The sequence below is a fragment of the Sminthopsis crassicaudata genome, chromosome 1 (genome assembly GCF_048593235.1).
Source record: "Sminthopsis crassicaudata isolate SCR6 chromosome 1, ASM4859323v1, whole genome shotgun sequence".
In the NCBI taxonomy this organism is placed as follows: Eukaryota; Metazoa; Chordata; class Mammalia; order Dasyuromorphia; family Dasyuridae; genus Sminthopsis; species Sminthopsis crassicaudata.
This window is the reverse complement of record NC_133617.1, coordinates 397,669,363-397,737,422: the sequence shown is the minus strand read 5'-3', so window position 1 is coordinate 397,737,422 and position 68,060 is coordinate 397,669,363. Positions and strand designations below refer to the sequence as shown.

The 68,060-nt window shown below is 35.3% G+C and overlaps 2 protein-coding genes across 2 annotated transcripts; both read right to left on the bottom strand.

The window, feature by feature from the left end:
* Positions 1-21,678: 21,678 nt before the first annotated feature.
* LOC141549909 (gap junction gamma-1 protein-like) lies at positions 21,679-24,254 on the bottom strand. The gene is made up of 3 exons (XM_074279962.1): positions 24,164-24,254; positions 22,508-23,440; positions 21,679-22,108 (listed from the first exon to the last, which is right to left on the bottom strand). Exons 2-3 carry the CDS (start codon positions 23,409-23,411, stop codon positions 22,101-22,103), a joined length of 912 nt encoding a protein of 303 aa, XP_074136063.1. The 5' UTR covers positions 23,412-23,440; positions 24,164-24,254; the 3' UTR covers positions 21,679-22,100.
* A 20,530-nt stretch (positions 24,255-44,784) lies between these two features.
* On the bottom strand, positions 44,785-45,720 carry OR1F1 (olfactory receptor family 1 subfamily F member 1). Its single transcript, XM_074279960.1, has one exon. It carries the CDS (start codon positions 45,718-45,720, stop codon positions 44,785-44,787), a length of 936 nt encoding a protein of 311 aa, XP_074136061.1.
* Positions 45,721-68,060: the final 22,340 nt, after the last annotated feature.

Genomic DNA, 68,060 nt, shown 5'->3' with positions numbered 1-68,060 from the left:
AAGGGAGTCCCACATCTCTATAGAAGACTATTGAGCAAGGAATTTTAAAGAGTCGTTGAAAAGAGGGTTCAAAGCCAGGTCTGAAGATTCAAGGTCCAATTTTTTCCACTACCCTTACGCTCCTGCTTCCAACAATGTAATTATCTTGTATAGGATTTAACTCATTCCTCCCTAAGAATAGAGATATAGCGCTTGGCAGTCGGCTCGGAGTATAAAGATTTTGTAGAACCACGGCCAGCGATTCAAAATAGACCTCGAGGAACAAGACCTCGTCAGGCCGCCCAGGCGAGCTGACGCCTTTTGGAGCCCGTCCTGGGGGACGAAAGGAGAATTTGTAAGATGGAATCAGCCCACCAGCTGAGGCTGCAGCAGCTCCCCTCGAGAAAGAGAGCTGGGAAAAAATTCTGGTAGGAGGTGTGCTTGATCGGGGGAGGAGAGGGAGGAGATATGGGGTCTCCAGAAGTTGCCCGAGGAACAGGGCGGACTGAAGTGAGTGGATGAAAGCTTCCAGAAAGGAAGGGACACGCTTTCCGTGGCCTCTCCCTCAAATCCATCTTTTTCATCCACTTCTTTTGCCCGCGCGGCTGATTAGGAACTCACAGCAGCTTCCTGGCTCCTTGTGCTCCAGAAGTGGCGCTCGATCTGAGGTAATGGGACCCCAGCTCCCGGGCTGCTTTGTACGCCCTTCCCTGCCTCCCTCGGCCCTCCACGCCACTTCCACCACGCCCCGTTCTCTAGACTCCCCAGCCACAGTATTGTTCTTAAATTCTAGCTGCCCACCCCCAGCATCCGTCTCAAGGTTGGGGGAGGGGGAGTCAGTTGCTACTGACTGAAAGGGGATTTGTTCCCGCCACTCAGCCCCTTTGAAATACACCGCGAATCTTGCCGCTTTCTCTGCTGTTTTCCTGCTAACTCAGCTTCTGAAAGACGTAGGGAACTGGAGAAGAGATCTTGGATAAGAGAGGGGGTGGGGAGCTGGGAAGATGGTTTGGGAAGGACTTAGGAGCAGGCGCTTCGGGGCCCCAGGGGATGGGGGAGAGAATAGGTATCCAGAGGAGCAGCCAGGGCTGAAAGGGGTGGGAAATATGAAGTGGGTACCCTCGCTTCCCCTTGGTTCTCTGGTCAAAGAAAGTCACTGGGAAATCGAAAATTAGCTGACGTTCCTGGCGAGATTGCTGGAAGCTCGACCCAGCATTCTACAGTGCGGTGTGTTCTGCCCGGTGCTGCTGGCCGCGGCTGGAGAGGCCAATTACCGTGACAACGAGCGGATGCGCGTGTGCACCCGGCAGCCAGGCTGCCAAAACGTCTGCTACCGCGTCTTCGCCCCTTCTCCCACGCTCACCAGATCACCCTGGGCCCTGCGCCTAACGTATTCTACCTGGGCTATGCCGCGCACCATCGGTCCCGGCGCCAGAGGAAGAAGAGATGATGGAGCCTACAATGGTCACCGAGGATCCGGGGCCGGATGTTGGGCACTTGTTGGTGCGGTCTGTCTTAGAGGTGGCCTTCCCGCTGGGCCAGGAGGCCTGTGGCCTGCAGGTGCCTCCCTCCTGTGTCTGCCAGAGCAGGCCTTGCGCTCACCCGGTGGACTGCTTAGTTCTCACCCCGCGGAGAAGACCATCTTCCTCCTAGTCATGAATGCAGTCAGTGGCCTCTGCCTCCTGCTGGTGTGGGATGGAGGTTTATTAAACCCCTTTTACCCAGTCTGACTACTCGGAGGCGTTCTAGGTTCTTGCAAGAAGAGGGCCAACGAGGCAGCTAGGTGGCGCAGTGAATAGAGCGCCAGCCCTGAAGTCTGGAGGACCCGAGTTCAAATGTGACCTCAGACACTTAACACTTCCTAGTGTGTGACCCTGGGCAAGTCACTTAACCCCAGTTACCACAGGGGGAAAAAGGGAGGGCGATAGAGTGAGCAAGTATTGAGGGCAGGTGGGCACCCATGGAACACCAAGACGGAAGTACACTTCCCCCTTCCTGGTTTTAAAATTCATTGAATGAACTGGAAAGAAAGTGGTCAGTGATGCTGGCCACTTTCTGTCGGTCACGTGACTCCATGAGGCTCAGTCCTAGGATTTGACCTTTTCTGCCCTACAGCCCTCTGAGAATAGGGATCACTCATCTTAGGTCTGACCCACTCCATCCCGTAGTCTTTTGGGGAAATATTCATTTATTTTGTTCCTGTTCACTTGCACCTGCACCTGGGTCTGGGAAGCTTGAATGGTAGATACAATTCCATCCCACTTTCCTATTCCAAGGGTCTCAAGCTGGAGCTGGAGCTGGAGCAAATGCAGAAACAGCTGCATCTGGTCCAGAACCAAATGGACATGGCTATGCATCTGAGCACACCTCTGGCTACAGTGCTTGACAGTTCAGATCAGCCTGCAACCTGCAGTATTTCTGCCCAGCCAAACCGGCACAGCCAAGCCCAGAAAGAGACCCGGCTCTCCAAGACTGACCTGAGGGTCAATCCAGAGCCATCAGTCTGAAGAGCAATAACATTTTTGTCTTACTGCTTTCCCTTTCAGGGTCCTCCTGGGGCGCCAACAAAGAGGATTTAAAGCCATTCAAAGTGCTTTTTTTGAAACTATCTTTGGCTGGCTTCTCCTAAAGAAAAGAGTGGGAGTTTTGGGCTTGGATTCATGAATTTAAATCACTTACTACTTGCAAATTATTTAGATTCCCTAGATTCCCCAATTTCCTCACTTAAAAATGAAGATTGGACCAGATGACCGCTAAGAACCCTATCAGTTCTAAATCCACGGTCCTGCAATTCTACAATATAGGTGACAACTTCAAAGATGTTGAGATTTAGCACTGATTTAAAGTGGCCGGGGTGAGATTTAAGTGCTGTTTCCTGTCTCCAAATTTGACCTCAGGCTAGTCAAAGAGCCAAGCTGTTTCTTCCAAACTTCACCTACTCATTTCTGTCACCACCCCCACTCCCACTTCTCATCTCACCATCTGTTCTTTTTCATGCTAAGCTAGTTCTTTCAAGCCAGTGATTTGGGTCTTCTTTGTTCCTTCACCCAATGTTGTGCACAGAATATAAAAATAACCAAAATTCACATTTATGTAGTCAGTAGTGGCATTTTGGTTCTTGGTGTTAGAAGACCTAAGTTTGAATTTTAGCATCACTTGAGTGTATGAACTTAAATATGAACTTAAGCAATTCTTTCTTCCTTTCTGAAGTTATTTCCTTGTCTATGAATTAAAGATAATATTCCTATGAAGTTTTTGTGAGGAAAGAACTTAGTAAACCATAAAGCATCATTTACTATTATTACAGAAAATTATTCTAAAGAACCTTTGTGAAGTAGGTAATACAAATAGTACTGTTGCCATTTTACTCATGGTTACAAATGGTTATTGTTGCTGAGGGGTGAAGTAACTTGCTCAGGCTCAAAAGAACTGGAAGATATTTACAGGAAATAAAAACTACACTTCTTAAGGCCAAGTTTAATGTTCTCTTTTCTGTTGAGGCCCTTTTTGTAGAATTACAACCACAATTCCTATTCATTTGCTCTCTAAGGCTGAGGCTTTTTAAGCAATTGGGAATGTTAATCTTGACAACGTGGCATAAGCATAGCTCTTCCTGGGCATAGTATTGATATTGTTACCTTATTATTATTCAGCTGCAGTTGGAGCTCCACATGTGATGGGGAGAAGTGAGAGCTTTGGAATCCTGAGAATTCAGGGCCTGAGAATCTCCACTCATAAAAGTTTTATATGTAGATACACACACACACACACACACACACACACAAAGGTGGAGGAATAGAGCTTGGTGACCTGTCTCTCCAACTTTTTTATGGCTGTAATTCTCCTTGTAGATCATTTTCTTCATCCTTGTTTCAATATTCTTTTGCCTTTCTGTTCCTTTTACTCCCCTCTTTTTTACTTCCCCTCCCCCCTCCGTGTCCCAGAACACTGAGTTTACTGGACAATGAACCGGGAAACTTGAATCGTGGATACTTGAAACTTTGATCATCTCAGGAACTTACCCTCCAAACATGATGTCATTTGACTTTGAAGCTGGAAAATATGATATCAATAAAGACTTACTTTGTTTTTGTCCATAGTTTCTTCCATCATTAGGTTTAGGAGTGACTGGGAAGTGAGTGAATCACAACAGAAATTAGCATAAAGTAATAAACTGGACTAATTGGACCTGAATGAAATATTGAAACGTGAAGTTTGAAGAAGGTTGCTAAGTGGGGGCTTTTTCCATTCTGTCCACGTTAAGTAGGGCTTATGCTTCAACTGAAGTTTAAAAAAAAAAAAAAAAAAAAAGCAGGGGTATTGATCTCCATCTCAGAACCAGCAAAAGCAAAAATAGATTAATTAAAAGATATAAAGAAGAAAACTATGTTTTGCTAAAGAGTACCATAGATAATGAAACTATAGTAATGAATTTAAATAGTGCTGATGCTCTCCAGTTAATCAGCCAGCCCTATTGGCACCCATTAAGTCCTTCCTTTCTGAAGTAATACTTTCTGATTCAATGGTACTCTTCAAGACTACACAGATACTGGGTATCTACCTGCCAAGACAAACCCAGGAACTGTATGACCACAATTACAAAATACTTCTCACAAAAATAGAGTCAGATCTAAATTGGAAAAATATAAATTGCTCATGGTTAGGTTGAGCTATTATAATAAAAATGATAATTCTATCTAAATTGGTCTATTCAGTGTTTTACCAAACTGTCAAAAATTTATTTTATAGAGCTAGAAAAAATAATAGTAAAATTCATCTGGAAGAACAAAAAGTCAAGAATATCAAAGGAATTAATAGAAAAAAAAAAAATACAAAAGATGGTGGTCTAGCAGTACCAGACCTAAAACTATATTCTAAAACAGAAGTCATCAAAACCATTTGGTAAAGGCTAAGAAATAGAATGGGTGGATCATTAGAATAGGTTAGATACACATAACACAATAATCAATGACATAGTAATCTAGTATTTAATAAACCCCCAATCTCTAGCTTCTGGGATAAAAAAAATCCCTATTTCATAAAAATTGCCAGGAAAACTGGAAAATATATCAGAAACTTGACATAGACCTACATCTCACATCTCATACTAAACAAAATAAGGTCAAAATGGGTACATGATTTGGACATAAAGGGTGATATCATAAGATTACACAGGCAAGAACTATACAGTAGAATGAATAATGGGGGGAAGAAAAGCAGTGAACTTGAGTCCTAAATTTATCCTTTGTTAGATTTGTGACTTCAAGCATGTTTTCTCAGTAAAGTAAAAGGTGATGAAAATTATTTATTCCTTGCTTAATTCATAGTTTCTGCAATAATGAAATAATGTGTTTATAATGCTTTATTAGCTATTATTATAATTTCTTCCCTCTCAAGGAAAATGGGTCTAATACTAACAATTTCTTAGGAGAAATTATAATTACCTATATTTTTGTGTATCTCTTCTCACAAGATGGGTGGGCGTGCATGTATTTCTTTCTTTCTCCTTGGAGAGAATTACTCATATAGATAAAATCGCAGATCCCTTGGAGTACTGACATACATTTCTGTACCACTATACAATTAGAAAATACTTTTATATATTATCTCACTTAATCATGACTTTACAGAATATGTCCTATATACATTTATCCAATTTAAAATGAGGGAGAATAAGTGACTTGTATAAGATGACAAAGCTGATAAGCCCAAATCCTAGTTCTTATTCTGTCCTGTGACAATATCTATTTCTGAGTTTAAATTAATACAAACTAAGGTGTGAATTATTGGTATCTATCTGTAATCAAGGGTAACTAATTTATAAGGATTTCTGAATTTACCAGATAGAAGCCACTGATAAATCAACAAATATTTCTTAGCCTTTACTATGTGCCAGGCATTGTGCTATAAATGCTGAAGATATATAAGAGAAAAATTTAAAAGTCTACCCACAATGCTCTTACATTCTGATGGGGGTGGGTGGGAGTAGTTAATATATACATAAATTTATCTGTACATAAATAGGTATTCAAAAGAAATAAATATAGCAAATGGCAGAAAGACCAATTAGATTTCCCATTCAGTCATTTTTCAGTTGGTTTAACTCTTGGTTGATTCAATTTAGGTGGTTTTTTGGGCAGAAGTAATATAGTGATTTGCCTCTTCTCCAGCTGATTTTACAGACCTGAGGCACAGAGTTAGTAAATGTCTAAGGCCAATTTTGAAAATGAGTCTTCCAGACTCCAAGCTGGACACTTTATCTACTGCACCACCTAGTTACACCAAAAGATACAAACAGAGCAGATATAAAAGAGACTTTGAGGCAGAATTCAAATAGTAGGCTATTGCAATAATTCATGTGAGAGATGCTAAAATCCTGAACTATGGTGGTAGCTATGAATGCAGAAAAGGAGATAAATATATAAGAAAGTTACAACTGATTGGATATTTGGGGTGATTTGGAATGAGAATTTGGAGTTGAGACTGACAATAAAGTTATGGACTAGTGACTGAAAGAATGACTCTATAATCTACAGTTATGGAAAAATACAGTTAAGGGATAGGTTTCAAGAAAAAGACCATGAATTCTATTTTGTATATGTTGAGTCAGATGCCTATGAGAGAGACATCCAGTTTAAAAGATCTGATGGACAATTGACAATGAGATACTAGAATTAGGAGAGAATCCAGAGCTGGTGCTTGGAGATTGTCTTCATAGAGATGATAATTGAACCTATGGAAACTAGTGAGTCACCAAGTGAGAAAAGAATGAAAGACTAGGAGAAGTTACCAAGGACTCCAAAGTATAAACTTGAGTAATGGGCATGGTACTTTGAACTCTATCTTAGATATATTGCATCTACCTGATAGAGTTATTATAAGAATCATAGGAAACAAAATAGGTAAAGCATTTTGCAAACCTTGAAATGTTATATGAGTACAGCTATTAATAATAATAATAATAATAATAATAATAATTTCTTGTGGGACCTACAGTAAATTATTTTCTTTGCTCTAGACTTCCTGTATAAAATGAGAGGATTGTTTTATAATCTCTAAGATTCTTTTCAGTAATAAGAGTCTATAGTTTTATTTCCACAAGTCTGGAATTTTGTAAAGATAAAATAGAACACATTGCAGGCAGATTTTTATAAAGGATTTTTCTTTTTCCTTAAATCATATAATTCCTAAATTGTATTCCAGAGCTCCTCCCCCTGATGCCTCTCCTGGACTCATGCAGGCCAGCTGTGGCATTGCAATGCCCCCACTCCATTCCCCTTTAAAGAAGGAGGCTCCATAGGCTGATGATGCTATGTTTACTATTATCCTCATTTTGTAGCAAGGAGACCAGGACTAAGAGAGGTTAAAAGTAATTAGTCTGAGGTCATACAGTGATTAAGTGCCTCAGGAATGATTCAAATATAGTACAAGGGGAGGAGAGAAGATTGAATCTGAACTAACAGAACTTGGGGTCAGATCTTGTCTCTGATAATGTATCTCCTGTGTGGCATATTAGCTAGTGAGAAACAAAACAAGAAAACCATGATGCTAACTTTGGAGTTGTGGTCAAAGATAAATGAAGAGGTATCCAGAATCATAGTATATTTGATTTGACTTCTGATGCATTCATATCCATTAGAGCATTGGAGCCTTATAATATTTTTTTCCATTTCAAAGAGACACAATTTTAGAAGAGATTTGAGATTAATGACTGAATTAATAGATTTATGTCAACTTAAATGAGGATTTCAAATGGAATATCCCAATGATTTGTTCTTAGACCTGTACTATTTAATATTTTTGTCAGAAAGTTAGATGAAGATATCAATGAACTCAGCCAATTATTTAGTCGATATACATTTATGAAATTCCTACTATGAGCCAAGGAGTTCACAATCTAATCAAGAAGACAACATGAAAATTACTATGTACAAACAAGTTATATATAAATTGAAATAATCAACAGATGATTAACAAATTTATAAATGATATGAAGCTATGAACTTACCTGTTAGATGATGAGATCCAAAAAGATCTTGGAAAGCTAGAGTATTGAAAAGAATATAATAATAATCTTATTTCACTTACTATATAATTATATATACCTTTTTTTACTTGAGCCTTACAACTCTGGGAGATATTAGGTAAAATAAAGAAATTGAAGCTGAGAGGTTAAACGATTTTCAAATCCATTTCAATGAATGAAATTATCTTCAAAAGATTTAGGCACTGGAGATATGTCAAAAGTTTAAAAGTTGCTATTTTTAAAAAACTTACATTCTACTACTTAGGGTGATATAACATGATATATAAGTAAATATGAAGTATATAAAGTAAAAACAAAATAATTTTGGAGGAGAATAAAAATAATTGGAGCAATCATAGGATCATAAACTTAGAGCTGAAAAATCCTATGAAGGGACTGATACCTACCTGGGTTGAGCTTCGAAGGGAACTAGAAATGCAGAGAAGCAAAGATGGAGGGTGGGGATATCATGGGAGTCTTGCAAACAAGACATGGAGGTGGGAAGGCAGGATGTTATTTTGGGAATAGAAAGTTGCCCAATTTGGAATGTGAAATAATTTTTGAAAGTCTAGATAAGATTTTGAAGGGTAATAAATGCTGAGTAAAAATTTTAATTGGTCCTAGAGGCAAACTAATAGAGTAGGGGAATAATATAATCAGACCTGAGTACTTATAATTATAGAGGACTTAAACTTACCTTAGAAAAAATTATTTAAAAAGCCATAAGTGAACTTCAAAATAAATGAAAAACCAACCCAAGACCATATGGATTTATAAGCAAATTCTGTCATTTATTCAAAGAATAATTAATTATAGTACTACATAAACTGTTTGAAAAAATAGAAAAAGAAGGGATTCTGCAAAATTATTTCTAATACAAATATGGCCTTGATATTTAAACCTGGCAGAATCATAATAAAAGAAAACTACAGGCCAGTATCACAAATTAATTTTGATGTATAATTTTAAATAAAATACTATTCAGGAGTTTTTTCTTTCTTGTTTTTTTTCTCTTGATCTATTTTTTTTTTTTTTCTCAGCATGACAAATATGGAAATGTGTTTAGAAGAATTGCACACATTCAACCCATATCAGATTGCTTATTGTCTTGGGGAGAGGGGAGAGAGGAGGAGAGGGAGAAAATTTTTGAACACAAGGTTTTGTGAAAGTGAATGTTGAAAACTATCTTTGCATATATTTGGAAAAATAAAATGTCATTTAAAAAAAAGAAAAATAATAATATTAAGGAGACTATTGTATAATATCACATATAATATGATCACGCTAGAGTTATACCAAGCATACAGGGCTCCTTCAGTATTAGGAAAAAAAACATAATTGACCATACTAACACTAAGAACAATAAAAAACATATTATTTTATCAGTAGATGGAGAAGGAATTTTTAAAATGATACAATGTCTATTCCTATTAAAACCCCTAGGAGACATAGGAATAAATGGATCTTTCTTTAATTTAATAAGTAGTATCTCTCTAAAATCAAGAGCCAATCTTATCTGTAAAGAGAATAATTGAGAAGCTATTCTAACAAAAACAGGGAGGAAACAAGGATGTCCATTACCATTAGTACTCTTTAAAATAGTACAAAAAAATGCTAGCTATAGCAATAAGATTTAAAAAAAAAAAAAAAAAAAAAAGAAGTTGAGAGAAAAATCCTAAGCAAAGAGTAAACAAAATCATCACTTTTTTCAGGTAATATATTGATTTGCCTAAATAACTCTAGGAATTGGGAAGGGGCACAGAGAATAGTTAGCCAAATTGGTAGGGTAGTAAAAAGATTTATATTCCTCCTAATATATCCTTCTTCCTAATCCTACAACTTCTCCAAACAAACAGTTCTTAAAAAAAAAAAAAAGGCAAAATCCTGAATGGGATATCTAAAGGGGAAAAATCACAGTGAATCATTTTTTTCCGGCCCAGCACAGCATAGGGAGACAGAGAGATTTGTAGATGCTGAAGATAGTTTTCAGCAAAGAACGACCGCTGAGAACTCCAGGGCAGGAAGAGAAATCATTCTATATGAATATTGAAAGAAGCTAGACACTCTCTGAGATACTGACCATTATATGAACTGTTGTTTTTTCTGAATACAAAGAGAAAGGTTAAAAAAAGAAAAAAGAAGTGAGCAGAAATACATGCCAGGACTTCAATTTCTGCTCTGACATGGACCAGAAAGAGCAAAATGTTGTTAAGGAGTTCAGATCAGGATCAAGCCCAATTTTGATCACTTTGGACCTGTAGGTTCATGAGATTAATGTGCAACACATTTCTTTGGTTATAAGAACATATATATTCTGAACTAACAGAACTTTGGGTCAGATCTTGTCTCTGATAATATATCTCCGGTGTGTGAAAATTATATTCATAGATTTAGCAGAAGTGATTGTTTGAAGAGGAAAGGTATAAATTTTGTTACTGAAGAAGACATCCCTCTGTTGAGCTTGATTTGAACATATCAATGAATAGTTGATTTAAAATATGCCCTGAACTTCTTCCCTTGGGAATATTGAATCTTTTCTCAATGTTCATAACAAATCAAAATACATGTTTTGACACCAAAGCAACTTTAATCATGACTTTCTAATCATGTGCTACAGAAAATCATACAACCTGATTATTTATATTTCATTTCTGGAAAATCTTATGGATTTGATTTTTAAACCCACAACTCATCATTTCATCTGTTTCATCCAAGATAAACATCTTGATCCATTTTGGATCTACTGTTAAGCATATCAAATACTTACACTGGAGTTCCAATAGTACTGTGTAGTGTCTTAGCTTTTTAAGTAAAAGTTATAGGCTTTCTCCTTTAGTAAGACTGTTAGGATTGAATGTAAAAGATATGCAGTCTATAAAATCTCTTTATATTAGACATTTCCCTCCTAGTTCTGTAGAAGTTGTTGTGTTGGATGTTCTTTACTATCTAATAATTCATTTGTGGACTAAAAAATTATAGGTGCAGTATAAAATTAGCCAATTATGTTAAACTTCATTGTGTTAGTCAGATGATCAGAAAAGGCTTTTCAAATGAACTAAAGTTGAAAAGTTATTTGAAAATGGTTTTTTTTTGCATTGTATTTGTTCAATACAACATTTGATAGTGTTAACTATAGACTAGACCTTGTTGCTAAACCCCAACAAGTAATCACAAACTAGATAAGGCTAAAACCAAGTAAAAATTGCCATATTACAAACTTTAATGAAGATTGAATATTCAATAAATTACTTGCATATTAAAAAAAGAATTTTAACATTTGAGAATTAACAATTGAGATATGGCTCTTATTCTCATAAATTTAAATCAGCTCTTTAAATATCATAGAAATAAGACTTTAATCAGAAAAAATTGCTGCAATATGAATTAACAGTGTGACACAATAATCAAGAAATTGCGATTTTAGACTGCAGTAAGCAGTATGGTATCCAGAAAAAGGAAGGTAATAACCTCATTGTACTCGATCCTTGTTAGCCCAAATTTGGAATATTGCATCCATTTCTGAGTGCCATATTTGAGGAAGGATATTGATAAGATGATAGGGGCAGCAGTGATATCAATTTGAATAGTATATTATTACCCCTGCCAGTTACATATTGATTTAGAAAAACATATGTTAACATTATAGATATTTCATTGTATTTTTTTATTAAACATTTTCCCATTACATTTGCTGTTGGGCCATGTGTCTGACACCTCTGATATAGTGAAGATCTGTGCCAAAATCCCATCTTTTTCATTTAATTATGTGATATTGAAAAAGTAACTTAACTTTTGTGCATTTCAAGCAATACTCTCAGAATTATCCACTAAATCAGAAATAGATTATGATCTTCATTAGTGAGGGAGATTTCACACTAAGAATTCTCATATACACTGAGAAAATCATACGTCCTATGAAATAGTATATCATTCCTCGTGTGACATGGAACCAAGGTTCCTCTTTACCCTGGTTACTTTTATCTGAACATTCTCCATCTCATCACTGTTTTTTTTTTTTTTTTTTTTTCAGTATCTTTTTTTTTTTTTTTTTCCCTGAGGCTGGGGTTAAGTGACTTGCCCAGGGTCACACAGCTAGGAAGTGTTAAGTGTCTGAGATCAGATTTGAACTTGGGTCCTCCTGAATTCAAGGCTGGTGCTCTATCCACTGAACCACCTAGCTGCCCCTTTTTTCAGTATTTTTTTTTTTTGTCATCATTGTTTTTAAATTATGATACCTAAAACTGAGCACAATCTTTCAACTGGGTGATACTAACAAAGTATAGTGAAACTATTATCCCTCTGTTCCTGGGAGATATGGCCTCGTTGTAACCCAAGATCATTTTACTTTTTTGGGAGGCTACATTACACTGCTAACCCAGATTGAGTATGACCCCCGAACTTTTTCAGAACAACTGTTTTCTTGCCATGTCTTCCATATTTTGTATTTGTGAAGTTCATTTTTTGTACTCAAGTGTAAGACTTTACATTTATCTCTATGGAATTTAATCTTATTAGAATCAATCTAATGCTAGAGCATGTTGAGATGCTTTTGGATTCTAACTATAATCCAATATGTTAATTTATGTTATCTGCAAATATGAGAGTGTGTGTCATTTGTGTCTTTACCTAGGTCACTGATAAAAGTGTGGAATAGCATAGGGTCAAAGATAGATCCCTAGAGCTTTTTTGCTATGTGGACATTGAGCCACTGACATACTGGAATGTCAAGAAAAGGGTAACTAGAATGATGAAGAACCTTGAGTCCATATCAGGTATAAGTAACCTGCGTAGATAGACAGTAGTGCTAACAATTTACATTCACTTCCCAGTGGAACTTTTTGACCTGAAAAAGCAAATATTCATGTAAGATAATTTTCCAGTATTAAAATGGCTTTTGTGGAGGAGAAAGCAGACCTGTTACTTATACCTTCGGAAGCTAATACTTAATGTGCAACAAGAAAATGGTATTTACACACATATATTGTATCTAGGTTATATTGTAAGATTCTGAGATTGTGATATCTACATGTGGAGTGTCATTCATGTAGGCTTGCTACATGTAGGTTAGCAATAATTAGCCACACTGACTCTATAAATGTAACGGATGTCTATTCTTAGCTTAAATAGATCTAGAAGAGGTCATTAAATTGTATGGTGAACTTAAACCCTAGGAGATCAGAGGAATAGATGAGTGAATGTTGGTGTAACCCAAGAAAGTTTCAAGTATAATAATAGGATTTGAATTAAATAAGAAGGGTTAGACAGGATTTAGATATGTAAATTAAGTAGGGGGAATCTAATGACTAATTGAATTGTTTCTAAAAACTGTCCTTATTTTAATATTCTGGAGTCAGAACTCCAGAGATCCTGATAACTGATGACTCATGAGAAAGAATTTCCCCATGCACTGCTGGGTACAACAGAATTAGCACTGAATTTGGAAAATGAATTCTTTAGTTTTTTTAAATTTTTATTTGAATAGTTTTTATTTACCAGATATATGCATGGGTAACTTTACAACATTGACAATTGCCAAACCTTTTGTTCTAACTTTTCCCCTCCTCCCCCCCCCCCCCACTCCCCCAGATGGCAGGTTGACCAATACATGTTCAATAATCCCAAATCCAACTTTTCTACTTGACCATAAACAACCTCTCTGATTCTCAGATTTTTTTCATCTCTAACATAAGGCTAATGCATTTGATGGAGTGCTATTCTTGGAATCAGAAAACTCCTCTTTATGAGTTCAAATCTGGCCTTGGACACTTACTAGCTATGTAGCCCTAAGTGTAGTCCACTTATTCTATTTGCCTCAACTTCTCATTTTAAAAATTAAGTTGAAGAAGGAAATGGCAAACCACTCCAGTATCTTTGCAAAAAAAAAAAAAAAAAAAAAAAGAAAAGAAAAGAAAATGAAAATAAACAAACATTGTAGAGATGGAAGGATCCATAGAAATTATCTAACCCCATTTCCTTATGTTATGTCATTTCAATTATATCAATTATGTCTGAGAGGCAGTGATAGAGTAAGGATGATTTTTCTAAATATGGTTTGGGAACCCTTTTTTCAGAGAGTTCATGAGGTCAAAATTATTTTCATAACATTGAAAATATTTGTTTCTAATGTAATAAATATTGATAGATATAGCTCACATAAATAATATTTTTTTAAGATTGTAAAGGTTTTAATGCAGACAAAAAGGTTTGAGAAATACTGGTACTTGTGAGTATCCAGTGGATAGATACCCATTGAGGAGAGAGAACCATAGATAGCTGGCCTTCTTAAAATCAGGATTACCAAAGTTTAAATCCTATTTGATGAGTACTGGTTCTGTGAACCTAGGTCAGGCATTTATAAGATTTTAGTGCCTCAGTAAGCTCTTCAAGGCTCTAAATTACATAAACATTACTGATATGCATTGATAATTGTAATTTCTTCATCTGAGAATTTCTATATTGGAAGGTCTCCCCCCAAAAAAAACCCCACCCCAATAACTCCATAAGAAAGGCATGCAGACATTATCTTCTTTTAACAAATTTAAGTTAAATATCTAAGATATACAGTCACAATCAGCACTGGAGGAAATAAGGACAAGGATTACAATCCTTAAAACTAGGAGGGAGATACAATATGTATTTTGTAAAGCCTAGGGATCTTTACTCACAATCATTTTCTTTTTTAAGAGCAGCTAGGTAACCTGGAGTCAGGGGGATATTTGACTTCAGACACTTACTAGCAGTGTGACCCTGGGCAAGTCACTTTACCCTGTTTGCTTCACTTTTCTCTGTAAAATGCACAGAAGGAAATAAACCATTTCAGTATATTTGACAAGAAAACCTCAAAAGGGATCACAAAGGGTTGGACATGACTGAAAAAAAATAACAAAAAAAATTTTAAGTGCATAAAATATATAGGATTACAAGTGAAATTAATCATATTAAATTAAAGATGTGTTTTAACCTATATTGGATTACTTGCTGTCAAGAGGAGAGGAAAAAAGAGGAAGGGAGGGAGAAAATTTTAGAACACAAGCTTTTGCAAGGATAAATGTTGAAAACTAGTTTTGCATGTATTTTGAAAAATAAAAAGCTATGATAAACAATAAATAAAACAAAGATGTGATTTTTTTTCCTCAGTTAAATTTACAGATCTCCAGACACTATCCACAGATATGTGGACTCCAGAATAAGAACATCTATCATCTAGACAGGATCTAAAAGCTAACCAGAATGGTGATGTGTATCTCATAGGAAAATTGACCAAAGGATCTAGGAATGCTTACCTTGAAAAAACAAAGACTCAAATAGGATATGTCTTTCAGGGTTACAAAGGTTGTCATATTGGGTAGGAACCCAATACAGATTGGCTATGTTTGACCCCAAAGGACAGAAACAGAAGCAATAAGTAGAAGTTACAGAGGTAAATGCATTTTATTAAGTGCTCACTATATGTCAGGTACTGATTAAAAATAGAGATTAAAACATACAATTTTATCTTATTGTTTGCTCATTTATTTTTATTATTTAGTTTTGTCTTTAAAAGATATAATTTCTTCAGGAGCTTATATTCTAATAAAGTCTATATACAGGAGAATGATGAGTTGAAGAGAGTTGTTCAGGGGTGGAGAGAAAACTTGCTTGTAAATGTCTTAAGATTTTCAGTCTAGGAGGGTAATCAGATGATAAGATTATCTGGGAGGACAACTGGATAAGATATGAAGTTGAAACATTGATGTCATTAAAAACAACAAAGCAACTTCCTAACAATTAGAACTATCCAAAAGAAAAATATGTTGAGAGATAGGGTTTCCTCTTCTTCTAGAGCCTGGATGACCACTTATCAGATATTAAAGTGGGGACTTTTTTTCAGATAGGGATAGAACAAGTTAGTTCCTTAGAATTCTTACATTCTGTGATTCTGTGGTCTATAGCAGAAAGAGCTTGGGATTTGGGGAGGGGGGAGGGAAAAACACTAGGGGAAATATAGGAGAACTTGAAAAGGCCTGGAGAAAAGTGAGGTAGCATAAGAGCTTTAAGAAAAATGAAGTTACTTTCAAGGTGAAAACAGATGAGAAAGTGCTAATGAGAACAATGATTGCTAGGAGAATTAAAGTCTTAGCCCAGGCAGTTTACCCATTGTCAGTTATTCTGGGCAGCTGTTAGAATTTATGATTATCACAATGGATTGTCATAGGCTTTGGAGTGAAGGGAATTTTTTTTTTTTTTTTAATTGGACTTGAGAGTTTTGGGCATTGCAGAGATCTTTATTTACAATTTAGGTATAGGACATTATCCCACCTAGAAGACCGAGAGGAGGGACCCAAAAACATCTTTCAAAAGCAAAATCTAATTAATGGAGATTTACAAATTCAAAAGTAGGCATATAGGTGGTGCAGTCCGTAGTGCTGGGCCTGGAGCCAGATCTGAGTTCATATTCCATCCCATACACTTACTAGGTTTGTGAGTCACAGTTTCAGTCTCAATTTCCTCATCTGTAAAATGGGGATAGTAATAGGATTGAGAGGATCAAATGAGATAATATTTGCAAAGCCCCTGGAATACAGTGGGTACTATATAAATGCTAACTCTAATGATTATCATTACCATTTAATAAACAATCCTTTCCTTTTGTTTTACATCTACAGAAACTTTGTGTGAAATTTGCTAGATTCAGAATATGAAAAGTTTATAGAAAGAAGTCAAAGTCAATCAGCATTTGTAAAATGCTTCTTTGTGGTAGGCACCATGTTAAAGAGGAATACAAAGAAAGGCAAATAAATCTCAGGAGGGAAGAGGGTTGAAGCTAGAATATCATATAAATCAAGGTTTCTTTAAACTTTCTCCACTAATAACCCTTTTTTTCTCTGAGAAATTTTTCTTCGAATCAGATATGTAAGTATAATAAATAGGTATACTATTCAAACATTTACTGATAATAAATCATAAAAATTATTTTAAACAATAATTTATTAAAGGCAAATTGGCATATTGAGGTGGAATTTTTTTTATTATTTCTACATAAAAAATTGAATCTTGGTGGAATATTTGATACCTTTTACTGTTGCCAAATTCTTTCTGATCCCCACATTTAATTACCTGACCCCATATGTTTAAGAAACTGTAGAGGAGAAAGGGAAGATCTACTAGGGATTTATAACAGGTATGAAGATTTTTTTGAAAGGAAAGATATGAAGTAAAAAGAGGAAGCGGTTTATCTTTTTGGGAACCTGGATGTAACTTGGTAGTTTTTATCTGGGAAGATACTAAAGTAAAGGACAAAGGAAGAGATCATGAATGGTGATTGATTGATGGATCTGATAACTTATGAAAATTTTTTTCAAATGACATATAAAACAGTTTTTTAAACTTTCTTCTTTTTTCTTCTAATTTTGAGTTCCAAATTCCTTCCCTTCCCTTCCCTTGAGATAGCAAGCAAATAAATAATCTACATATCTACATCATACAAAACATTTTCATATTAGCCATATTGTGAAAGAAGCCTTCCTCCCCCCTTCAAAAAAAACCCCCAAAAGATAAATAAGGAGAAAAAAATGCTTCAATCTATAGCTAGACTCCATCAGTTATTTTTCTGGAAATATATAGCATTTTTTAAAGTCACAAATCCTTTGGAATTGTCTTAGATCAGTAGTTAAGTTATTCTCCATTGTGCCTGTTAACAGGGGATAGCTTTTTATCACTCCTTATCTTTCTTGTCTCTCCCAGGATTAAGATTTTGTCAACTGGCTTCCTCAATTTCCTTATCATTTTCTTTAGCTTCTTTTCCTATTAATTTGATTGCATTCTTAGTTTCCTTTGCTACATTGTCTTCCATGTCCTAACCATAACTGTATGTGTCCTCTAAGGCTTTAGGGGGGGCTATCTCATTTTTGTATATACTCTCTCAGAAACTGTCATCTTGCTGTATGTAGCATATCACCTCCATGCAGATGACGCTTAATTATAAATCCAGGTGAAATTTCTTAAACACTGAGCAAGTCACTTAACCCCATTTGCCTCAGTTTTCTCATTTGTACTGGACAATTTCAAATGTCTTCTAATTGGATTCCCTGATTTCTAACCATAATTTCTTCAACTGATACTCAGTCCCAAAACAATCTTTTTAATGCACAAATCTGACTCTATTATTCTCCTAATCAAAAATATTCAGTAGCTTCCTGTGGATTTTAGAATCAAATACAAACTCTTCATCTTGGCATTAAAAATCATTGACAATCTGTTTTTAATCACATAACCCCATTTGCCTCAGTTTTCTCATTTGTAGAATGAACTAGAGAACAAAGTGGCAAACCACTCCAATATCTGTGCCAAGAAAACCCTTAAAAGAGGTCATGAAGATTTGGACGTGACTGAAAATGACTGAACAACAAATGGTTTTGTACTAATTAGATCCAGTGCCTAGACAATTCCTCCACCTATTTCTTTTATAAGTGTGTATGGATGTATGTGTATTTCAATAATATTTTATTTTTCTAATTACATGTAAGATAGTTTTCAACATTCATTTTTGTAGAATTTTGAGTTCCAATTTTTTTCCCCTCCTTCCCTTCCTTTCTTCCCTCCCCAAGACAACAAACAAGTTGACATAGGTTATACATGTGCAATTATTTTAAACATTTCTATATTATTCATGTTACTAAAGAAAAATCTGAACCAGTGGGGAAAACCAGAGGGAGAAAAACACAGATAATAACCAAAAAAGGTGAAAATAGTGTGATTTGATTCACATTCAATTTATATAGTTTTCTCTCTGGATATGGATGGTATTTTTTACCCCAAGTCTACCGGAATTGTCTTGGGTCATTGTATTGCTGAGAACTAAGTCTATTATAGTTGATCATCATATGATTTTTTAAAAAAATATTAATTTAGCATTTATTTAAGGATTTCCCATCAGATTTCAGTTTTACAACTGTTCTTCATTATACTTTTGGATTGCTCTATTAAAACATTAATCGCATTAGAATAAAGACCCACTGGGACACTGCTGGATCTAAGACTAGGCACTTTTATCTATTCTTAAAATCCCTACTCTCCTTCATTTACTCAATTGTTTTTATTCCCCAGTAGGATGTGAACACATGGAGAGATTGTTTTCCATTTTTGCCTTTGAAGATACTAAGGACATAATCACCATCCTCACCATCAAAATTAAAGGAACATACTTTTAACAGTGGATCTTTCATCCTAAGACCAGAGTTGTGTTGATTGATGAGTGCCTCACAGGATCCATTATTAAGTGACAGACTCCTGCCATGCTTCATTTTACATCCCAGCATTCTTATCTTTGATCATTATCATTCAACATCCAAGTACCCTCTAGCCAATTCAACCACTCACCCATTTTTTATAGCTCAGGATCCATAATCATACTATACAAGGTTATAGTTACTGAAAAAAAATCCTATCAATTCACTTACCAGTATCCCACTCATTATGTTAGTGACTTTTTTTCTGAACAAAAATCAGTGGGTCAGTTTCAATCATCATGTGATAAAGAGAGCCATCTGCACCCAGAGAAAAGGTTGTAAAGACTGAGTGTGTATCACAAAATAGGATTTTCACTTTTTTTGTTTTCTTATTCATTTTTTGATGTGATTTTTCTTATGCAACATGATAAATGTGGAAATATAAGAATTGCATATGTTTAACATATATTGGATTACTTGTGTCTAGGAGAGGGGATAGGGGAAAGGAGGAAGAAAAAATTTGGAACAAAGTTTTGCAAAGGTGAATGTTGAAAATTATCTATGAATTGACTCAAATTTATAAGAATTCAATCCATTCTCCAACTGATAAATGGTCAAAGGATATGAATAGAAAACTTTCAAATGAAGAAATTGAGGCCATTTCTAGTCATATGAAAAGGTACTCTAAATCACTATTGATCAGAAATGCAAATTAAGACAACTCTGAAGTACCACTGCATACCTCTCAGATTTGGCTAACATGATAAGTAAAGATAATAAGGAATGTTGGAGGGGATGTGGGAAAACTGGGATGCTAATACATAGATGGTGGAGTTGTGAACTGATTTAATCATTCTGGAGAGCAATTTGGACCTATGCCCAAAGATCAAACTGCATATCCTTTGATCCAGCAGTGTTTCCACTGGGCTTATATCTTAAAGAGATTATAAAGGAGGGAATGGGATCCACATATGCAAAAATATTTGTGATAGACCTTTTTGTAGTGGCAAGAAACTGGAAACTGAATAGATGCCCATCAGTTGAAGAATGGCTGAATAAGTTATGATCTATGAATGTTATGGAATATTGTTCTATAAGAAATGACCAGCAGGATGATTTCAGAGAGGCCTGGAGAGACTTACATGAACTGATGCTAAGTGAAGTGAGCAGAACCAGGAGATCATTGTACATGGTAACAAGACTATATGATAATCAATTCTGATGGAAGTGGCTCTTTTCAATAATGAGATGATTGAGGCCAATTAGATAGAATGATCTTGTCATGAAGAGTCATCTACACCCAAAGAGAGGACTATGGGAACTGAATGTGTATCCCAACATAGTATTTTTTTTTTTAAGCATTTTCACTTTTTTTTGTTGTTTGCTTGCATTTTGTTTTCTTTCTAATTTTCCCCCTTTTTATCTAATGTTTCCTGTGTAGAATTATGGAAATATGTATAGAAAAACTGCACATATTTGGGATAAATTGCTGATTAAGTCAGTGAATAGGGGGAAAGGAGAGGAAAATTTTGGGAACACAAAATTTTACAATGGTGAATGTTGAAAACTATGCATGTTTTAAAAAAGAAAATGGCCTTGGGACAGAGGGACAGCCTGCTTTCTGATATAACCCTATCTTTACTAATTAATCTTCCCAACTAGATGCTAAGCCAAAATTGTTTCTATGCCACCAAAGGATATATGTGCCAAACCCTAATTTTCGAAATTTTAGTCATTTAGTCAAAGAAAAAGTCCTATACCTGGAATCTCTAGAACTTTTAGAATCAGCAAAATGAATGGGGATAGAATGAATGAAACACATTTTATTAAGTAGGCACAAACCTTAAGCAGCTGGTATTGCAGTGGAGAGTGGGCCTAAAGGTAGGAAGACCAGAATTTCAAAGCTTACCTCAGACACTAGTCATGGGATCCTGGGCAAATCACTTAACCTCTGCCTCAATTTTTTCAACCACAAAATGTACATAATAACTCCTATCTTACAGAGTTTTGATAATATTGTAAAATATTTGTAAAGGCATGATATAAATGTTCATTTTCCTGTAGATGAAGCATCTATATATGCTCTGCTATAGAACCAGAGCCCTTCATTTTTCTAAAGAGGTTGGCTTCTAAGCATGCAGTTCTCGATCTCTGTAGAATTAGCATACTGTAAGAGTTGGCAATAATTTGGAATATTCTGCCCAATATTTGGAGCACTATAAACTGCAAAGTCTCTTCCTCTTTCATATCTGTTTGCATCCAGTGCTCCTTCTCTTTATGGAAAGGACTCTCAGTTTTAAACCAGAACAAAATCTCTCAAAATCCATATGATATGGTCACTTGGGCTTTGAACTGGATTCTAAAAACCTTTGTGACTTTTATGGGATCTCTGATGTTTTTAGGTAGCTTGAAATTTTTAAAAATATAAACTCACATTTCTACCCAGAACAAAGGCAAAGCACAGTATTTAATACAAACAGCTATTTATTGACCCACAAAACTTACAGATTCAACTACCAGAACATACCCAGGAATAGGATAAGTGGCAGAAAAGGCTATCTCTAAGACTGACTGCACTAGCAACTGCTCAAAATCAAGCACCCCCCATCTTTGAACTCTTTTTGTGACCATTGAGGGCCCAGTGAAGGGTCTGGATGGCTTGAAGGAAAAATGGGCATTGGATTATAACAGGTTTCAGGTCCTGAGAAAGTAAGAAGGGACCCCTTACGATCACACTAACAAACTAGCTAATTAAAAATAAAGTATGCAACATAATGCCATTTCCTTTAGATACATTTCCAAATTTCCTCTTCCAGAGTCCAGATGTCAAATTCTTGTCTTCCCAAAATCAGATTGAGTTTGAAATTCATGAATAGTAGATCCAGATTTCACTGATCTGCAAAGGGAAAAACCAATATCAATAATACTGAAAAAGATCATAAAATTAAGAACTGGAAGGAACTTTAGAAATTGCTTAATATATTCTTCTGGTTGGAATGAAAAAACTCAAGTCCTGAGGTTGTGATTTACCAAGTTACATAGATCCTTGGTGAGTCCTGGACTCCTGTTCAACTCTGACCATATATTAAAGCTGATTATTCCCTTCCCTTTTAGAGGTCCCCTCCACCTCCTCTCAATGCCTGCAAAAACTTCCCTTAGGGAGAAAGGAATAGTCTGAGTTGGGAAGAAAACCGGGAAAAAAGAAAGAGCATAAGACTATTAGAAAATAACGGAGGGAGATGAGATGGAATTATAGTGCAATAGAAATTGGGATTTAATTACCCCCCAAAAATACCTGTTTTAGAGAATGGAGGCTCTTTTTCGCTTCCATTATGCAGGTTTTGCTGAGCATATACTCTGTAGGAAGGAGACTGGCCTGCATAGGTAGGCGCGGTGACCAAAGGTGTGCTCATATGCAATGCCATATCCAGGTGCTCCTGGACCAGATTCAGCTGTTTCTGCATCTGCTCCAGTGGGAAATTCTTGGAATGAGAAAGTGGAGCACCGTGCTTTCTACCCTTCTTCAAGCTTCCCAGGCCCAGATGCAACAACTCGATCAGGTTGAGCAGGAGGCAGAGGCCACTGACTGCATACATGACCAGCAGGAAGATGGTCTTCTCCGTGGGACGAGAAACAAAGCAATCCACGGTGTGGGGGCAAGGATCGCGCACGCAGACATAGGAGGGAGGCACCTCCAGGCCATAGAGCAGGTACTGGCCTAGTAGGAAGACCACCTCCAAAGCAGTCCTTATTAGTAACTGCCCAACATAGGCCCCCAGGAGCCCATCCCTGCGGATCCTCCTGCGACCATCGTGGGCTCCATCATCAGCGGACTTCTCGGACTTCTTTTTGAGCATGGGCTCCTCTTCCTCTTCTTGCTTCTGGATCCTCTGGCGCCGGGACAGGTGGTGCACCGCATAGCCCAAGTAAAATATGGTGGGCGCAGTGACCAGGATGATCTGGAACACCCAGAAGCGAACGTGGGAGAGGGGTGCAAAGGCGTCATAGCAAACATTTTGGCAACCCGGTTGCGCTGTATTACAGGAGAAGCCGCTTAACTCGTCCCGGTAAATGGCCTCTCCACCCACCGCCAGCAGCACCAGGCGAAATACAACCAGCACGGACAACCACAGTTTCCCCACCAAGGTAGAATGTTGGGTCACAGCTTCCAGCAACTTCGTCAGGAATGCCCAGCTCATCTTCGATCTTCCTAATTACTGTGAGCGACCTGAGGATCGAGGAGTGAGTGAGGAACCCACCTTTGTTCTGTGACCCCGATTTAGACTGTCCAAATTCAGGGACTCTAAGCTCTGAGTATCCGACCTTCCCGTATCCATGGCTTTTACCCATGAACAAATTCTCTCTGCATTCGCTCCCTCTACCTCTCTGCTCACCTGCTCCCTTTGCTCCAGTTTTTGGATCTTGGGGCTATCCTGAAACTGAATCAGGGAGAAGGGACTGGGAGAAGTAGTCAGAGTGGCCAGCACTAGTAGCCCGTGGCAGAGGGTTCCTATCCCACCGACCCTTAGACTGTATTGGCCCGACCCGGGTAGAGCTGACCGCGGGGTGCAACTCTAGATAAGTGGACAGACGAGTTCCCCGACTGGTAAAGATAAGAATTGTAGTGGCAAGAAAGCAATACTTTCTCAACTCTCAACTCTCTGCAAGGATCTTTAACAGTGGTGCAGTGAATAGTGGCTTTGCCCATCTTTTAGGCTGTTTGAGAAGAGCTCATTCTTCCGATTTCCTTCCCACGTGTCCAGGAAGGCTTTGGGCTGCGGGGGATTCTTCCTTCCCTCCAATACACACACAACACAATTCCTCCCCTCCTTCCAAACACACACACATACACACACACACACACACACACACACACACAATATCTCCCACTCCCATCTTCCCAGAAACAACCCCTCTTCCTCAATTTGATTTTCCCCTGCCCCAGGCTCACCTAAAAAATCCGAGATTCCCAGGAGACAACAGAGAAACAAGCAGGAGGTGACCCGCGGGAAAATTTAAATCCTGGACTGAGAGGCGCTGGGGGTTGGACTGTAGGAGTTTGGGGCAGGGTCTTGCGCGTTGCTCCTCCCTCTCATATTTGGTTTGGATTACTGGAAAAGCAGGGTAAAGAAATCGAGTCAACAAGCTTTTTTCATTTTTTAAAAATGGTATTTTATTTTTCCAAATACATGCAAAGATAGTTTTCAATATTCATATTTGCAAAACCTTGTGTTCCAAATTTTTTCTCCTCTCCTTCTTCCTCCTTCCTCCTCCCTCCTCCCTCCCCAGGATAGCAAGCAATCGATATAGGTTAAACGTGCCCAATTTTTCTAAAGATTTCTCCTTATTCGTTATGCTGAGCAAAAAAACCCAACCAACCAACCAAACAAAAAACAAACTAAAAAACAGAACAAAAGGAAAAAAACAAACAACAATAGCAACAAAAAAAGGTGAAAATACTATGCTTAGATCCACATTCAGTCTACGTAGTTCTCCCTCTGGATGTAGATGGCACTTTCCATCACATGTCTATTGGAATTGAGTTGAATCACCTCATTTCAACAAGCTTTTATTAAGTGACTACTAAGTTCTAATCATTCTAAGTGGAAGGAATACAAAGAAAGACCAAAAAAAAAAAAAAAAAATCGTACTCTCAAAAGAAAAAGAAAAAAACAATGGGGAAGGAAACAGAAACAATTCTGTACTAACAGATTATTACACGCTGATGCCTTTACAAAGCTCAAATTCTGTTATGGAAAGAACTAAGACTAGAGAAGTTCTCTAGAACTCTAGATGAAGCTCCCCTGAAAAGGTTTTGGAATGATTAAGACAGGATCGGCTTGGATGCTTTAGACTGGAAGGAAATTTCTCTTCCCTCCTATTGTTCTCCTATCTTCCTCTCTTTTCTCTTTTTCTCTCTTCATTCTCTCCTCCCTTAATCCTTTCCTCTTCCCCTACTAAGTCTCTTTCTCTTTCTTTTCCCCTTCTCTTCCCATATGAGCTTTTGTCCCTCCTCATAAATTACTTTGGTGTTTTGAAAAAAATTTATAATTTCATCAAATTCACAGAGTGAATATAGTGAATTAGATAAAAATTATGTTTGATATAAAAGGCCCTTCACCTCTTGATCCTAAGGAATATCTCTGCGATCTGGATTAGAGGTCCAATTTTCTTTCAGTTTTCACAGTCTTGGGACACAGTAAACTGGGAAAGTCTGAACGGAAGGATGGGAAAATACAACAAATTTTGATTTCAGAACATGAAAATTCATAAAATAATAAATTTGACTTCTCATTTTCTGTCATATTTGAAATTCTAAGCATGCTTCACCTTCCACCTTAGGCATCCATTCTCTACAAAGATATTCTACCTTTACAGATGGAAATATTCTTTTATTTTTCAGAGTTCCCATTTTATTTAAATTAAATTTCAATTAAAATGAGCAAGTATTTATTTATTTATTTTATTATGACTTTTTATTTACCAGATATATGCATGAGTAATTTTACAACATTGACAATTGACAAACCTTTTGTTCCTATTTTTCCCCTCCTTCCCCCCATCTCCTCCCTCAGATGGCAGGTTGACCAATACATGTTAAATATGTTAAAATATAAATTAAACACAATATATGTATACATGTCCAAACAGTTATTTTGCTCTACAAAAAGAATTGGACTTTGAAATAGTGTACAATTAGCCTGTGAAGGAAATAAAAAATTCAGGCAGACAAAAATAGAGCGATTGGGAATTCTATGTAGTGGTTCATAGTCATCTCCCATTGTTCTTTCGCTGGGCATAACTGGTTCAGTTCATTACTGCTCTATTGGAATTAATTTGGTTCATCTCATTGTTGAAGAGGGCCTTGTCCATCAGAATTGATCATCATATAGTATTGTTGTTGAAGTATACAATGATCTCCTGGTCCTGCTCATTTCACTCAGCATCAATTCATATAAGTCTCTCCAGGCCTTTCTGAAATCATCCTGTTGGTCATTTCTTACAGAATAATAATATTTCATAATATTCATATACCACAATTTATTCAGCCATTTCTCCAATTGATGGGCATCCATTCAGTTTCCAGTTTCTGGCCACTACAAAGTGGGCTGCCACAAACATTCTGTCAGCAAGCTTTTATGAAGTGTCTACTATGATCTAATCTCTGTGCCAAGCACCAGGAATACAAAGAAAGGTTCTCTGGGAGTTCACTACCTAAAGGGTTAACATGTAAATAACTATGTACAAACAAAATGTATTCAGGATAACTTGGAGATTATCTTAGATGGAAAATACTATCTTTAAGGAATATTGAGTTTGGCTTTTTGCAGAAAATGGAAGTTGAGGGCATCCAGAAAAACTAAGTGTCAGAGAGAGAATCCCAAGCATGGGTGACAGCCAGTGAAAATGTCTGGAGTAGGTAGATGGAGTGCTTTGTTTGAGAAATAGAAAGGAGATTCATGTCCCTGAGCAACTAGGTAGTACAGTGGATAGATCATTGGGTTCGAAATAAGCCCTGATTTCAAATCCAACCTTGAACTCTTACTAGCTGTGTGACTCAACTGCAAAATGGGGACATTCTGGAGAAGGAATTGGCAAACCCCTCCAGTATCTTTACCAAGAAAATCTCATGGATGGGGTCATGAAGAATAAGACACATTGAACCAGAAGCATATTTATGGAGGAAAGTAATGTGTAAGACTTAACTATAATGATCTAGGTATAACAAATGCTCAGTGAATAGAGCAAAAATAGAACTGGTTGAAATTAGCAGAGGTAGATCAGCAAGTAAAGTAGATGGAGAAGAAAAAAGGACTTAGGACAGCTTTGAAGGATACTTGTAATTTTTTTTTCATGTCATTGGCAAAGATCCAGTAAGGGACGCTGAGAAGAAATAGTCAGACTGGTAGGACAAGAATCAGATGAGAGCAGTGATCCAAAAACATAAAGAAAAGAAAGTTATCAAGGGGGAAAATGTGATTGACAGTATCAAATATTAAAGGGAAGTCAAGAAGGATAAGAATCAAGAAAAAAACATTAGATTTGATGATAGAGAAATCACTGGTATTGTGCTTTAAGGAATTATGAGAATAGTTTAAAAAACTTTTGGACTTTTATGAACTGATGCAAAGTAAAGTGAGCAGAACTAGAACATTATACCCAGTAACTGCAATATAGTAACAATGATCAACAATGAAAGACTTAATTATTCTAATCAATCCAATGGTGCGAGACAATTTCAAAGGACTCATGCTACAAAGTACTATCCATCTTCAGAAAGAGAAATGATAAACTCTGAATATAAATTGAAGCATTTTTTTTCACTTTCTTTATTGTTCTTGCTTTTTGGTAGAGACAGGTGGTGGAGCAATATGGCTAATATAGAAATGCTTTGCATGGGAAAATTGCTAGGGATTTATTATCACTAATACTAGGCATTATTATTACAACCATGTTATCTCTATTATTTGTCATGTAGCTTGTGATAATAAAATATTTTGTTGAGAAGAAAAAGATCAGTGGCCATTTTGGAAAGAACAGTTTCAGTTGAATGATGAGGTGTATATTATGTGTCAGACACTGTGTATCTATATATAAAATGAAACTGTCCCTGCACCAAGGAACTAGGAGGGTAGGCATAGGCTTAATATGAAGAATATAAGAGAAGGGTAGGGAAGACAGGGACAAGGACATTAAAGGGATAGGGCTGAGATGGATGGGAGTAAGGATTAGGAAGAGAGTTTTGGCTTTGGCAACCTAAAGTTCAGAATCATAAATATTAATCTTGGATATCTACTTTGCTTTTAATTCCTTGTTATCATGAAAAGTATCATTTTTTATTTTTTGTTTTATTGATTTTATCATTATTATGATTATCTTTATTAAATTATATGACTTGATGTGTTGAGAAGCAGGGATATATTTAGAAATTAAGGGATAGCTAGTTGGTGTAGTGGATAGCACACCAGCTCTGCAGTCAGAAGGACCTGAGTTCAAAGGTTACCACTAATACTTAATACTTCCTGGCTGTGAGATCCTGGACAAGTCACTTAACCCCAAATGCCTCAGCAAAAAAATTAAAAAAAAAAATTAACAGGATATAAAAATAATAACTATCAATAAATACAATTTCATTTATAATTAATGTGTGCAATTGTGATCTCAGTGATACACTCTATGGAGATACCAAAGTCATCTCTAGTCTGAAAAACACCTGTACAGAGAGACTTCTAGTACTCAGTAACATCAAGGCCTTGATCATTTTTTGTGCCACATTCTCACTCCTTTCTAGGATTTGGAATTATTTGATTTTTCCTATTTGAAGAAAAGAGGCTGAACAAATGAACTAGATCATCTTCCACTTGTTTTGATATTCTTCACTCTTGACTCCTAGAATTTACACCCTCACCAGGTCAGCCAACTCTCTTACCCCTCTCTTACCCCACTTCTTAATATAAGGACCTGTGCATTTTCTAGTTAGCAGTCATAGAGAAACAATATGTTGTATGTTGTGTTAGGATGGGCACCAGACTTAAAGTCAGAAGACCTAAGTTGAGTCCCTGTTCTGAAACATAAGGAAGGAGTAGGTTCCTCCTTTCTTCCCACCCTGAGAGATGGGATCTCCAAGCAAAGTAGGTGACTATTTGTCAGGTATTTTGTGAGGCATATTGCAGAATGGCTATTTGTCCAGGTATATGTTAGACTTATTATTTATTGAAGTCCTGAAATTTTTCTGTAGGCATGACATAGTAGAGGACTGCCAGCAGAGTTGGGAACACTTGGTTCAAGTATTGCCTTTTGACATACACAACCTGTGTAACTTGGAATTACTTACAACTTCTTAGTCACTGAACCACTGATGAATCTCCTACTCTCTAATACATCTTGTTTGGTTAAGACATAGCCCCACAGAAAGTGTGACTCTTCATTTTAGAAACCCCTCACCAAATGCTCCCTAGTTTCTAAGATGGAGGCCTTTCCATATGGAAAGTTCTCTAAACCAAACAAAATCACAGACCCAGGTCAAAAAACAAATTATAGACAGGGGCATGTAATAAAAAAAAATAAGGTATAAAATTACATATAGGATCAGAGATACCCCATCCTATTCTACCTTTGTACCGTCATCCCTCTCATTCCACATGGATCACCAATCCAAAAGTCTCCTATTCAGGGGTAGGTAATCTATTCAATAATCAATAGCATTTATTTAGTACCTTCTATATTCCAGGCATTATAAGTGATGGAATATAAAGAAAAATAAAAATAGTCCTTGCCCCTTGAAGAGTTTCTAATTTAATAATAGAAGAAAACACACTAAAGGAAGCTGAAAAGTTTGGAGGAGAGAAAGATGAAGAGGAAGAAAGGGGAATGGGGTCACCCACCAATGGTACCCATTAAGGGGGCAAAATTTTCATTAAGTTGAAATCAAAGAAATAGTAAAGAGATAATTTTAAAAGCCTGAGCTCTCCATAAAAGTAGACCTTTGGAGAAGTTCATTGATCAACTCTACATCAATCTAATCATAGAAGAGAGACAACTCAGTGCTGAATGCAGTTGAATATCAAAGCTATATTAATCTCTATAATGATAAGATTTAAGATGATGAGCTTGCCATGGGGAAAGGCATGATGACCCAGGAGTCATGTCAAAGGGAACAATTGAAGGTAAAGTTAAGGAGAAGGAGAAGTCTGAGTCCTTTATAAACAGAATCAGTTCTGTTCTGGAACAAAGCTAAACTGGCTTGATGACATTTAATTTTTTGTATTTGTATCTGATATTTACTTAGAGCTTAATAGTGCTTGTTAACTGAATGATAGCTTAGAGATGTCCCACCTTCTATAAACAGCCAGACCTAAGACCCTACTAACTCCTGTTTGAGGTATTAGGTATGACTATTCACATATAATAGAAGAGTTAGCATTTATAGAATATTTTAAGATTTGCAAAGTAACTCACAAATACCTTACTTTATCCTCACAGCAAACCTGGGAGGTAGAAGAAACCCCTGTTTTACAGATAAGAAACTGAAGAAAATAGGCTGAGTGATTTCCCCAGGATCACATAGCTAGTAAGTATCTGAGGCTAAATTATAGGTCTTCTGGATTCCAGATCTAGTATTCTATACATATCAGCTGCCTCTCCCTTCACTTTTTTCTCAGTGATTGATAATCAAATCAATTTTCCCTTTGTTACTTTGAAGGGAAGACAATTGTAATTGTTGTTTTACACTATTTGCCTAGTTTCTTTGTTTATAAAAAGAGGATAATAATAGCATCTACCTCTCAGAGCCAGGTGAGGATCAAATGAATAACAATTGTAAAGTATGTTAATGTCAGCAATAATAGTAATTATTATTATATTGCATATAATTATGATTACAGTGATAATTATCATATACAATATAATAACTATATTATATGTAATATTAATTATTATTATTATCATAATTTCATCTTATATATTTTCCTCCTTTCTAGTTTCCTCCTGTTTCTCTCCTATCTGTCTGATCAGTACTTTTCATTCTTATTGACTAGTTTTTCATTCATGTGGTGGGGTTCTCTAAAGCTGTCCTGTTTCCTCTTCTCTTTTACCTCCATACTATGGTATCTGACATTCCCATTAGCATTCATGGATCTAGTTATAATCTCTCCACAGATATTTACTAGATCTATATAGCCATCTTTAGTTTCTTTTTTGGGCTCTAATCATCACCCACCTCTTGGATATCTCAAATTAATTGTCATTTTAAATTTAATATTTCCAAAACAGAACTCATTATCTTTCCCTAGAAATCTTTTTTCCCTTCTAAATTTTCAGTTACCGTTTGGGATATTGCCATCTAACTGATATGATCTATGGCATGGGGTTTGGCCCGAGATGATGATAGGTACCAAAAATTGGGGTTTGGTCATGTGAAGAATTCACAGTGGCCATTTTCTTTGGAAAAAGGTAGATTTATTTAGAAGTTATAGACAAAAGAAAGAGATACAATAGACACTAGGAATGGTAAATATGAAAGAGTGGGAGAGCAAATGAAAGATAATTTCCTCAGTGGAACTCAAATTACCCAGTAGAAAGAGAGCACTCCATGAGGCTGGGGTATGCCTTTATATGGCAGGCCAAATCCTGAAAGGGACTTAGCATCCCAGAAGAGTTAGTTAGCTATAAGGAGGAGAAGTAGAGTTGAAAAGCATAATGGAATTAGGGGAGATACCACATAGCATTGGAAAGAAGGATAAAGAGAAAGACACTATTAGGCAGATTGCCGTGGTAGACAGACACAAAGAAGGATAGCAGCAAAGCCTTGGGTCATAAGTTATTTTATAGGGAAAATTTAGCCCGAGGGTCTTGACGTAGCTTGGATTTCTGACTGGATTACCTTTTTAGAGGGTGGGACAATGGAACTAAACTGATCTCTATCAGAGCCTTCTCTCTGCCTGCCTAAGGGATTAATTTTTTTTATCAATTCCTCTGCTAACCACACCTAACAATAAAGACCTCATTACAACTATTCACCTAGATTCTCAACCTCAGTATCATCTTCAATGTCTCACTCTTACTCCACATAACCAACCCATTATTAGTCTTAGCTTTTCTACCTATATAACATCTTTCATATAATTCCACTTCTCTCTACTCACATCACCAAGAATCTCCACTTACCCTAGGGTCACACAGCTAGTTAATGTTAAGTGTCTGAGGCTGGATCTGAATTTAGGTTCTCTTGACTCTAAGGCCAGCCATCAAGTTCCCCAGCATTAGTTTTTAAAATTTTGAGTTCCAGATTCTTTCCCTTACTGCCTCTGACACCCCTTCCCCCATTAAGAAGGTACATGTGAGATTATACAAAACATTTCCATAAGTCTTGTTGCAAAAGAAAACATACACCTCTTATTCCTCCCCTCCCCCCCTCGCCATAACCAAAATAAAAATAAGGATTAAAAAAATGAAGTTTTTAAAAAGTATGCTTCAATCTGCATTCAGACACAATGAGTTCTTTCTCTGGGTTTTTTGAAGGGTATATTAGTCCTTCAAAGTAGTTTTGGATCATTGTATTGTTGAGAATAGCAAAGTCATTCATAGGTGATTATCCTACAATTTAGCTATTACTTTGTACACAGTACATTTCACTTTGCATGAGCTCATGGAAAACTTCTCAGGTTTTTCTGTGAGCATCCTGCTTCTCATTTCTTACAGAATAAAAGTATCCCATCATAATCCCATACCACAGTTTATTCAGCCATTCCCCAATTGATGGACATTCCTTCAAAGTCCATTTCTTTGTCCTGAGAAAACACATGCTATAAATATTTCTTTTGTACATATAGGTCCTTTTCCTTTTTAAAGAAAATCTCTTACCACTACACACCTGTCAGATTGACTAAGATGACAGGAAAAGATAATGACGAATGTTGGTGGAACTGTGGACAGATCCAACTGGAGAGCAATTTGGAACTATGCTCAAAAAGTTATCAAACTGTGCATACCCTTTGATCCAGCAGTGTTTCTATTGAGATCATATCCCAAAGAGATCCTAAAGGAGGGAAAGGGACCCACATGTGGCAGTCCTTTTTGTAGTGGCAAAAAACTGGAAACTGAGTGGATGCCCATCAATTGGAAAATGGCTGAATAAATTGTGGTATGTGAATGTTATGGAATATTATTATTCTGTAAGAAATGATCAGAAGGATGATTTCAGAGAGCCTTGGGGAGGCTTACATGAAGTGATGCTAAGTGAAATGAGCAAAACCAGGAGATCGTTATATACGGCAACAATAAGACTATACAAGGATCAATTATGATGAACATGGCTCTCTTCAACATTGAGATGATTCAAATCAGTTTCAGTTCAAACCAGTTCCAATTGTTCAATAATGAAGAGAATCAGCTACACCCAGAGAGAGAACCATGGGAACAGAGTGTGGAACATAACATAGCATTCTCATCCTCTCTGTTGTTATTTGCTTGCATTTTGTTTTTCACAGTTTTTCTTTTTCTTTCTTCTTGATCTGATTTTTCTTGTGCAACAAGGTAATTGTAGAAATAGGTATCCATATATCGGATCTAACATGTATTTCAATGTAGAAAAAAAAGAAAATCTCTTTTGGAATATATGTCTAGTAGTGGTATTGTTAGGTCAAAGGGTATGCCCTTTGGGCATAGTTCCTAATTGCTCTACAGAGTAGTTGAATCAGGTCACAATTCCATCAATAATACGTCAATGTTTCATTTTGCCCACCTTTCCTCCAACACTTGTCATTTTCCTTTTTTTTCCTTTTCTGGCCTATAAAGCCAATCTAATAGGTAAGTACCTCAAAATTGTTTTAATTTGCATTTCTCCAATCAATAGTAAATTAGAATATATATATATATATATATATATAAAATGGCCATCACTAACTTGATTTGTTCACCTGAAAACATATCTTTTAATCATTTTTCAATTGGAGAATGGGTCTTTTTTTTTTTTTTTTTTTTTTAATAAATTTGTCTCAGTTCCTTATATGTCTGGGAAATGAGGCCTTCATCAGAGGCATTTGCTTCAAAATTCTATTCACTATTGCTAACTGTATTTCGTTGTGTTGCTCCCCCATCTCCAACCCTGCTTTTCCCTGGAATACATTGTCTTCTCTTAGTTTTCTTGTTTTCTTTGGAGACTTGGTTCAAGTCCTATTTTTTTAGGGGAGCCCTTTCCTGATACTACCATCTTCTAATACTTTTCTTTTTTAGATAACATGAAGAAATAGAATATTCTCTCTCTCTCCTTTCACCTAGTCCCTCCTCAAAACTGTTTTACTTCTGCCAACCCCTCCCCCAAGATGTCCTCCCTGCAAGTATCCTCTTTTCCTGGTCCCCTTCCCCTCCTTTAGGGGAATACCCTGTAGGGTGTATCCTTATTGAGTGTATATGTTATTTCCTCTTTCAGCCAATTCTAAAGAGAGAGAGTAAGTTTCACTCACTTCCCTTCCCCTCCCCCTTTCCCCTAGTAAAAGCTTTTACTTGCCTTTTTTATGCAGATAATTTACCCTATTGTACCTCTTGCTTTCCCTTTGCCCAGTACATTCCTCTCATCCCTTAATTTTATTTTTTAAGATATTATCTCTTCATATATTTTAATAGCTTTCTGATTGGTTGCTCTGCTTTATCTCTCCTCAAATATCAAGGTAATTTTTCTCAAGTGTATATTTGACTCGTTCCTTCCCTCCCCCCTTTACTGAACTCCAATAGCTCCCTATTACTATCAGCATCCAATATAAATCCCTCCATTTGGCTTTTAAAGGCATTCACCCTCCTCTTGCTTTCCGGTCTTCTTATATTTTACTTTCCTCAGAATTTTGTGATCGATCTAAAAACTTCCCTGCTTTCCATTTCTCAAATTCTATCTGCTGGTATTGCTTTTCCCTGGAACACATTGTCTTCTCTTAGTTTTCTTGTCTTCTTTGGAGACTTAAGTTCAAGGACTGCTTTTTAGGGGAGCCCTCCATCTTCTAGTATTTTCCTCATTTTAGATAACATGAAGAAGTAGAATTTATATAATTTTTAAACTTTTTAAAATGCTTTACCAATGGTATCTCTTGTTATTCCACCACAAGGTAGAGATATAGATCCTATTTTTGTTTCCATTTTACAGATGAGAAAATTGAGGGATCATAGCTAAGTATCTAAGTTGGTTCTGGATTGAGGTCTATTTGCCTGCAGATCTATCATTCTCTCCTAGTTGCCCTAAGGAAGATTACCTTAAATCAATGCTGAATATTTCTTGTTAAGTATCTAGATATGTTCATGTAGTCTCCCTAATTAAAATATGAATCTTTGAAGGCTGGGAAAGTTTTTATCTTTAGTTATTTACACTGCACATAACTCTATGCTGGTAAAATTTAACAAAATGGTTTACTGACAGACTCCATTACCCTCTCAGTTTTATTTTGTGGAAAGTCTGTTTTGTGTTTCACAGGTTCAGAGCCCCTAGTGATAGAAAAGTATGGGATAGTGAGGTGTGAGACACTTTTGCCTGTAGCCTTACCACAATCTGATGGTATTGAATCAACAATTTTCTTTCTTTCTTGGAGTTGGATGGGGTGAGAAGACATTGAAGGCTAAAGTGGATGGAAATGAGACATTAGGCATGTGGTTTTCCTTTGTGGTTGTTATTTTACTTGACCTTCCCAGAGTAAGTTATCTATTTTCTTCCCTGCCATACAAAAGATCATGCATTTATTCAGTTTTAATTTTCTTTTTTTTATCTTTTTTTTTTTTTACTTATTCACTTTTAGAATTTTTCTAATTTAATAAAATTGCTTACAGTTAAGGAGAGTCTAAGTGAAAGAAGTTATTGATTTGCATGATGTCTATCCAGAAGCCAGAGCTGGGGGAAAGGGAGGGAAGCTACAAATATATATGTATATGAGTCTATGTCTTCAAGGAAGGGAAAGGACAAAAAAAATTTATAATTTGCTGTCTCTGCCTTTAAGGAATTTAAAATCTACCTGGGGAACCCAAATTTATGTACATAATAAAGTCAGTGTATTGTATAAATTTTAATTTTGTTTCATCTCTATTTAATTCAATCTTTTTTGGATTTGGAACTAAGGAGAAAAAGAAAGTATAGAAACCAGGAGAGACCCTGAAATAACAGACAATTTAGGCTTGTAATCAGAAAAAAAAAAACTGCTTAATCAAATTTTCCAAAAGCTAAATGGATTGCCTTCAAAACTAGTAGATTTCCCCTCCTTAGGGGAATAGGTTAAAAAGATGATTCTTTTTCATTTGTGGGCTGATCTAGAACCATTGAGATCCCTTATATTATGGAAGAAATATCTCTGTTCTCAGTTCATGTGGTAGGCAACTGCTTTCAAATATATACTTACTAGCACAGAAATCATGGAGACAGAAACCTAAATTTTATTATTATTCATTCTCAAGTATAGACATGGGCCTCAGAGAAAATCTAAACCTTCATGAAGATTTTGAAAAGACTTCTTTAGGCAAAATTATGTCAGAATTGACAGAGATATAATTATTTTATATATTACAATTTTGTATATTCTTCTTAGGCCATAAAAATTATAGAGAAGATAGGTCCATAATCCTATACTTCCTTCAATACTGTAAAAGTAGAAGTTGAACAAATGTGTATTTGGAAAAATAAAATACTATTGAGAAAAAAAGAAAAACAAAGAAAGATTTAGATTCTTTTTCCCTCCCTCATCTCTTCCCTCCTCAAGATAGAATAGTTCTGTAGTTATATTGTTATAAATTCAACGAAGTTCTTTGTATATTTGATATGAGATCTTTATCCAAGTAACTATAAAAATCTTCCAATTTTCTGCTTTCCTGCTGATCTTGGCTACATTGGTTTTATTTGTACAGAAACCTTAAGTAATGTAATAAAAATTGTTCATTTTCCTTCTCACAACACTATCTTTTGTTTGTTTATTAATCATGTTAAGATAGAGCTGATGAGAAGTTTGATATTCTACTGTGCTCACTTTTCTTACTCTTATGACACAAACTGCATCACAGATTCTTAGAGCTAGAGTGACAAAGGACTTAGAGGTCATCTATTTTAACCCCTTCATTTCTGAGTGTAAGAAACTGAAACCCTAAAAACTGTGACTTGCCTAAAGTCATAACTGAAACTCAAACTCTGGTCCTTTGAGTCCAAAGCCAACAATCTTTCCACTGCACCCTATGTAAAACTGTACCCTACTTTAAGGAGGGAAAAAAGAAAGCTACATGAAAACTTTGTTATATTGGGTTTTTTTGTCTTTTGTTCTCAAAGAGGGCTTTGACATCTCAAAGAGGGAGATGATGCAATGACATTCAAGTCATGGGTTTAAATGAGAATGGACTGTATCTTACATATTTAAAAGGAATAGCAAGTTGTATGACCGGTTTGTGGTTTCTTGTGGAATTGTTCCCATCCCCCCAATTCTACTATGTTAAAGAAATGCTTTTATTTCTTAAGTTCAGAATAAAATAAGTAAATTTCTTTTCAAAAAAGAGAGAAGTCCTGATTGTTGCCAATTTTCATCTAAGATCAACACTTTCTTTTTTAAAACCAAGGGAGTTGTCCTAATTCTTTTTTTGTTCAAGTGATACTTTAAAAAAAAAAATACTTTTTTATTCCTAGGACTTCTCTTTCATAATAAAACTCAAATCAAAGTATAAAGCAGAATCAAAGAATGTCAGAACTGAAAGAGGCCTTGAAACTCTGAAAACAGATTATTGAACCTAGAAGGAATCTTAGTGATCATCTTTTTATAGATGATGCAACTAAGATAGACAAGGAAAACTGATTTGTTTAAAGCCATGCACATCCTTTTTGGCAGATCTGGTACTAAAGATTATCTCTCTTAACTCTTTCTATTGAGGTTTTTAGTTGGCTCAATGGACATAGTACAGGACTTAGAATAATTTGAGTTTGAATCTTCTGTTAGTTACTAGCTGCTGTGTGACCTTGAGCAACACACTTAACCTCCCTCATCTATGAAACAGAGGCAGCATTTTTTTAAATTAAATTTTATTTTTAAGTTCATAATTAAACCAAAAAGAACGTTTCCCATATATAAATGGAACAGAAAAGTTAATATGTGAAAACATGACTCTATATCACATAAAACTTCCTTATTAAAAAAAAAAAGTACAAAAGAGACACATTTTGTAGCAGCAAATGACTAAAGTAGCCTTGTGTTTGACAAATGTAAAGATTTAAGTTTTTGAGATAAGAATTCATCATTTGATAAAAATTGCTAGGACAGCTGGAAAGTAGGCTGGTAAAATTTGGACATAGACCAATATCCTAAACCATTTGCCAAGATAAGGTCAAAATTGAATACATAATCAAGACATAAAGGGAGATATTACAAACATATTACTCATCAGACTTATGGATAGACAATTTATGAAAAAACAAGTGATAGAGAACATTGTAAAATATAAGATGAATAATTTTGATTACATTAAAGAGGTTTTGTACAAATAAAACCAATGTATCCATCAGAAGGAAAGCAGAAAATAGGAGAAGAAATTTTATAAGCAGTTGCTCAAAGGTCTCATATGTCAAATATATGAAGGATTTTGTCAAATTTATAAGAAAACAAGCCATTTCTCAATTAATAAGTGGGTTAAATGATATGAACAGGCAGTTTTCTGATGAAGAAATCAAAACAATTTATAGTCATATAAAGAAATGCAAATTAAAATAATCTTGAGATATTTTACACCTATCAGATTTACTAATATGATAGGAAGGGAAAGTGACAAATGTTAGAGGGGATATAGAAAAATTGGGGCATTAATTCACTTTTGATTTTGGAAAGAAATTTGGAATTATGCCTAAAGAGTTATTAAACTGCTATATACTATTTATAATGTCACAATTAGATATATTTCCCAAGATAATTAAGAAAAAAGGAAAATGGCTTATATCTTCTAAAATATTTTTAGCAGCTTTCTTTTTGGTGGCAAAGAATTGGAAAATGAGGAGATGCCCAATTGTAGTGGCATATAACCATGATAGAATATTACTCTGCTCTAAGAAATGATGAGCTCAATGATTTTAGAAAAGTATGAGAAGACTTACATGAAATTTTCTTATTATACACTTAATTAGAGAAATGAACAGTACCAAGAAAACATTGTATACACTAAAAACAATATTGCTTTAAGAACAGTTTTGATCCACAAAGTCATTTGGACTATTATAAATACTTAAATTAACTACAAAGGACATATGAAAGAAGATGCTATCTCTATCCAGAGAAAGAACCGACAAACAGAAATATATATGCACACATTTGTGTGTATATGTTTGTGTGTCTTCACAAACACATATTTGTGTCTAATGGTAGTCATCTTTAGGATAGGTGGGAAGGAAATGTTACATGATAATTTTATTATATATTTAAAAGAAAAAGGAAGTTGTACATAATAGATATGCAGTTTCATATGTGAACTTTTTTATTCTACTTTATTATGGAAATACTTGTTTTATTTCTTTAGGATAAAAAAAGTTAAAGAGAAATAAAAGTAAGTATGTAATAAATTCAACATGTTACTTTCAAAGCTGTCCTGCTTGTCTGTATTTCCTTTTGAACTTCTTATCTTCTGCTTATTTAAGAATGCTTCAAAGCAACCCTTTCTTTCTTTCTTTTCTTTTGTGTGGTAACATTATCTCTAGTTCTTCTTCCCCCCCACTCCCAAATAGCCTTGTATCTAAAGAAAGAAAAAAAAAAATCTAAGTGTAGCAAATAAATACAATGAAGCAAAACAAATCAATGTTATGTGGCATAACTTGGCTCATTCTCTATTTTAATTATGTTACTCCTCTGTCAAGAGATGGAAGCATGATTCATCCCTCAGCCTTCTAGAGTTGTATCTAGCAAAATTTTGTCTTTCAAAATTGTTTTTCTTTATTTTTTTTCTTTGTCTTTTTTATTCAATAGTATATTATTTTCCAAATACATGTAAAGATAGTTTTCAACATTTATTTTTGAAAAGATTTCAAGTTCCAAATTTTTTTTCTCTCTCCCTCCCTTATCTTCCCCTCTCCCCAAGACAGCAAGCCATCTGATGTAGGTTATATAAGCACAATCATTTTAAACAAAATTTTGTATTATTCATGTTGTGAAAGAAAAATCAGAACAAATGGGAAAAATCACAAAAAAGAAAAAGCAAACACCAAAAATAGGTGAAAATAGTATGCTTTGATCTGGTTTCATTTTCCATAGTTCTCCGGATATAGATGGCATTTTCTATCCCAAGTCTTTTGTAATTTTCTCAAATCACTGTATTGCTGAGGAGAGATAATTAAATCAACTATAATAGGTTTAGCTCTTCTCAACAATACATTGTTTTTCTTTATAATGTTGCTATTATACAAATTGTTCTCTTGGTTCTGCTTGCTGACTTCCCTCTGCATCACTTCACACAAATTTTCTAGGTTTCTCTCAATTTATTCATATGCCCATGTTTTGTTTAGGCATCCCTCAATTGATGGGGACCCCCTTAAATCTCCACCTTTATGACAGTCAATAAATATTTATTAAGCACTTACTATGTTGTAGGTACTTTGTTAATCACTGAAGATATAAAGGAAGGAAAAAGACATTACCTGCTCTTAAGAGGTCACAATTTAACACAGGAGACAATACATATGTCCATCTGTATGTACATACACATGCACACATCTCCCTGTATAAACAGGTTGTATAGACTATATGTATTTAAAATAATCAGAGTTGCTATAAACATTTTTTTGTACATGTGAGTCTTTGTGGAGTATAAGCATGGTAGTGGTATTACAAGGTCAAAAGATATGTGTGGTTATGGCTTTTGGGTAGAATTCCAAATTTCTTTCTAGAAAGGCTGTAGCAATTAACAGCTCTATCAACAATGCACCATTTGGCCTTCTCTCCAGTATTTCTTCCCACAATTATAATTTTTCTTTGTTATAAAATCATCTTTCAAACTGATAGATGTAAAGACAAACTTAGACTTGTTTTAATTCTCATTTCTTAACTTATTAATGATGTAGAACTTTTAAGAATATGGCTATTGTTAGCTTTGATTACTTCCTTTGAGAAGTACTTGCACATTTTTGTTATTATTGCTGTTTGTTTTTTGCTTTTTTATTTTTGACAATTCATTGATGTGTTGGAAAAAAGCAATCCTGCTAATTTATTTATTTATTTTCCTGAGGCTGGGGTTAAGTGACTTGTCCAGGGTCACACATCTAGGAAGTGTTAAGTGTCTGAGATCAGATTTGAACTTGGGTCCTCCTGAATTCAAGGCTGGTGCTCTATCCACTGCGCCACCTAGCTGCCCCCAATCCTGATAATTTAAAGAAAAAATAGACTAATAATATAATAATTTCATCACCATCTTCATTATCATTATCAACTACAACAACAAACATGCACTGAGCATCTATTACATATTAACCATTGTGTTGTGTTATGGGGACATATAGAGTTGCAAGACATTGCCCTTCTCTTCCTTGAAGCTTGTGAATGAATTTCAAAATCACTTCCCTCTTTACTCCAAAATTCTTCATGGAAGTTTCCAAAATTAATAAGTGAATATTAACATATGAGCTCCCCTAAACTAATCTATTTATTTAGTCACAGGGCAAGATAGTGAATAAAAATAGCAATCTAGTGTTTGACAAACCCAAAGATCCCAACTTTTGGGATAAGAATTCATTATTTGACAAAAATTGCTGGGAAAACTGGAAATTAGTATGGCAGAAACTAGGCAAGGACCCACACTTAACACCACATACTAAGATAAGATCAAAATAGGTCCATGATTTAGGCATAAAGAATGAGATCATAAATAAGAGGAACATAAAATAGTTTACCTCTCAGACTTGTAGAGAAGGAAGGAATTTGTGACCAAAGGAAAACTAGAGATCATTATTGATCACAAAATAGAAAATTTTGATTACATCAAATTAAAAAGCTTTTGCACAAACAAAACTAATGCAAACAAGATTAGAAGGGAAGTAACAAATTGGGAAAACATTTTTATAGTTAAAGGTTCTGAAAAAGGGCTCATCTCCAAAATATACAGAGAATTGACTTTAATTTATAAGAAATCAAACCATTCTCCAATTGATAAATGGTCAAAGGATATAAACAGACAATTTTCAGATGATGAAATTGAAACTATTTCTGCTCATATCAAAGAGTGTTCCAAATCTATTGATCAGAGAAATGCAAATTAAGACAACTCTGAGATACCATTACACACCTGTCAGATTGGCTAAGATGACAGGAACAAATAATGATGAATATTGGAGGGGATGTGGAAAAACTGGGACACTGATGCATTATTATGAAAGAATCCAGCCATTCTGGAGAGCAATCTGGAACTATGCCCAAAAAGTTATCAAACTGTGCATACCCTTTGATCCAGCAGTGCTACTACTGGGCTTATATCCCAAAGAGATACTAAAGAAGGGAAAGGGACCTGTATGTGCCAAAATATTTGTGGCAGCCCTTTTTGTGGTGTCTAGAAACTGGAAAATGAATGGATGCCCATCAATTGGAGAATGGTTGGGTAAATTATGGTATATGAATGTTATGGGATATTATTGTTCTGTAAGAAATGACCAACAGGATGAATACAGAGAGGCTTGGAGAGACTTACATCAATTGATGCTGAGTGAAACGAGCACAACTAGGAAATCATTATACACTTCAACAATGATAATGTATGGGGATGTATTCTGATGGAAGTGGATATCTTCAACATAGAGAAGAGCTAATCCAATTCCAATTGATCAATGATGAACAGAATCAGCTACACCCAGAAAAGGAACACTGGGAAATGAGTGTAAACTATTAGCATTTTTTGTTTTTCTCCCCAGATTATTTTTACCTTCCAAATACAATTCTTCCTTTGCAACAACAACAAAATTCGGTTCTGCACATATATATTGTACCTAGGATATACTATAAGATATTTAATATATATGGGAATGCCTGCCATCTAGGGGAGGGGGTGGAGGGAAGGAGGGGAAAAATTTGGAACAGAAGGGAATACAAGGGATAATGTTGTTATGTTGTTATGTTATATTGTATAAATAAAATAATAAACATAAAAAAACAACAATTCATATGCGCTCTTCTTCCTAGAGGGATATCTCCTCAATCAATTTCTTGTCATCTTTCACCATCTCATTTCTCTCTCTTTTTATTGAGGGAATTGGAGTTAAAGGGAAGTGACTTACCCAGGGTTACACAACTAGTGTCTGCTAGATGTGACCTCAGCTCCTCCTGACTCCAGAGCTGGTGCTCTATCCACTGTGCCATTAGGCTGCCTCCAATACCTCTCTTTTTTTTTTTTCCCCCCCAGAAAGTGGAACTTTAGTTGAAATTTGTTTGTTTGTTTGTTTTAAATCTTTTTATTTTCAAAACATATGCATGGATACATTTTCGACATTGATCCTTGTATAGTCTTGTGTTTCAGATTTTCCCCTTCTTCCTTTAGTTAGCACCTCCTCCCTTCTATGGCAAGCAATCCAATATATGTTAAACATGCTCAAATATATGTTAAATCCAATATATGTAAACGTATTGATACAATTCTCTTGTTGTGCAAGAAAAATCAGATCAAAAAGAAAAGAAAATAAATAAGAAAACAAAATGTAAGTGAACATCAGAGAGTGAGAATGTTGTGTTGTGATCTATACTCAGTTTCCACAGTCCTCTCTCTGAATATAAATGGCTCTCTTCATCACAAGATCATTGGAACTAGCATCAATCATCTCATTGTTGGAAAGAGTCACATCCATCAGAATCATCATATAATCCCAATACCTTCTTTTTATATCAGAGCCCACCTAGCCTCCTTTACTTTTTCATAGAAACATCCCTTTATAAATTCCAATTGCTACTAGTGTGTGATTAGTATCCCTTTCCGCATCAATGCACACATAACCTATATACTTGCCTAGACAACAAGAATTCCTTTCATTTAGGTTAGAAATCATGTAGGGAGAGTACTGTCTCATACAAAATAATTGCCTTCATTGTCACAATTAGTTTTTCTGGCATCATGGAATAGTAGGTAGAGTCCTGGATGTGAATTCAAAAGAACTAAGTTCAAATTTCACATTAGGTAATTAAGAGTTATATACTCATGCATAAGTTAGTAAACTTTGTAGATTCTCAGTTTCATCATTTGTGAAGTAGTAATAATAAATAATGCCCAAACTGACAGTATGGAAGAGTCATTCAAGAGGTATTCTTAGGCCTAGAATGAGGATTTTGAGATTGCAGAGAATCCTGGAAAATCTCTGAAACCTTTTAAATCTTTTCAGATGATCTACAAATTGAAAATTAGTTTTTATTTCTAATATGGTAAATATCTATAAGCATAACTCTCATAAACAAAAACTCTTTGACAGACCCTCAATACTTTTTAATTGTATAAAGATATCGAGAATGCAAGTTTGAGAATAAGACCAGTGTTCAAGTTCTTCATCTGAAACATAGTAGCAGCATAGCTCTGGGAAATTCATTTAACTTCTTATAGCTCTAGACAACTCTACTCTCTAAATACTATAAATCATAGATGTTTCAGAATCTAGATAAAGGTAGGGATTTCTACCCTAAGCAGTTCCACACTTCTGAAATCACAGATTAAAATAAAAAAATTAAAAAAAAAACAAAAAACAATCCATCAATATTAAAATAACCTACATACAAGAAAGATGTTTTGAGGAAATAGCTTTGAAATCTTAACATATGATATAAATGTGAGTTATTATTTCCCTGTGGACTCTGGAACTGACAACAGAGTGAATAGATAACTAGCCTGAGCACTAGGAAGATATGGATTTAAATCATTCAAATCCTTCTACTTAAAACATGCTGACTGTATGACCTGTCCAAGTCATTTAACTTTTTGATACCCTAGATAACATTCTAAAGTTAAATTGCAGAGAAGATTCCAATCTATATTGGTAGAGGGAGTTTACTCATCTGGAAGTTCCCCATATCAATGAAAACACAAGTCTAATCCCAATCTAAGTTGTGGTCCATGGAACTTTTGAAAGCATCAAGTAGGGATTTTTCTACCAACCAATTTTGTCAGAGCCCTTTTCATGTCTTGATTCCTCAAGCTATAGATAAAAGGGTTCAACATGGGGGTCACCACTGTGTACATCACAGTTGCTGCTGTATCTTTTTTTATTGAATGAGTGGAAGAGGGACTAAAATACACAGCAATTATGGTGCCATAGAAGAGGGAGACCACAGCCAGGTGAGAGCCACAGGTGGAAAAGGCTTTCCATTTTCCCTTTGTAGATGGAATTCTCAGGACAGCAAAAGCAATACGGATATAAGAAGCCAAGATACAGATGAATGGGGTGATCATTATTAGACCTCCTTCTGTAAAAATCACCATTTCGTTGAGTGAGGGATCAGAACAGGAAAGCTTCATGAGAGGAGACACATCACAGAAAAAGTGTGGGATGACATTATTGTCACAGAAAGTGAGATGAGCCATTAGGAGAGTATGCAATAATGCATTCAGATTAGCAACAATCCAGGATCCAACAGACAGAAGGGCACAAAGATGATGGGTCATTTTTGTAGCATAGTGTAAGGGATGACATATAGCCACAAATCGGTCATAGGCCATCACAGCCAGAAGAAAATTGTCCATGTCCGCAAATACAAATAAAAAGTACATTTGTGTCAGACACCCTCCAAAAGGTATAGTTTTACTTCCAATGGCATGATTCACCAACATCTTGGGAACTGTGGTTGAGGTGAAACAAATATCCACAAAGGACAATTTGCTAAGGAAAAAATACATGGGAACATGGAGGTGAGAGTCTGTAAAAATGGCCAGGATGATGAGAAGGTTCCCTAGAACTGTGATCAAATACATGTATAGAAATAATACAAAGAGGAGTTGCTGATGCTCTGGCTGACTAGAAAGTCCCAGGAGAAGAAATTCTGTGACAATGGACTGGTTTCCTTTTTCCATATATGTAATATAGCTTCTAAATCTAAATTCAGATAAAATACAAGTTTAGTAACCTGATATTCATGAATGCTTCATGCAGATTTATGACACAGATACACCTTGCCCTCAAGTATCTCACAGTCTAATGGGGGAAATAGCATATATAAAATCCCATGTGCAAATAAGCTATGTGAAGGATAAATGGAAAATAATCAACAGAGGGAAGGCATTAGAATTGAGAGAGTTTGAGAAAAGCTTGCTGGAAGTCAAGGAAGTCAACAGTAGACCAGAAATGAGGAAAAAGAACATTTCAGAAATGAGGAACAGCCAGTGAAAATGACTGGAGCTAGAAGATAAAGTGATGAGCAACATCAAAGAGGCCAGTAGCACTATGGCAGAGTGAAAAGCAAGAAGAATGGAAAAGCAGGAGGGGCTAGGTTATGAAGGGCTTTGAATACAAAATAGGATTTTATATTTAATCTTAGAGTTGGTAGGGAACCACTGGAGTTTACTTGATATGGAAAGGGAGTGTGATATACTAGAAGCTGTACCTTAAAGAAGGTCACTGTATACTGAATAGACTGGAATGGGGAGAGACTTGTAGACTTGTAGAAAGCAGACCAATAACAGGCTATTGGAATAGTTCAGGCTAATTATTTGAGGCTGGGGTTAAGTGACTTGCCCAGGGTCACATATCTAGGAAGTGTTAAGTGTCTGAGACCAGATTTGAACTCTGGTCCTCCTGAATTCAGGGCTGGTGCTCTATCCACTGCACCACCTAGTTGCCCCGAGAAAGGGAGTATTTTAAATAGATTTTGCAAAGGTGAAGGAGACTAATAGAAGGGAAAGTAGATTAAGTGAAGCAGTCATGAGAAAACAAAACAGAATTTTGAGAAGGGATAGGATAAAAAAAGAAGAAGAAATAGTGAAAAATAGGCTGGAAAGAAATACACAGTAATTATAACTGTGGATGTAAATGGGATGAACTCACTTATAAAACAAATGCAAAGCAGAATGAATCAAAAATCAGAATCTGACAGTATCTTATTTACAAGAAATATACTTGAAACAGAGACACACACAGAGTAAAAATAAGGGGCTAACGCAGAATCTAATATTCTTTAACTGAGAAAAAAAGCAGGTGTGGCAATCAAGATCTCAGACAAAGCAAAAAACAAAATAGATCTAGTTCAGAGATAATCAAGGAAGCTACATTTTGCTAAAAGGTACAATAGACAAGTAATGTCAATACTATACATACATATGCCAAATATCATAGCATCTGAATTCATAAAGAAATTAAGTAAGTTGCAGGTGAAAATGTTATTTGTCCATCTTTTTCAAAGAGGATCAATGAGATCACAGAGTGATGACTTGCATATGAATTGAATTTAAGTGAGACAGAGTTGTGCAAAGTTGCTCTCTTTTTCCCCTAAGAGTCACCAAAGTTTAGTGTCCAGACAAATGATAAGATTACTAGCAGTGGCTCAGGATGCAGTAGTGGATGACTTTGACATCTTCAATGTCTGACCAAACCAGAAGAGCTACACAGTGCAAACATCTCAGCTGCCTTCTTGGCCCTGGAACAAATTTTACTCTTTCTGTTAGGAGAACTCATTATATGCTTGTTTGTGGTAGACATTCCCTTAACTCCAGTAGGTTTTTGGCTTCCAATGGGTTACTCTCAACTTGACTTAACCTATCTTCCAGGATAGTTTTACCAGGATCTGGCCACCATAAAACTAGATTTTTGGAGTTACAGGAAAAAGTTGGGTGACACCAAAGATGGATGAGCAGCCCTGAAAAAATCTTGGCAAGCCCTTGCATCATTGGTGCTGGTCCTCCCTGAACACCTCACAGGCTACATATGGAAAAAATAAAGCTATTCTCCTTTCATAACTAGATAAATCAAAACCTGAAATAACAAGAAAAAAGTTAAGGAGATAAATAGAATTTTGGAGAAGTTAGATTAGATAGACTTATGGAGAAAAATTGAATGGGAGTAGAAAATAATATACATTTTCCTCAGCTATACATGATGTCTTCACAAAAATTGACCATGCATCAGGGCATAAAAACTATACAAACTGTGCAGGAAAGCAGAAATATTAAGTGCATCTCTTTCAGACTGTAATGTAAAATTATATTCAACAAAAGGCCATGACACAGATTAAAAATTAATTGGAAACTAAATAATTTAATACTAACGACTGAGTGGGTCACAGAATAAATCATAGAAACAATAATTTTATTAAAGAGTATGATAACAATAAAATAGCATGCTAAAATTTATGAGATACAGGCAAAATAGTATTTAGGGGAAATTTTTATATCTCCAAAAGCTTGCATTGCTAAGATAAAGAATGAATTCATCAATGAATTGCAGATGCAACCTAAAAAAATTAGAAAAAGAACAAATTTAAACTTCCCAATTGAACACTAAGTTGAAAATCAAAGGAGCAATTAATAAAATTGAAAGTAGGAAAGATATTGAACTAGTAATAAATAAAACTAGGAGATATCATTGAGAAGGAAAAAAAAACCCTAATTAAATAGGTAAACCACTGATTTATTTGATAAAAGAAAAGAAAACCAAAGGACCAGATCAAAAATGAAAAGAGTGCATTCACCACCAATGAGGAAAAAATGAGAGCAATTAATAGAAAGTTATTTTTCTCAATTATATACCAACACACCTTAAATCTAAGTGAAATGGATGAATGTTTACAAAAATATAAATTGCTCAGATTAACAGATGAGGAAATAGAATGCTTAAATAATCTTATCTTGGAAATAGAAAATAAACAAACCATAAATGAGATCCCTTAATAAATCCTCAAGACCAGTTGGATTCATCAAATGAGTTTTACTAAACATTTAGAGAAAAATTAATTCCAATACTATATGAACTATTTGGGAAAGTAGGCAAAGAAGGAATCCTATCAGTTTTCCTTTTATGATACAATTATGGTGCTGATAGTTAAACCAATAAGAGTTAAAACAGAAAGAAAACTATAGACCAATTTCCCTGATGAATATTTATGCAAAAATTTTAAATAAGTCACCAACAAGGAGATTATATCAGTATGTCACAAAGATCATATATTATTATCAGGTGAGGTACATACCAGAAATGCAGAGCTGGTGTAATATTAGGAAAGCCATCAGCATAATTGACCATATCTATAACAAAAACATCAAAAATCATAGTATTTTCTCAATAGATGCAGAAAAATCTCTGAATGAAATATAACAGTAATTCCTTTTAAAAGCCACTACAAAGCATAGGAATAAATGGAGCTTTCTGTAAAGGGCTAGCACTGAACAGATGCATTTAACTGAGATAACCGAGCACTTGAGGCTAATTATGCCACAGGTAACCCTAGAGAACTTCTAATTTAGCCCTTTATACTATTAACTTCTTAATCTTTCATAAAGATGCACTGGCTCTGGCAGACAGGTTTTATAATCCACCGGAAGGGCAGTGTCCAGTGCCAACAGCTCCACTATCTTTAGATAATCACAGGTGATGTGGAGAGACCCAGAAAGTGGTGAATGGAAGGGACCACATAGGTTAACTGCTTGGGTTTGCTTGTATGTATGGAGAAGGAATCAGATGGGTGCCAACGATCCATATTCTCCTTGTCCATCAGAGAGAGATGGAGCAGACCTTTGAAACGAAGGAGAAGATCCAAGAAACATCGGGTGGTTCCATTGCTGACTGTGCCCATCACTGAAAGAGCCTGGCAGTTATGGCGTTTGATTCATGGACATCAAAAATTGTTGGACTTCAAAGCCCTCAAGAATCATTGGATTCTCTGAGACATAATAAGACTATTCTAGGACTTGAAAACCCTCAGGAATTATTGGATTCTCTGAGACATGATAAGATTGTTGTAGGACTTCAAAACCTGTAGGAATTATTGTATTCCCTAACATATAAAAAGACTGTTGCAGGACTTCAAAATCTCATGGGGATCATTGGATTCCCTGATACATGAAGCAATGGATTGGTTTTGGACTATCTCTTGGCTGCTAAAGAAGGAATATATGTGACTGATGTTTACATACCCTCCTTCGAGGACTTCTGGAAATCTTTTACAAGACCATGTTGATTTATATTGTTTGTTATATCACTACTTGCATGTACAATTCATATTTGTTACACCACATCAAGCCTGCTCTGTGGGGAGAACCATCACTAATAGCCTGTGTGTTATTGCTATGTGCTTGTGTAATACCTCCCATACTGATGGGTTTGTGCATACCTGTCTCTAATAAGACCCTTCAGCCCAGAAACCCGCTAACAATCCCCATTTCCCTTTAGTGCTTTTCATCTTCCATTCTGAGATGTCAGGGGGACATGATCACCTCCTTTTCGGTATTTTCACCTCCATTCCTGAGAAGTCAGGGATGGCCTGACCACCTATGTTCTAAAACAAAAGAAAGCGGGAGATGTAAAGGACTAGAACTGAGCAGATGCACTTAACCAAGATAACAGAGCACTTGAGGCTAATTACCAATTGGACAATACCCTATAAACATATGCTTGGAGGATGACCCTACTCAACTCTGTGCTGGCTGGATCTGTGGATGTGGACAGAGAAGGGTGAGAGAGATCAGAGGGTGGAGTAGGACAAGCAGATTCACTCTTTGGCTGTGAAAAAGAGAGAAAGGAGGTCTGGCGATTCCTATATTTAATCCCCTGAAGGGGACCCCAAAAGACCAAGAATAAAGACTTTTTGCTTATCCTGACTCCCACCGATTCTACAATATCCAAGGTATTAATGCAGTCACAACAGCTTTCCTCAAAATGATACATAATATCTATTTTTTTTTCCCTGAGGCTGGGGTTAAGTGACTTGCCCAGGGTCACACAGCTAGGAAGTGTTAAGTGTCTGAGACCAGATTTGAACTCGGGTCCTCCTGAATTCAAGGACTATTTAAAACTATAAGAAAACATGTGTAATAGGGATAAACTAGCCATCTTTCCATTAAGATCAGGGGCAAAGCAAGTATACCCATTTTCACCACTATTTATGCAATATTGTACTAAAAATGTCAGCTATAGCAAAAAACAAAACAAAACAAAAAATAAAAACAAGAAAAAAAGTTGAAGAAATCAGAATAGGCAGTGAGGAAATAAAACTATCACTTATAGATCAGGAAACATAGAAAATCCTATAAAATCATTTAAACTAGTTTAAATAATTTAACAACTTGATCAAAGTTGCAGTGTGTAAAAAATCCATACAAATCATCAACATTTCTATATACTACCAGCAAAGTCCAGCAGGAAGAGATAGAGAAATTCCATTTAAAATGACTGCTAAAAAGATGCACTAAAATTCACTGAAGAGAGGAACTCCTTAAAAAACAGAATTGGTCAATTGGGAAAGGTACTACAAAAACTCATTGAAGAAAATCATTCTTTATAAATTAGAAGTGGTCAAGTGGGAGCTAATGACTCCATGATTCGTCAAGAAGCAATATAACAAAATCAAAAGAATGAAAACAGAAGAAAATGTGAAGGATCATATTGGAAAAATAACTGACCTAGAAAACAGATACAGGAAAGATAATTTAAGAATTATTGGATTACTTGAAAGAAATGATGGGGGAAAAAAGCCTACACATCATCTTTTGAGAAATTATCAACTGCCTTCATAAAATCAGAGAGTAAAATATACATTGAAAGAATCCATTAAGGATCACAAGACCTATATGTCTTTTAGAGATTGACAGAATAAATTATTGCATATTCATGTAATGGAATATTTTTAAAATTTGTAAATATGAAGCATAAAAAGAAGAATAAAAAGATAGTAGCAAGACCCCTAGCTCTGGAGTCAGAGGACCTGGCTTCAGTATAGTTTTCCTCTGAGATTTGCTCCCTCTGTGGCTCTAGGTAAATCCCTGTATCTCCCCTGGTTTGTTTCCTCATCTATAAAATGATGAGGTCCCTTCTGTTCTTTTGATCCTGGTTTCAGAGAGTGATGAAAAGCATGATCATCAGAAGGAGAACTGCATCGAAGTGCATGGGTCTCTCTATTCTTACCAGGAGGGAAGTATAGATGAGTGGGTAAATGAATGGAAAGAAAGAGAGAGAGATGGAGAGGGAAGAGAAGAGGAGAGAAGAGAAAAAGATAGGAGAGGAGAAGAGGAGAGAAGAGACAGAGAAAGGGAGAGGGAGAGAGAGAGGAAGGGAGGAAGAGAAAGAAGCAGGGAGAACAAGAACAAGATCAAATGCAGCAAAACTGATGGATTGGAAAGGGACAGAAAGACACATCAATTTATTGTTTGTTGATTCCTTTTATTCTGTTTTGTCAAATGTTAAAGTTTTTTTTAAAAAATATTATTTTGCTCATGTTGCATTTAAAAATTGTCTGTTGAAGGTTGCTAATAAAATTTTTAATTTATAACATTTTTAAACATTTCAAAAGTGGTGGCAAATCTCTGAATCTCAGTAACTGTCAGTTAAAACACTTTAAATAGGCATTATTTGCAATTTGGATATGTGAAGATGGAACCTCATTTTGCTGAAGATGATACTATACTATTTTATTGATATGATTAAACTATTTCTTTTTCAGGTGAGGCTGTTGAAGTCAAGTGATTTACCCAGTGTCACACGGTTAGAAAGTGTTAAGTGTTTGGAGTGGTTTGAATTTGGGTCTTCCTGACTTCAGGTCTGGTGCTTTTTCCATTGCACCATCACCTAGACTCTTTCTATCTTCCTGAGGCAAAGCAAACGCCCAGCTTTGATGAGAAAACTAATTAAAATATCTTTGAAACACTTAGTGTTACTTTGAGAACTACCATATCAGCAGACTGAATCCTGGGTCATCACCAGTTCTGACATTGACTCTGATGATTCTAGAGGAGAGAGTGAGGTTTATGACTTTGCATAGCTCTGTCACACTTAAATCCTATCCATGCACAACATCACTATTATGATGTCATTGGTCCTCTCCAAAGATGAACCATCATCACCATAACAAAAAAATTTTTTTAAATTACAAAAAAAATTGATAACAGCTTATTTATTTTTAAATTATCAAAAACTAAAAACAACTTACATGTCATTTGAGAGTGAAATGACTGAATAAGTTGTGGTATTTCAGTTTGAGCACATATTATTTTACCATAAAAAAATCTTAAAAAAATAAAAGTAATGTGATGCAGAGTGAAGAAAACAGCAAAAACAGTTATGACTATGTGTGAAAAATAACAAAATTCATGAAAAGTACACAGAAGAAAAGGTGATTAGAAGAGAACATAGAAGTAAAAAATTACCCTCTTATTCTTATCTTGTTAAAGATAATAAATATACATTTAAAAAAAACTGAAAATAGGTTAAAGTTTATTGTTATATGGATAATTCAATCTATAATTTTGATCTGCAGGTTTCTGTTAATAAAACATTTCTTTAAAATGAGTTCATAGACTTGAATACCTATATTTGTCAATGAAAGGTAAAATAAAATGGCGATTTAAAAAAAAATAAAATTGAGGAATCTTATAAAAAATTTGTATAAGGTCATACATTGATAAAATTTCCTATGCAACACATCTTACTTGGAAGGACCTTGTTGACTTCACTGTCATGAAAAGCCCCAAAGTTTTCTTCCTTTCCTCTGCTAAACTGGAGCAATTCCTAACATATTCCAGAAGAAGAGTGACTCACTGGGGCTAATATGAATTCTTATCTTCAGTTCCCATTGCAGGAGCAAATGTTGAGGGGTAATAAGGGAAACACAGGTGTGTTTACCTGACTCTTGGGACATCATTCCCTCAGAGTGTCATTAAAGGCAAACATGAAATAATTGCCCTATCTTCACTTTAGTCCTGTTGGACCTAACACTCTAGTGGCCCAAATAATGACTTTTTCTAGAATTTGGATATGTTGAGGATGATAAAATCTGAGCAAAGACAGATTCACAAATCTCTACTATATTAAACTTTATTATTTAGTATTGTGGCAAAAGAAGGATTAAAATTTTGCTAAATTATGTAATAGCAAAATAAAATGGGATTAAATAAATATTTCACACTAATACTAAATAGAAAAAATTAAATAGAATAAATAACTTATAGTAGATTTTTTTAATGGTCAAAAATGCCTTAGAAATAATTCATATGTCCAATGATTCTTAGATTGCTGACATTCTCAGATTATTAAATTAGGTGGTACAGTGGATAGAGAGCTGTCTTTGGAGTCAGAGTCCTAATTTCAAATATGATCTCATTCACTTACTTAGCTGTGTGTCCCTAGTCAAGTCACTTAACCCCTATTTGCCTCAGTTTTTCAATGGTAAAATGGGAATAATAATAACAACTCCTTCTCAGTTTTGTTGGAAGATCATATAAAATGAAAATTATAAAGCACTTAGCACAATGCCTGATACGTGGTTGGTTGTTGGTTGTTGTCCTTCATACTCAAAGAGGACCAAAATAACATCACTATGTTAGGGTCAATGTTCGGTGTATCCAACTGTGGCTGATCATACCAATACAAATTTGGAATGCTTTACCTGCATATAATACCTGTATACCTACAAATAATTTTTTTTCCCTGAGGCAATTGGGGTTAAGTGTCCAGGGTCACACAGCTAGGAAGTATTAAGTGTCTAAGATCACATTTGAACTCAGGTCCTCCTGACTTAAGAGTTGGTGCTCTATCCACTACTCCACCTAGCTACCCTAAAATAAATAATTTACACCTCATATTTTACAATCTATTCTAAAGTTCTTCGGAGAGACTTTGAGAGTGTCTTTGTAGAATTTTAAAAAACTTTTTAAAAATTAATTTTATAAGTATAATTTTTTGACAGTACATATGCATGGGTAATTTTTTTTTTTTAACAACATTATCCCTTGTATTCATTTTTCCAAATTTTCCCCTCCCTCCCACTACTCCCTCCCCTAGATGACAGGCAATTCCATACATATTAAATGTGTTACAGTATAACCTAGATACATTATATGTGTGTAAAACCAAATTTCTTGTTGCACAGTAAGAATTGGATTCCGAAGGTATAAGTAACCTGGGTAGAAAGACAATAGTGCAAACATTTAACACTCAATTCCCAGTGTTCCTTCTCTGGGTGTAGCTGTTTCTGTCCATCATTGATCAACTGGAACTGAATTGGATCTTCTTTATGTTGAAGATATCCACTTCCATCAGCATACATCCTCATACAGTATCATTGTTGAAGTGTATAATGATCTTCTGGTTCTGCTCATTTCACTCAGCATCAGTTGATGTAAGTCTCTCCAAACCTCTTTGTATTCATCCTGCTGGTCATTTCTTATAGAGAAATAATATTCCATAACATTCATATACCCTAATTTACCTAACCATTCTCCAATTGATGGGCATCCATTCATTTTCCAGTTTCTAGCCACTACAAAAAGGGCTGCCACAAACATTTTGGCACATACGGGTCCCTTTCTCTTCTTTAGTATTTCTTTGGGATATAAGCCCAGTAGTAGCACTGCTGGGTCAAAGGGTATATAGCATTTTTTTTTTTTAAACATCTGTGTATTTGTTTTCAGTAAGTTTTCTTTAAAATAGTCTTTTGGATTAACATGTTTGGCATTTGAACAATATGGTCAGCTCATCACTATTATGCTCTCTACAGTAGAGTATGAATGCTTGACAATTCTGCTAGAGAAAGGAACTCAGTGTCCAACTTACTTCTTTTGCAGGTTTGCTTTAAGATCTTCCTAGGACAATCCAAATGGAATCATTCAGTTTTCTGTCATGGCACTGGTTTCACAGACATACAACAATGAAGTCATGGCAATGGTGCTTTAGTCCTTCTGAGACTCCCAACACAGAGCTAATTCTGGAAATGCTTGTATCAGCTTTATCATCTATGTGTTCAACCCTGCAAAGTGAACTTATTTACAGAATTTAAAATTTAAAAATTTCTCCATTTGTTGTAAGTAATGGTTCTATGTATGATGGCTTGTGGAGAACCTCTGTTTTCTTGGTATTGTCAGGCCAAAATTAGCACAAGTGGGAGAGAATCAATCCATATGGATATGAATGCTATGGAATATTATTATTCTATAAGAAACGATCAGTAGGATGATTTTAGAGAGGCTTGGAGAGACCTGCATGAACAGATGCTAAGTGAAGTGAGTAGAATCAAGAGATCATTGTACACAACAACAAGACTACATGATGATCAATTCTGATGGACATGGCTCTTTCCAATAATGAGATGATTCAGGCCAGTTTTTTTTTTAATAATTATAATTTTTTTGACAATATATATGCATGAGTAATTTTTTTTTTATAACATTATCCCTTGTATTCATTTTTCCAAATTATCCCCTCCCTCCCTCTACTCCCTCCCCTAGGTTACAATATAACCTAGATACAATATATGTGTGTAAATCCCATTTTCTTGTTGCACATTAAGTATTAGATTCCAAAGGTGTAAGTAACCTGGGTAGATAGACAGTAGTGCTAACAATTTACATTCACTTCCCAGTGTTCCTTCTCTGGGTGTAATTGTTTCTGTCCATCATTGATCAACTGGAAGTGAGTTGAATCTTCTTTATGTTGAAGATATCCACTTCCATCAGAATACATCTTCATACAACATTGAAATGTACAGTGATCTTCTGGTTCTATTCATTTCACTCAGCATCAGTTGGTCTCTCCAAGCCTCTCTGTATTCCTCCGATTCAGGCCAGTTCTAATGATCTTTTGATGAAAAGAGCCATCTACACCCAGAGAGAAGATTGTGGGAACTGAGTATAGATCACAACATAGTATTTTCACTCTTTTTGTTGTTGTTTGCTTGTATTTTGTTTTCTTTCTCATTTTTTTTCTTTTTGGTCTGATTTTTCTTGTGCAGCAAGATTATTATGTAAATATATACACATTTATTTAATAAATTTAAAAAAATAATAAAATATATCTAATATATTTTTTAACTTGTTTAACATATGTTGGATTACTTGCCATCTAGGGAAGAGGGTGGGGGGAAGGAGGGGAAATTTAGAACACAAAGTTTTGTAAGGGTCAATATTGCATCTCAGCCTCAGAGAATGCATTGAACTCAGAATCATCTTTACTTTTGACTTATAGCTTTTTCATATTAAATAATGGTCATTACTGGCTGACCTTGATGCTATTTTTGTTCTCATTGAAGATGTCTGGCAATGTTGCTGAAAACTTCATGCTCAAATGTAGAGGGCAGGAACTCTGAAAAGTTGTGCTTAAATCTAGTATAGCAGGGCATTTATAGTTAAGTACCTACTTAATGTGAGATAATGGTTCACTAAGCACATATTTAATGTAATGTAATGATGTAATCAATCTAGTTGGCATATACTTAGGGTAATATGGTGATGTAATGTTTTACAGTTGTGCATGCTCAGTGTGATGTAATGAATGATCCTAATTGTACTGGAGTATTTAAAGGGAGTCTCAGAGATATAGCTCTTTTTCAGCCACAACTTTCTCAGCAACAGCTCTCTCGGCCACAACTCTCAGACATAGCTCTCAGCCACAGACACAAAAGACTCCAGATTCCAGACTACATCTTTGACCAGCCACATGGCCCTCTTGCCTCCTTCACTCCTCCACTAAGACCAAGAACTTGGGCTGATCTCAAGGTCCTCCAGAGAGCTAGCTTGGACATTATATTAAAAAGCATGGGATAAAACACTACTGATTAGTGAAATGCAAATTAAAATAACTCTGAGCTACTACCTCATCTCTCAGATTGACTAAGAAAAGATAATGATGAATGTTGGAGGGGATGTGGGAAAACTGGGACACTGATACATTGTTGGTGGAATTGTGAATGGATCCAACCATTCTGGAGAGCAGTTTGAAACTATGCCCAAAGGGGTATCAAACTGTGCATATTCTTTGACCCAGCATTGCCATTATTGGATCTGTATCTCAAGGAAATCATAAAGGAGGGAAAAGGACTCATATGTGCAAAAATGTTTGTAGCAACTCTTTTTGTGATAGTAAAGAATTGGAAAAGGGGTAGATGTCCGTAAATTAGGGAATGGTTGAACAAGCTGTGGTACACGAAGGTAATGGAATATTATTGTTCTATAAAAGATGATAAACAAGCTGATTATAGAAAGGTCTGGAAATATTTACATGAACTGATGCTAAGCAAAATAACCAGAACCAGGGATACATTGTACACAATAACAGCAACAATGTGCGATGAAAGGCTTGGTTCTTCTCAGTGATTCAGTGATCCAAAACAATCCCAATATTTTGGACAGAAAATGTCATCTACATCCAGAAAAAGATCTAAGGAAACTGAATGTAAATCAAAACATTCTATGTTCACTTCTCTTTTTTTGAAATTTTTTTACCATGGTTTTTCCCTTTTGCTCTGATTTTTTTCTCTTACAAAATGAGTCATAAAACAATGTGTATTAAAAATAAATAAATTTACTACAAAAAAGTAAAAAAAATAATAAAAAGCATAAGAGCAAGCACACAGCCCTGTTTCACTCTATTGGTGACTAAAAAAGCATGAAAGCATTGTATATTATCCAGAACCCATGCAAGTATGCCATCATGAAACTTGAATATGATACTGATAAACTTTTTGGAGCAACCAAATTTTGCTATGATCTTCCACAAACCCTCATGATTTTCAGTATCAAAGGTCTTGAATATTGCATGTGGACCTTGCTTCTTTTACTGGCATTTCTCCTTGACTTGTTCGGCAGTAAACACCCAAATGACTATTTCTTGGCCTTTTGTGAAGCTACACTGGCTCTTGGGTAGATGACCATCTTCCAGATAAAAGATTAGTTTATTAAGGAAAACTCTAGGAATAATCTTGCAGGTAATGACTAAGAGATAGACCTCCTCATCCCCTGTGATTGTCATAGGACAACCTTTTTCCTTTTTTCTTTATAGAGATGGACAATAGAAACATTCTTGAAGTCCTGAGGGATAACTTCCTATTGCCATGTAACCCAGAAGATTCCAGTCAACTCTTGTATGAATAGTGGACTTTCTGCTAAAATAGAACCAGGCACTTTGCCACACAAGAGGAGCCTAATGGCTTTCAAAATCTCTTCTTCAGTCAGAAGTTAGGGTTGGAGAGGTATTGATGTCTACCTGAAGTATAAGATCAATGGCTTCAGCATTGGTAGAAGATGGTCTGTTAAGAACACTATAGAAATGTTCAGCCTATCTCTCCAAGATCATGTCCTTATTACTAATCAATGTGGCCCCATCACCACTGAGTAGTTGAGGTGCACCATGGGTCTTTGGTCCATAAATACCCTTCAAAGCATCATAAAAGCACTTTGAATTGTTACTATCAGCATAAAGCTGAATTTTATCTGCCTTCTTATTGAACCAAATCCTGCAGCTCTTCATGTTCTGCTTGCACTTTACTTTGATGGAGTTAAACAATGCCTTCTTAGAGACAGATCCTGCTAGAAAACTCTGAATAGTTCTTGTTTTTTGTTTAGCAGCTTCTGAATTTCCCCGTCATTTTCACCACACCAAGCTTGATTTTTGTAAGTCTTTTGGTCCAGATGAATAAATGCAGTGCTCTATGCCAAATCTTTGAAATCTGCCCTCTCCTTTTCTGCTTCACTGTTGCCAATTATGTGTTGGTTCAGCTTTCCCTCAAAGTTAGCAATAGATCGTTTGCAAACAGACAAGTATTTTACTCTGTTGACATTAAATCTTCTAATAGTCCTCTTGCCTTAGGACTCCCACTTTTGTTGAATAGGAATGTTTAGCTTGCAGAATATAAGTCTATGATCAGTCCAATACTGATTGCTTCACCTATTGTCTGGCACATAATAAGTTCCATGTAAATGTTAGCTATTATTATTACTACTATTATAAATTATGGTATATCTATATGAAGGAATTCTGTAAGAAAAGTCTGTGTACAAGCATTTAATATCTCTCCCTCCCAGCCAGAACATAGGTTGTAGATAACAGACGATGCTTTCATACCTGCTATACAATTTTTAAAAAACCCAATAAAACCCATATAACAAGTGTGCATAATTCAGAAAAAGAAATTCTTTCAACTATGGCTACATAGAAGTGTAAGTCTATGCATTTCAAATTCATCATTTCTCTGACAGGAGGTGGTTGATGTGATTCATCTTTAGTCCTCTGTCATTTTATTGGTCACTGTATTGGTCATGGTTCTAAAGTCTTTCAAAGTTGCATTTCTCTATGATGTCATCCTGTAAAGTTGTTCTCTTGATTGCACTCACTTAACTTTGCATCAGTGCAGAGATTTTCTCAGTTCCTGTGAAATTGTCTATTTCATAATTTTTTATGTACAATAATATTCTATTACATTCATATACAAGCATTTGTCTAACCATAACCTATGAGTACTCCCTTAGTTTCAAGTTTAGAGCTTCTACAAAAAGAACAGAAACACACATATACATATAATATACAAATATTTACTCACACACACTCACACACATATGTATTTACACAATACACACATGAATATGTATATACAAAGGTGTATCCATGTGTTTTATATATATATATATATATATATATATATATATATATATATATATATATATATATATATATATATATATATATATATATGCATATATATGTATATAGTGTATATTTTTTTCATATTTGGGTCTTTTTTCTTTTTCTTTGATATCTTTGAGGTTTAAGCCAAATAGTGCTATAATTAGGTGAAACAGTATGCATAGGTCAGTAACTTTGGGAATATAGTTCCAAGTGACTTTCCAGAATGGCTTGTAATCAATTAATATTTTTACCAATATCATACTGTGTTCTCAAAGTATTTCCAACATTTGTAAAAATTCCTCTGTCTTCTTTTCCAGACTGATAGATATTAGATAGAACCCCAAAGTTATTTTAATTTATATTTATCTGGTTATTAGTTATTTAGAGAATTTTATATGGATGCTATCTTAAAGTTTTTCACTTTGAAAACTTCCTATTCTTTGACTATTTGTTTTTTGAAAAATAGTTTCCAGTCATATAAATTTGAATTAGTTATATCATTAGTTAGACTATCATTGGACTATAAATCATTAAATTATATCAATTAGTTCTATCACCTATCATTCTAATCATTGGCTATGAGACCTTTGCCAAATAATTTTGCCATAAAGTTTTTTCTCACATATTTTCTTTTTACTTTAAAACTGCATTAAATTTATTTGCAAACACATTTTATGTGATCAAAATGATCTGTTTTAACATTTCCATTCTTTATCACTTGTTTAATCATGAACTCTTATTTATAAATCTAAAGGACAGTTTCTTCTTATTTCTTTAACTTGGTTATAATGTCAGCTTTTATGTCTAAGTCATGAACATATTTGGAATTTATCTTGATATATGGTATGAGATACTGGTCTAAAGATAATTTCTGCCAAACTCTTCTAGTTTTCCCAAGTTTTCACCAAATAGGGCATCCTTCTCTGAATAACTGGGGTCTGTTAATTTGAGTGATATGCTATAATGGTGGTTTGCTTCTACATGTTATGTACCTAATCTATTCCACTTATTATATCAATAGATATAATCTATGTTTATGCCATTGCTAAATTGATTTTAATGATTACTGCTTTATAGTATATTTTGAAATATGTGAGTGATAGAATTTTTTTTTTCCCTGAGGCAATTGGGGTTAAGTGACTTGCCAAGGGTCACATAGCCAGGAAGTGTGTCTGAGACCACATTTGAACTCAGGTCCTTCTGACTCCAGGATTGCTCTATCCACTGCACCACCTAGCTGCCCTGAATCTCTTCTTTCTCACATTTTTTGGTTACTCTTCTTAAGAATCTTCAGTTTTTATTCTTCCATAAATGAATTTCATTGTTAATTTTTTCTGGCTCTTTAAAATAATCCTTTGGTAGTTTGATTGGTATGATACTGACTAAATAAATTGATTTAGATAATATTTCCATTTTTATTCTGTTGACTCAACCTACTTATGACCAATAAATATTTCTTCAATTATTTAGGTCCACCCCCATTTCAGTAAAGAATAGATTCATATTATTCTTAGATATGTCTTGATAGACTCTCAGATAGTTTTTATCTTCTGTACTTAAATGGAATTTTTCTTTCTAGTTCTTCCTGCTAGGCTTTGTTGGTAATATACAGAAAGAATGATGATATTTGCTAATTTTATTGTTTCAACTAATTATTTAGTTGACCTTGGTGTTTTCTAAATAAATTATCATTTCCTTTGCAATCACACACTACACGACACACACACACACACACACACACACACACACACACACACACCCAGCAGCAGCAACAAGACAAACCTTTACCCTTTTTCTTTATGCCTATTCCCTTGATTAATCTCTCTTGTCTTTTTACAAGGACTTGTAGTATTGTGTTAAATAATAGTGGTGGTGATAGTCTATTTTTACTTTTTTTGCTAGCAGGTTATTGGAATGTACGCTAACTTTTGCTTTATTAGATACTGGTATTCTTGATTTTAAATGGGTATTTATTATATTAAAGAAAGGACCATTTATTCCTATGTTTCCTAGTGATTTTTTAAAAACATAAGTGGGTATTGAATTATGCTAAAAAATTTTAAGTGAATATTGTTATATTCATTTGGTTTTTTATTTAAATTACTAACATGATTTATTATATTTATAGTTTTCTTTACATTGAATGAACTCTGAATTCCTGATATAAATCTAACTTGGTCATACTTTATAATCTTTCTGATATGTTGTAGCCAATTTACTAATGTTATGTTTTTAAATTTGCATCAGTTTTCATTAAAATATTAGTCTATAATTTTCTTTCTCTATTTTGTACCTCCTTGGTTTGTAAATTAAGAAGATATTTATACAAAAACATTTGAAGGGTGTTTTTTTTTTTTCCTATTGTTACAAGCAATTTATGTGATACTGGAATTAAGTGTTCTTTAAATATTTTATAGAATTTATTTGTAAATCCATCTACTCTTGGGAGAGCATTAATGTTTGGTTCAAAAAAGATTTTGAATATTGTTTTATATAGATCAGAGGTATCAAACATGAAACCTACAAATGGTTTTCAAAATTCTAGAGTGTGTCCCTGAACCACATTAAAACATAATTGGGAAATGGTTAACAAAACAAATAAAAATATAAAACAACACAGATAATGTTAATTCTGTAGCTTTTTTCCTTTAACATTTTTTCCAATACTCTTAAAAACAATTTTTTACCTTTTTAAAAACAATTTTGATTTCCACAATTCTCATACCTACCCTCCTACCCCTCCTTGAGAAGGCAAGCAAATTTTTAAAGATTATATATATGCAATCATTCAAAACATAATTCTTATTATTCAAGTTGTGAGAGAAAACAGACCAAAAAAAACTCCAAGAAAAAATAAAGGGCTTTTTTTTTTTTTTTTTTTTTTTTTCTTTTGTTACAGTCTTAAGCCCTTCAGAATTATCTTGGATTTTTGTATTGCTGAGAATAAGTTAATTCTCAGTTGATCATTGTGCACAATATTGCTATTATTGTATATAATGTTCTACTAGTTTTGCTCACTTTACTTTATATGAATTCATGTAAGTCATTCCAGCTTTTTCTGAGAGCATTCTGCCCATCATTTCTTATATCATAATAGATATCATCACTTATGCCACAACTTGTTCAGCAATTCCCCAACTGATGGATACCTCATCAATTTCCTATTCTTTGCCACTACACAAAAATTATAAGGATTTTTGTATATATATTCTTTTCCTTTATCTAAATCTCTTTAGAATACAAAGTTTGTATTCTATGTTGGTACCATAGTACCTTTTGGAATAGCTCCAAATTGCTCTCCAGAATTGTTGGGATGATTCACAATTACACCAGCACTGCATTAATTAATTTCCTAATTTTCCTACATCCCCAACAATATTTGTAATTTTCATTTTTATTCGTATTAGTCAACCTGATAGGTGTGAGGTGGTACCTCAGAATTATTCTAATTTGGATTTTTTAACCTGTAGTGATTTAGAGCATTTTTTCCCCATATGACTATAAATAGATTTGATTTCTTCATCTGAAACCTCCACATTCATATCATTTGACCATTTATTAATTGGGGAGCAATTTGTATTCTTATAAATTTGACTCACTGATCTATATATTTGAGATATATATCCATCCTATTTCCTTTTCCTGTTTCTCTCTTTCCTTTTATCCTGGTCCCTTCTCAAAAATGTTTTGCTTCTGGCCATCACTTCCCTGAATCTGCCCTCCTTTCTAACAGCTCCTCTTCTCTTAACAGCTTCCTTTCTTACTTCCTTGTAAGTCAAGATAGATTTTTATAATCAACTGACATGTATGTTTTTCTCTCTTTGAGCCAATTCTTTTTTTTTTTTTTTTTTTTTAATTTTTTATTTCATTTTATAATTATAACATTTTTTGACAGTACATATGCATGGGTAATTTTTTACAACATTATCCCTTGCACTTACTTCTATTCAGATTTTTTCCCTTCCTCCCCCAACCCCCTCCCCCAGATGGCAAGCAGTCTTATATATGTTAAATATATTACAGTATAATTTAGATACAATATATGTGTGTAGAACCGAATTTTTTGTTGCACAGGAAGAATTGGATTCAGAAGGTAAAAATAACAGTTTACATTCATTTCCCAGTGTTCCTTTTCTGGATATAGCTGATTCTGTCCATCATTAATCAATTGGAATTGGATTAGCTCTTCTCTATGTTGAAGAAATCCACTTCCATCAGCATACATCCTCGTACAGTATCATTGTTGAAGTGTATAATGATCTTCTGGTTCTGCTCATTTCACTCAGCATCAGTTGATGTAAGTCTCTCCAAGCCTCTCTGTATTTCTCCTGTTGGTCATTTCTTAGAGAACAATAATATTCCATAACATCCATATACCATAGTTTACCCAACCATTCTCCAATTGATGGACATCCATTCATCTTCCAGCTTCTAGCCACTATGAAAAGGGCTGCCACAAACATTTTGGCACATACAGGACTCTTTCCCTTCTCTAGTAGTTCCTTGGGGTATAAGCCCAGTAGTAGTATGGCTGGGTCAAAGGGTATGCACATTTTGATAACTTTTTGGGCATAATTCCAGATTGCTCTCCAGAATGGTTGGATTCTTTCACAACTCCACCAACAATGCATCAGTGTCCCAGTTTTCCCACAGCCCCTCCAACATTCATCGTTATTTGTTCCTGTCATCTTAGCCAATCTGACAGGTGTGTAATGATACCTCAGAGTTGTCTTAATTTGCATTTCTCTGATCATTAGTGATTTGGAACACTCTTTCATATGAATGGAAATAGTTTTAATTTCATCATCTGAAATATCCTTTGACCATTTATCAATTGGAGAATGGCTTGATTTCTTATAAATTAAAGTCAATTCTCTGTATATTTTGGAGATGAGGCCTTTATCAGAACCTTTAACTGTAAAAATTTTTTCCCAATTTGTTACTTCCCTTCTAATCTTGTTTGTATTAGTTTTGTTTGTGCAGAAACTTTTTAATTTGGTGTAATCAAAATGTTCTATTTTGTGATCAATAATGGTCTCTAGTTCTCCCTTGGACACAAACTCCTTCCTCCTCCACAAGTCTGAGAGGTAAACCATCCCATGTTCCTCCAATTTATTTATGATTTCGTTCTTTATGCCTAAATCTTGGATCCATTTTGATCTAATCTTAGTATGTGGTGTTAAATGTGGGTCCATGCCTAGTTTCTTCCATACTAATTTCCAGTTTTCCCAGCAGTTTTTGTCAAATAATGAATTCTTATCCCAAAATTTGGGATCTTTGGGTTTGTCAAAGATTAGATTGCTATTTTTATTCACTATCTTGCCCTGTGATCTTTGAGCCAATTCTAAATGAGAATAAGGGGTGAGTTGTTTCCCCCCCAAAAAAAATTTTTTTCCTTATACTGTAAAAATTTTTTCTTTAGTACCTCTTTTATGTAAGAATTTTCCCCCATTTTACCCTGCCCCCTTATCTTATTCCTTAATTTTATTTTTTTTTAATATCATCCCATCATATCATAGTTATCATAGTCATCCAATCATAGTCAAGTCACCCTCATGCCTGCTGTCTCTTTATACTCCTAACTACCCTAATGATGATAAAGTTCTTAGGAATTACAAGTATTGGGAACAGAGCCGAGATGGTGAAGAGAATTCTGTCAGGAAGTCACCTAAGTTTTCCCCAGTTTCTCTCCAAAAGAATGTTAAATCAACATTTCTGTGGATTCTGTAGTGATAGAATCTACAAAAAGGCAGAATGAAATAGTTTTCTAGCTTAAAATAATTTTTTTTTTGAGAAGTGAAACTTTTATTTATCATAGGGGGTCAGCTCAAGATAGCCAGCAACAACCAAAAAAAAAAAAAACCCAACAACAACAACCAACAAAAAATCCCAACCAGATACATTTTCTGAACAGAACAGACATAAAATAATTATCTATTCAGTTCCTACTGTCACTTTCTGGTAAGAGATGTCAGCTATCTGCCTTCCTTCCCCAGGCATAGCTTTAAATAATTTAAAAGGATTTCAGGAAATGTGTGTCTCTTTTGGGTAAAAAAAGGAGTACAGCCCAGCACAGATGGTGTCCAAGCAAGCCAGCAGGAGTTTCTTAGCCACAGTGTGGATTAACAGATGAGACCTCCTCAGTCCTGGCTCAGCAGACCAATTGTGAGACCTCTAGACCCCTGACATCTGGCAAATTACCAGCCCCAGAAACCAGGCAACAGCAGGTGCAACTGGACCAGGCTACCCCAGTACAGTGAGCAAGCTTCCAGAACCTCAGGCTCCAGCACACAAAGTCAGTGACCAGGTCCATGGTGCCCAACAAAGAACTTTAGGACAGTGCCCCCAGTCCCCTAGGAGCAGAGTTCAACTTTAAAGCCATGAAATAGATCAAAAAATGAGGAAGAAACAAAAAGGAACTTTGACCATAAAAAGCTACTATGGTGACAAGAAAAATCAAAACACAAACCCAGAAAACAACATTATCAAAATACCTACATATAAAACCTCAAAGGAGAATATGAATTTGTCTTGAGTCCAAAAAGCCTTCTTGGAAGAGCTCAAAAACTAATAGTCAAATAAGAGAGGCAGAAGAAAACTTGGCCCAAAAATGAGATACCTCTCATGTAAGAGAAAGTCAAGAGCTTAGAAAAAGGACTAAATTAACTGAAGAAAACAATTCCTTAAAAAAAAAAATACAATTGGACAAATGGGAAAGGAGGAAAAAAGGTAACTGAAGAAAGCCATTAAAAATTAAAATTGGCTAAGTTGAAGCTAATGACTCTATGAAATATCAAGAAGTAGTCACATAAAATCAAAACAATGGGAAAAAAACAGAAAAAATTTAAAATACCTCATTGGAAAAGCAACTCAACTGGAAAATAGATCTGGGAGAGAGAATTTAAGAATTATTGGAATACCTGAAAATCATTATTTAAAAAAAAAAAAAAAAAAAAAAAAAGAGCTTGGATAGCATCTTTTAAGAAATTATCAAGGAAAACTGCCCTGATTTTCTAGAATCACAGGATAAAATAATCAATAACTTCTAGCCAATTGCCTCCTGAAATAGATTCCAAGAAATATTGTACTCATATTCCAGAATTACAGATAGTGGGGTACTAGGGCTGAATACTACCTGGAACAGTTGGTCAACTTTAGGCAAGTCTCTTCTCTTCTCTGAATCTTAGCTTGTCCATCTCCAAAACAAGGAAGTTTACTGGATAATCTCTATAGGTCTTTTCTAGCCATAACTCAGCAAAGCAGTTGTAGTCAACCTGTTGAATGAAGTCTGTTGCAACTGGGGCCTCACAGAGGCAGCTTTCGACTTTCTCCACAAAACTCATTTCTATTCCTTGTTTTCTGCAGCAGTTGTTTTGCAGATGTAAGAGGCTTTGTTATATTTTACAACATCCATGATGACTAAATAAAGTCTAGAGGGCTTATTTTGTTCTCTTGCTGGTCCTGGGGAACTTGCTCTCACTGGTTGTACCACTTTTGAAATCAGTATTATCAGGGGCAGCTAGGTGGCTCAGTGGATAGAGCACCAGCCCTGAAGTCAGGAGGATCAGAATTCAAATCTGATCTCAGACACTTAACACTTCCTAGTTGTGTGACACTGGGCAAGTCACTTAACCACAGCCTCAGGGGAAAAAAAAAAGAGTATTATCACCTCAGTAAGGAGTGGAGATTAGGTAAGGATTCAAGCCAAGCCCTCAATTTTGCCAGAGTGAAGAGAAAGAGGCTGTACAGTGTGCCAGCTATCAGCTTTGGCAGCTATGTCTGCTATCAAGAAGCCCTTCATTCTCAGGCTGGTATAATG

What these genes read in the sequence shown, in the direction of transcription:
- LOC141549909 (XM_074279962.1), bottom strand. Translation starts at nt 23,411, where the DNA reads ATGAGCTGGGCATTCCTGACGAAGTTGCTGGAAGCTGTGACCCAACAT.
- OR1F1 (XM_074279960.1), bottom strand. Translation starts at nt 45,720, where the DNA reads ATGGAAAAAGGAAACCAGTCCATTGTCACAGAATTTCTTCTCCTGGGA.